Raw genomic sequence first — 72,089 nt, forward strand, 5'->3', positions numbered from 1 at the left:
CCGACATAATATGTTATTCAGAACAGGCAATGTTAACCCTTCTTCCACTAAAAACATTTGAAACACTGACATAGTTAATCTGGTGAACAACTTGCTTCTTACAGAAGTATTCTTATAATTAGGAAAAGCAAAACTATCCTTACCCGTTTTTGAAAACCATCACAGATATTGGTAGGATTATTCTGTTATATGATTTACACCAGTTCAACTGAGAAGATAACCCAACCTTTCATTTATCAAATTTGCACCATTACAACTAGCAATAAAAAGCTTGACGACTCCATAATACAGTTTGCTAAATTTCCTAGTGCACAAAACTTGGCTGTTGTCACTATTGTTACTGTGCTGAAGATGCCTTTGTTATCGTGCTTCCCTGTGCATGCTCATGGTATGGCAGGACTCCTCCCCTCTCCTCTCTGTGATTTCATATGAACATTTCCAGTGACAGAGCCCTGCAAGGAGTCTGCCATCCTTCTAGCCTCACTGTTCAGTGCAGTATCGCCACAGACATCCTCTCAAGATTTTCTCTTTCTTTGTAAATCCCACCTTTGACTAGGAAGGAAAAGAGGCATTTATGCTCTTGCTGAGACTCAAAGCAGCTGGGTTAGGTGGGAGGAAAGACAGTACTTCTATTTCACTGTCACTTCTGTCACTAGGCGTTAGTTATGAGTGAGAGTTCGGTAGCAACTTCAACTGTGCAGATACTTTTAGTAACTCCAGGGTCAAACCTAGAAGTTATACTGAATAACAAGTCTTTCAGCTAACACATACCATTTAGTCAGTAGATTGAAAGAAGCTATTTTCTTTACATTGGATTTTTGGGGGCACAAACTGCACTCCTCATGAGCCGATTATCTTCCTTGCACTGTGAGGATAACTCATATATTATTGTTTCTTTTATAACATTTTAGCAATGCAAATTCTCTGGATTTTCACTCCTAACATATTGCTATCTAGGAATATGTATGTATGGAGAGTACTGCTGATCAGCAAACTGGTAGAGATACGCAGTGAACTACAGTTTGGAAGGGACAAGCAAAGGGAAGAGTTTTGAGTTGAACAGACTAATGGAATTTAAGTTCATTTTTAAGTTCTTGGTAGTTAAAAAAAATTATGGGTCAGCACCTTTATCTTCAAGTTTAAATAATTAAATACCTAGCTCTAGAAATTTAGAGAAACTTGATGATTGTTCAGTTTAGAAGACATCATAAAATGTACTTTCTAACTAATCTAAGCAATTTGGGAAACTTTCTGTGGCAAAATTGTAAAACATACCACCCTCCATCATGTCTTCTGCTTAGTGAATACTTTTCTGAAGAATTTGACTTTCATGATCCATCACCCCCAGATTCTTTGAGCAGTTCTAAAAGGTACCAGTTCCAAATAGTTTTTATTTCCTTAGAGAATACTGAGGGGAGTAGCTCTGTATTATAAGCATTTTCAAGGCATAAATACGTATTTCTGAAATACAATGAAGAATATTTCTTATTTCACCTTACAGTTATCACTAAATAGAGCCATATTTGCAAAAACTCAATTCAAATCAGTTTTCTCTGACTGTCCTACAAAACGGGTAAATGTAACACAAACGGACACCCATTTAAGTGATTTGTCTGCACAAAGAACAAAGCTTGCTAGAAAACTGTTCACAGAGAGTTTGGGTGCTTGTGAATGAACATTAAAATTCACATCAGATTTTTGTGCATCGGTATACCTCAGAAAGCTCTTATCCACCTACCATTCGAACTACAGACAAATTTTCCTTCTCAGCCCTGCTGACCTCAGTATTTGCCTATTTTTACACACTGAAGAAAAACAATGAGCTTTGAAATGTTATTTGAAGGTTATTTTGTTTGGGATAGTAAACAGACAGTACTGAGATCACTCTTTATTAAGATTTATTCTTTGCATTATAGCAACATCAACCATTTCTACTCACAGACCATGTGACACAGGCACTTAAGTTTGTCTCCTAATACATCAAAGTTCCCTGCTTTCCTGTAAGAGGCATTTCTCATATTCTCAGAGACCTCAGCTATTCTAGCTTTCGGCTGCAAATTAGTCTCACCTTTCTTGTTAAAGCCTGATTCTTTGACTTACTACAGATGTTAAGTTTTTCAGTGTATTACAAGGGACACTGAGTCCTTTGCCTATGTTTTTGACTACTGCTAAATAAGAAGCTGGTTTGGAAACTCAGCCTTCTGGGGAGTCATAGACTCCAGAGACTGCAATTTCTATAGTAGTAATTCTGAGTTGTAGTATTGATGTAAGACAAATAAGCGCTGAATGTCTTCTGAGACACCATGGTAGATATGGTGGTTTTCCTGAAGTATATTTTAGGTGTTTTGACTGGACTGTACTTCTCCAGGGATTTTAATGAAAACTACAAATTGAACAGAAGTATTAACTAAGTCCTAAATCAAAAAACTATATTTTTACTGTGTAGTAGATGCAACAGCACATCTCATTCAAGGTGTGACTTGTCCATTTCCAGGACAAGTCTTCAAATCTTTACATATTGCAAATTAAAAAAAAAAATAAAAATTAAATAACTTCTAGAAAACTGCTTTAAAATTATGTGGGCTTTGAAGCTGCTGGAGCAGAAGATTTCTGAATATAAATTGTTCTAATAAATTGCCAAGCAAAAAAAAAAATTGAAAAAATCACAGTGATCTGAACATCATTGAACATGTTTGGTGTAACATGCTTAAACCCTCAGTCAGTGGCAAAAGGGCAAGTATTTATCGGCAAGCCACCAAACCCATCTGTCTAGTTATTCCTTTTATTTAAAAAGGCAAACTGATCTAATTTGCCCCATAATTCTTGTTGGGTAAGAGAGAAGGGGCCAGAGCTTTTCACAAAACTATTTCTTGGCTCAGTTATAGCTGTGCCGGAACAGGACTATCACCTCCAGTACAGCAAGCACTAAATCAATTCATACAATGTCCTTCTTTGTGTACTGAACTGGGCTAAATCCAAAATCTGAAACTAAGTCCTTTTGCATAAAATGATTGCTCTGTTTCTGTGCTTAGTGTAGCCTGCAGCCCCAAAGGTCTTGGAGTCGTTCTGACACAATAAAAGAAATGCTTATTCAGAAGACATGATCTTTCAGTAGGGAAAAAAACACCCACCGCTACCAAGAAACAGATGGATTTCAGTAAATAAATAAGAAATGAAGATTGAGCTGACTACAGGGAGATTTATCTAGCAACTGTTTCCAAGTTATCTTTGGGATGTACAGTAGCAGCAATTTATGAGAAGTCAAAACCAGCTTGCTATTTACATTGCATATAAACAAGCCTAAGTGAATAATTAAGCAACTGAAGTACTTGTTTTTCAAAATGTAGGTTAAGTCTGGAAGTATTACTACCTCCCTGCACTTCTTGTTTCCTGAGCACCCTAAAAGTAATCAGTATTACTACAAATTCTTAGGAATCTCTCAGCCTTTGGAAGTAATTGCAAAAAGATATGCAAGAAAATCTAATGCAAGTGCTTGTATTTATTCTAAGATGATCCTCCTAATAAGGATTTTGTCTTATAAAAAACATTCTTGCAGAAATAACTGCAAACACATCAAATAAAGCTTACTGAACTGCATAAATAAAATTTCAAGGAGATTATTGCTAATACTCCTGGTGTTAGCTACAGCAATTTCTGTTGAGCTGAAATAAACGGGATTTTGAAAAACCTAATTTCATACTAAACAGTTAGCATGTGCCGACATTTTTATTTTGTTTTAAGGCTTATGCTTTAAATGAAATTAGGGAATTAAAAGACCAAGAGTTATTGCCATTGGCAACTGAAGTATTTTTTTCTGCCTATTAAAAGATATAGTATTGCAAACGTAGTTGTGTTGTTTGGCCAGTGTATCTCAGTTCTTAACCAACAACTTTGCTGCTAGCCTTCAAACACTCACCCCACTGTTAGTAGCCACAAAACCAATCTTGCATACAGCACTGGGGGCTGACACTAAATTGAATAACTAGGGTAATTATTGCAGAAATCAATGCAGATAGTAAAACATGGAGCACCATGTCTTACTATTCAAAAGACATGGTGGATAGTGGATATCCATGTTTGGCATTCTCTTTACTGTTTGGCATTTTCTTTACTTTCCTCCTTCAGTCAGTTGCATTTTCATGTGCCTTATTATATTGAGTTGGTCCAACTCAGGGCCTTTTGCTAGCTTCTGAAAATTTAAGACTCATTATTAGTACTTTTTACAAAGTGCAATGATGGCTTGATGACGTAGGCATCTGTCTCCTAGCAAACAGGCGAAGATGAACAAGATATTTAACACAGATCACTGAACAGCCGATGGCAAATTTCAAGTGTCACATTATAATCCTATGGATTATATATATGGAGCAGGAATCACATTTTATTGTATTTTCGTTGTGCCCTAGTAGATAACAAGGGGCCATTTAATAACAATAATATCAGTATTATACTAGTTCCATCACTTATCCCTGACGACAAAGGCAGGCTAAAGCTAAGGCTGACAGCATGGCTTCTTTTCCCATATGCACAATGTATGTCTTTATAAAGTCACATGCAATTTTCTGAATACTGAAGTATGCTATCATTTGTATATCTAAAGCTCTGCAAGATGCATATTATAGACTGAATGAAACAAAACTCTTCAGGCTTTTCATTCCTTGTATAATTCCCTAGAGTTCCACAGATACTATAAAAAGCCTTAAGACATAGAAGTGTGACAGTACAGTATTTCATACAGTATTTATATAAATTTCCAAACAGAATATTGCACTGTATGAATAATCTTTGTAACTTCCAAATATTTACAGTTCTAAATCTGACCCTTTGTATGACTAAAGGAAATAAACCTTCCCTTGTGTATTCACAGGAAGCTGGGTTATCTGAGTTTTAAGCAAATTCAAAACATACTTCAAAAGCAATTACCACACGGAAGAAACTGTTTATGTGAGTAACTTGGTTACATCTCTGCCATTTGAAGCAAAGTGCCATGCACTTTCCTGAGGAAATGTATCAATACACAAAAAAGCTGATGTTCCATTTCTACTTTTAAATCCGCTAAGAATCCATAGACAGCTGACAATCTAGACATTTACATAAAACTTGAAACTGAGTACTGCATCAGTTAAAAGCCTCTAAACTCACACACTTTATCCCAACCTGTGTTTCAGGCTTGGTTCCAAAAACATTTTATGTATAATTTCTAGATCAGACAGTCCCCTATGCAGAAATCAGACACAAAGAAGTCTGTAAACCCTGCAAAACTCCTCACTATCCACAGAGTTTAGGAAATGTTTCTTCGTTTACAAAGTTTATGTCCAGCTAGATCTACGAGTCATCTGCTGACATGAGTATGCATCCCAAGTTCCCTAAAACTAAATACCCACATATAGCTATCAAAATGGTGAAATACTGTTAAAAAAATATGTTTGGGTCTGACCACTTTCTTTCATACTCACTCTTGTTTAGTTATGAAATTAGCTACTCCAGCTGGAAGAGATATAGTGTAGCAGAGGTATGCTTCTTTACTGAAAAGCTCACCAGGCAAGTGAACTATGCTTGACAAATACTTGACTCCTCTCCAAATGATTCCAATGCTTTTCTTTTGAAGAGATTCCTCATGGAGCAGGTCATAATGGGAAATACCACAGGGTTATGGGCAAAGGTTCATATGTACTCTTCCCTGCTTCACACAAGTTTTTAAGGACCTACTGTATTTAGTGGGTTTACATTCCTTGATATTTTAGCCTTTTCAGCTTTACTTTCTCATTATTCTTTTTTTTTTTTTTTTAATTTTCAAGTTGAGAACATAATTTTGTAACTGCTCAGTTAACTAAATGATTCTTCAGCATTTAAAATTTTACTTTCTGCTAAATTTTTTCATTAGGCTTCAACAAGTTTTCTGATACATCAAATGAGTGCAAGTTACTCATCTGGGCTTTGTGTTAATTAGTTTTGACCATCCGGCATACAGTTGCTTCTGGTGCAGAAAAAAATACCAGTGTGTAGGTCCCAGTCTACAACTGCTTGGAAATGTCTACTTACTGACTCATTACTTACAGTAAATACATGAGAGAATTTCTCAAAAAGCTGATGCTGGCTGGAATATTTATATTATAATGGAATAGAATCATTGCATGTGGAAAAGCAACAGAAGTCCAAAATTTGTACAACAAATGTGAAGAGTAAGAACTGTTTACCTCCCTTTATTCTTGTCACTGTGTTGCTTAGTAGAGTTGCTAACACAATCATCCACACACATTCGTGTTAGCCCCCGCTTTTCCTCCCAGAAAGCACTAACTTGGTTGTTACAGCACCAAGGATCCACCCCTGGCCCCTCGCACAGGAATCCCCAGAAAACGTAGGTTGGACTTTACAGATGAGAGAGGAGAGGAATCAAAGATATACAGAACAAAAAAGGTATCAGGAACAAATGCAGGAAAAGAGTGGAAATTTGGTGCAGCAACTCTTTCCACATGAGACTTCACACACCCGCCTTCCAAAAATGAGGAAGCTGTGGTTATGGCTGAAGGTGTGACTGTCTTGGTCTTTCCCTCATCCCAGGCTCTGCCCTGTCCAAAGAAAGGGGTTCACCCTACTTCCTGGTCATCAGAGCCAGGCTCTGCAGCACTTTACAGGCTTCCCATGGGTTACTGAGGCAACCGCTGAGACCACGGGCCAGGCAGGGGACATGGAGAGCTGCTGGATGGCAAGGCCAGGATGCCAGAAAGTGTCTTGCCTATGTGGAAAGGGACACTACTGCTGCAATTACACCATTTTGCTTCAAATGTCTCCCTCGGCAGCTCTGCATGGCCTTAATCTCAGCCTTTACTCCATTTTATGTTCTGACAATCCCAACTGAAGGTATTGCAAGGCCTTTCTGTGTTACTGCCTTGGTGCTTTTAAGGAAAGGAGGTGCAAGTCTACCTCAAGCCTTTGAGTGACTTGGATTCATATCATAGTCAAAGTCAGCTTGCACTTTGGTTTCAATTCTGCAAAACAGTTAATGTCAGTATTGCAAAACCTATATAAAGCTTCTTTCAGTGACCCCCTGCCACCACCTGCAAAAAAACGGGTTATGCATCAAACACTCCTTTTCTCCCTCATCAATTAAACAGATTTCCCACATGGAACCCTCAAGCTGACCATGAGTATTATGAAGCAAAAAAAGCAAGTGTAATACAAAAACCTTCTTGTTTCCAACAAATGTAGCTAGGAACTTTTGCACACCACGGCAGGAAAGAGCTGGACAGAATAAAAGATGGTGGATTTTTTATAATCACTTATGACACAGAGTTTCTCATTAAAATGAGGTATTAATCTGTTCCCAAAGACCCTGGTCAGAACTTGAGAAAGTGACCAGAAGATTTATCCATGAAATCCCCAATGTAATTACTAGAAGTTGTGTGCCTAGATTGCCTTTACAGCTTTTAGAACCTCAGATTATGTCTACTGGTTGGTCCTACACTTGCGATGTTTATGTCAGAAAAAGTAGATTTTGAGTGGCTGTTACTTTTGTCTTACTGAGGCAGAACAAATAATTCAAAAATAAAGGCTGCCAAAGGTACTTTTACTATGTAAATTAATTTTATTCAAAACAGAGTCAAAAACCTAACAAAGCTTACCTAACTACATGAGGTAGGACATAGCAAAACAGAAGGCAGAATACAGTATTCTGAAATATGAAGAATACGAATAAGTTTACAAGTTTGAAGGAAATAAATTCAACAACAGAAACAAAATATACCAAAAATAAAGTTTAACAGCTTTTCAGTTTTAAAGCACCAATACACTTTTCATAGAAAGAAACATAGTATCACCACTACATGTTCTTCATATACCATAATATGGCAAAATTAATGCACAAGGCTGTTCACCATAAATTAATTTTTTAAAATGATGAAGCAACAAACGACAAAATAGTCACTGGGCTCCATACCACTATACTTCCTGGCCTGCAGGAGTATTTGCCAGGTCATAAGGAGCAAGATTAGCCTGTTTTTTTGAACATTCACCCTCACATTAATGGTATATGGATACCATGTACAGCTTAAGGCCTCAAGCTTGCAATTTTTTATGTTATGTGTACAATTCTACATTTTTGCTGAAAACCAATTTAGGTAAATTGAAGGAATTACATGGCAAAAATAAAGCATGTATATGTGCAGGATTGCATTGCAGAACTGATGGCTTATTCCTTAATTTCAGTTTACTCCGCTTCTGAGGATGAAAATTTTCTCAGATCCTTCAAGGTTATGTGTATCTCTCTCTCACTTTCCCATTCCAAGACAGATCTGTGAAGGACTGGGCTATAATGAGTTGGTTATTCAAACTAAAGAGCTTAGCAGCATCAAATAGACATTTATTAATACATTTAAGAAATAATAAACACGAATGACCCAGTCTCATAAAAATATTTTTGCGCTAAACGTGTTAATATGACTCAGGGCTTCCCTATATTTTATATTTCCCATTTTATTTCAAAATAGGTATTTGTACTTGTTATGATTAGTGTGAAATTGAAAACAGTCTATCTCTTCATTTATGCTTGCATGGCTAATGCTACTGTAAATCATCAAAAAGTTATATGTATTTTTATTTTAGTTTAAGGCATGATTTATTTTATTGAATTATTGGGATGGCTTCATTTATGTACATTGGAAATAAAAACTCAGACGTCCTTATGGTATAACTTTAAGGTTATTGTTAGTGGCATATAAAAAGCACCATAGAATAATATATTCAGATGAAGAAAACAAAGGACATTTATGAGCTATGAATTAACTGTATAGGAGTAACTGCTAAGAAAATATAGCAATTTTTAACACAGGATTCAAAATATTGTTATATATCATTATAGTTTTTCAAATGAATTTTTCTCCCATGTTTACTTTTACAGATTTTTCCATTAAGATATATATATGTAATTTAAACTTTTTGGTGGAAAGCAGCATACATCTTCTGTACAACAATGTTACAGCTTTATACAAATTTTAGGAATGATAAGAAATGGCCTCCATTGTTCTCTTCCAAGTGTTCTGTTTTCACTTGCCTGTTTTACATTTTACTTGCCAGACTCAAACAACAGCAAACACTCTGAATGCCTTGCTTCCTGGAGGATTCTGTAAACTGAAACATAAAAACATGCCTGATGTTATTTTTAAGACTGCAACATTCCAATGACATTTCTTTTTAATTGTTAAATACAATTCTAGAATGCTGTGACTCTTCTTGTGACTACTTATAACTTCAGCTAAGAATTAAAAGAAAAAAAGTTACAAATAAAAATTACATATTTTTTTTTTTCCAAGCAGCTTATTATGAACGTCACAACATAAAAAAATTCAAGGAATCCTTTGTGATGAGAGATTCTCATTTGAAGAATAATGCTCTATAAAGCAAAATACTAAAAAAAGTTTTTAGGAAAAAGAGAAAGCATCAATCTTATACTCACTATTCTAATAACTATATTCAGAGGGAACTTGCAGACCTAAAAAATCATTTATTAGTTGGTTATATGATGAAGAACAAATTTCTATAGAGAATTAATATTTTACAAAAACAAAGAAAATTTCTTCTGAATGGATAAATATCTGACTTCAAAAGAAATGAAACTAAAATACCCAACTACAATGAAATTTTGTTAGAATAAATCTTTTTTTGTCTTACAAACTGAACTAGTATATCGTATTTAATGGTCCCATTGTTTTCAGTTTCACAAACCCTGTCTGAGGCATATCTGGGAAAAAAAGGGAAATTAAGGTGAAAGTAAGGAAGGACACAACGAAACAGGTTGCCTGCAAGGGCATTAGAATCAATCCATCATCTGAAACTTGCATGGGACTGTTTTCCAAACCGCTGATGTTCCTAACTTTACCAAAATGGTAAAGTACAAATAATGATTAAATTTGCATCACTTTTCCTGCCTACATCTCTACTCAATAAGGAGATTGATATGGAGAACAAAAGTGTCAGTAAGGAAGCTCTCTTTCTGAGGTAACTGGAGGGTCATTGGGAAAGGTCAAAGAATATGTAAATTAAGCCATTCACTAAGTAAAGGAAATCTGTATTTCAGAAGTTTCCAAGCTTGTTGAAAGGTTTGAGGGAAAGAGGCAACACATTCCCCCACCTCCAATTAAAAATAAGAAAAAAATACTCTTTCCCTGCTTTCAAGTTTTCTACAGAAACTTTTCGAGGTTTCTTCCCACTCAAATTTCTTGGAAAGCCTACAGTTTTAGAGGCAACAATCACTCCCAGTTTCATAGGACTAAAAGACTGGTGCAAGAGTGATTTTTTTAATGTAATTTCTCTTTCTTCCTTTAGAACCTGGAGAACTCTTTCTGGGATTAAATTTAGCCTGCAACATGCAGCCGTGCATTTTCATCACAGAATGCAATAGATAGCAGCATCTCCGTGTCTTTTAGAAAAACACTGTCAAAAATACTCAAACCATTAAAAAAAAAAAAAGTTTTAATGATTGTGAATGTCGTAGTGAATTATAATGCTTTTTAATATTATTTATGATCCATGTAAATGTCATTTCATTTACCAGTAATTACTGGTAATTTCATTTACCAGTAATGAATTTCATCATGAACCTGCACCAGCTATTAGTAACTGTCTATTGGAGATCCTCTAACTTGGACAGAAAAAATCACCAATGTTAATTTTAAAAAAATCCCAAAGAAAGTGAAGGCAATTTTCTTATCAAATATGTTAATTGCAACAGAACCAGCAAAGTAAACAAGAGGGTTATTTTATTTCATAAGCAGCTTTCTACAGTAATGATTTAGGAGCTTAGAGGAGGCAGGCAGCTCTGGTACCACAGCATCTCCAGTCACCACAGCTGTTACACAAGCTCTGTATATCACCCATGCTGGCCTATTTGTTCGGTTTCTAGCACTGCCCCGGGTACAAACAGACACAAAGCAAGACTTTGTAAATCTTATCCAGGTGAAGGGTAAAGTGTAATCTTTGAAACTGGGCTCTGTACCTTTCTGAATATATCCCATTTTGAAAGGAAGAGACGTACACCTTTCTTTTGTCAACTGGCATAACATCAACATAACCACCCCGGTCGCGGACTACACCAGCATGTACTGCTGCCCGGCAGATACTGGATATCTAAGAAAGAATGAAGAGAAGATTAGTTTTCAGTCATCCTTTTATTTCAAAATTGTTTAGAAGAAACTAATAAAGACATTTAAAGCAAATTCTAGGAAACAAAATAGTTATATTTATTGCATGATTGATTTTATTAATCTTATAGTATTTAGATTCATTTCATAGGAAATAGGCCAGTTTATAGGAATACAGACACTGCCTCTTCAAAGATCTCCTGCAGCATGACCTCAAAATCATTTATTTCAGACTATTTCAGTTCAAAGATCAGGGACATGTCTGAACTCTTAAGCCTTTCAAATGAAAGGCTCTATCAGCCTTCACTTCAACAGCAGAGAGGTAGTGAACTCCAAACCTTAGTCAATTGTTATAGATCAGGAGACTCAGTTTAATCTCCAGCTAGAGCCAAACAGGGGAACTTAGAACAGAAAAGGCACGTGCAGTTATGTGTTTCTGGGACGATGTCCTATCCCAAAGGTGAGAGATTGACTTCAATAATTCCATCTTTAGGTGCAAAACCTTAAACAGCAGCGAAATGATCCATATTCAAAGCGAACATCTATCTTATCCAGGCATAGACAAATACTAAAAGCGTATTAGATTAAAGGCATAATGCGAGCATCAAACAGAAGATAGAGGCTTAAAATCGTTTCTTAGCTAAGACAGTTGATTAATGGCAGACTAATGGCTTTAGCTCTTCAAGTCTGAGTGAGGAAATAGTTAGGAAGTGAAGACTCCAATTGCTTCAAAAGAAGATTTTTTTAAATCAGGGTCTAATTCCATAAACTTTATGCAGTCAAGATTATGGAAGCACTGTTGTGCATCAGACTTTGAAAACAAAAATCCAGGTTGCAAACACAGATGCAGCACCAGTGAAAGAGGAGTTGGTGTGTGAACTGTTACAGGAGCTTGACCCCTACAAAGTGACAGGCCCTGACAACATCCATCCAAGGGTGTTAAGAGAGCTGGCTGAAGTTATTGCAAGGCTGCTCGCCTGGAAGAGCAAATTTGAAGTTCTGGAGACTGGGGGTCATCCCAGAAGACTGGAAGAAGGCTCATGTCACCCCGTCTACAAGTAGGGTTTAAAGGATAATCCAGGAAATTACAGGCACATCAGTCTTACTTCAGTCCCTGGGAAAAATATGGAACGAATCCTCCTGGAGGCTATCACAAGTCAAAGGAAGCACATGACTGGGAAAAGCCAGCACAGATTCACCAAGCGAAAATCGTGGCTGGCAAACCTCATCACCTTCTATGACAAAGTAAACTGCTCAGTTGATGTAGGGCAAGCAGTGGACATTGTCTACCTGGATTTCTTCAAGGCTTTCAACAGTTTCCCAAACCCTCCTCCCAGAGAAATTGGTGTGTTATAGTCTAGACAAGTGGTCTGTGCAGTAGATGGGGAACTGGTTGACCGGCCATACTCAGAGGGTGGTGGTGAATATCTCCTTTTTAACTGGCAACTTGCCACTAGTGGGGTGCCCCAGGGATCAATATTGGGCCCAACACTGTTTAGTATCTTTGTAAGTGATCTGGATGATGTGATCAAATGTACCCTAATGGAGTTTGCCAACAGTGGAAATTGCGTGGAAAGTGGACACCTTGGAAGGGAGAGCTACCCTGCAGGATGACCTGGATAGGCAGGAAGAGTGGGCTAACAAGAACCTAATGAATTTCAACAAGGACAAGTGTAAGGTCTTGCACTTGGGAAAATGTAATCCAGGAATGCAGCACAGGCTAGGATCTACCTGGCTGCAGCTTTGTCAAAAGATGATCCCGGAGGATAGCAAGCTCAATATGAGTAAACAGTGTGCAGCTGCAGCAAATAAATCCAACAGGATGTTGGGTTACATCAAGAAGGGTGTCACCTTGTGGAATCAGATTCTAGTACAAGATGATCCCACTTCACTTGGCTATTGTCAGGTCATAGCTGGAATACTGTGTTTAGTTTGGTTCTCGCTATACAAAAAAGCTGCGGACAGGCTGGAAAGGGTCCAGAGAAGGGCCACAAAGATGACCAAAGGACTGGGAAGGCTGCTATATGAGGACAGGCTGAGAGAACTGGGTTTGTTTAGCCTGAAGAAAAGAAGGCACAGGGGAGATCTTATCACCATGTTCCAGTACTTACAAGGTACTTAAAGGGTACATCAAAGATGATGGAGAGTCCCTTTTTACAAGGAGTCACATGGAAAAGATGAGGAGTAATGGTCACAAATTACTCCTGGGGAGATTCCAATTGGACACGAAAGGAACATTTTCACAATAAGAACAGTCAGCCATTGGAATAATCTCCCAAGGGAAGTGCTGGATTCACCAACATTGGAGACTTGTAAGATTCAGCTGGACCGGGTGCTGGGCCACTGTGCTTTTGCCAAGAAAGGTTGGAAGACATGATCCTTGAGGTCCCCTTCCAACGTAGTGTTCTATGATTCTATGAAAATTCCCTGTGAAGCTAACAGCAGTTTCACCTGAGTGAAACGTACATTCTCTGGCCACTAATTCCTCTCATGAGCCTACATAGCATAAATAAATCCACTAAAGGATTGCTCTGTGACAAGCTTGATAATGTTCATTTAAATAATTGATTTAAACTTGCAGTCCTCTACTACTCTTTCAGCATTTTAAAAATTGCCAGAAGAATGAAACTTCTTAGGCACTCCAGAATGCAGGTCCCAATCTTCTAGACATAGCACAGCAAAGTGTAGTTACAGTTGCAGTGAATCTGCACTTCAAGCCAAGTTGTTTTGTGGAAAAAAGTCTTCACTGCAACAGATGGCTCCATGATTGACCTTAAAAATGTAGCCAATATAAATATCAATAGCTGGTCACACAGACCACTATTCAAACAAGAATTGCATTTCTTCCAGTTATAATTGGAATAATTTATATTTGTTACAATACTATTTTGTAATCTCGATGCTATATAAAATCAGGAATTTAAAATAGCAATGTTTTTCCTACTCTCATTCCAAGCACAGAACTTGCCAGTGCCACTGTTATATAGTTTGTCTTTTAATGTTACAATATTTGTAGGAGTAAAGATTTGAAATTGTTTATGCAAAGAATCTTTTGCGAAGATACCGTAGTTTTTCTTTTCACGCTGCTGTCTGTGTTTTTTGAACATGCCAGAAGGGATGCCATTTATGCTCCTCTGTACTTTTCCTCCTCCTCCCAAGGCTGCAAGACTCAAACTCTGTGTACCAGTAGTTGCCTTATTTTTAGGATTATAGCATTCTTTATGTACTCATACTATAGGAGTAACTAAAGGTAATACTGATCATGTATAATTTCAAATATACAGGGGGCAAATGGCCTCTACAACACAGGATTATAGCCTAAAGAAACAAAAGGTGAAGTTTACAAGCAATTAACTACTAGTGAAGAACTAGGAGAATGCTATTAATTACTACTACTATAATATAGTAGCAACTTTGTTTTCAGTTCACACTGGAGATACAAAAAAGATAAAGGTACCATTGGGGAAAAGAAAGATCAAAGTTTGCCACATCTGTAATAGTAACCTAAAGGCTACACTTTGTGTATATCATTAGATGGGTAGATTCCTTCATAATAACATCTGAGTGTAGCTAAGATAGCGGTTATTCCAATGTTATTTGGAAGTTTCTAGTAAAAAGGAAAGGAAAATCAAGGGATGGAGATTTTGACAGAAGAGGCTGACTACTTATTGGAAACTGTTTCCAGCAAAGGATGTGGTCACTTTTAGGGTTGGTACCACAGCTGGTTACTGGATCAATGAAGTATGACTAGGCTAATGCATGACATTTTAAAGCTGAAGTCAAGATGCTTATATGGGATACGTGAAAAAAAAAGAGGTCAGAAGAAGGGGGTTGATAAGGCCAACTCAGAAGCTATTATCAGATGAATAATACACTAATATAGTGATTCTGCTTTCCAGATGAGATAGATTGGAGAACAAACGTGTGTACTTTTTAAATACATGAACAATTAAACAAGTATAAATTCATAATTATAAACTAGGTTGTAAGAACAGAGATTAATAAATACATTTAGTTTTATCAATGTATACAGAATGTAATTTTTCTTTACTAAGTATTATCTGCTTTGAGCTTTAAAGAACTTCTCATTGGCTTGGCAATCTTAATCTAAGTGGAATCAGATTCCAGTACGATGCCATAATACTTCCTATACTCAATAATATTATGTCTCCTGATCACACTTGCTTGAACTGTTAAGGTGAACCTCCTGTTGACTTAAGCAGAATAAGATTTCACACTTAGGTCTATCACAGATTTCAGCATATTATTGGAATTTTATGTTAACAGCCTTATGCCTTCCTTTCTGGAAGTCTTCATCAGAAATTTGGGTTTGCTTGATAATCCAGGGACTAACAGCAGCAGTAAAGGACAATCTCCGTACTGGCAGGTGCTGCAAGATCATCTCCCTCAGAGTGCGGACAATCACATTGGGCCTGACATGATTCAGCTCTTGGGAAGGTTTTTATTTCATTTCACAAATATGGTCATACTGAATAGTTCTTTAAAAAATACAGATATTGTTAAAATGCCTGCCAACATGACATAATTCTGAAATTCCAGAAATCAGAATCAAAATGTTTTAGACAAAATGGATTAACCAAAGTTTAAAGGTGGATCCAACTGTTAAGCACAAGATAGGAGGAAACTTTCTTTTTTCCTGGTCTCTCAACAAGGCAAAGCATTACCATGTGGAAACTCTTAGCAGTGGGGCCAGCAGGGACACAAAGCACAAAGGTGATGATGTATTTGGGCCATATGAAGAATGAGTAATTTGTATTTCTGTCTGCTGAGAACAACACATATTACAGTTCTGCTTCATACTGTAATAGCTCTGTTCAAAAAAGAAACCCATTGTACCATAAACCCAGAATAAGAGATACCTTTGTTTTAAAGAGCTTGTAATCTACCTCAAGACAAATGAAACAAACACAGACCAACTGAAAAATATAAGGTATAGAGCACAGAGAGATGGGTATTATGTGAAACTCCCCAGAAACATAAGTTTATAGATGCTGGCTATATGAACCATGGCTGTGACAATAAAGCGACAATAGCTACGAGACTGGAAGAATGAAGGATAAAATGATGGGGGAGGGGGGTTGTTTCAATAGAGTTAGGGATAGACAGTGCAATGCTAAAGGAAAAAAAGAATGGGAGGGAAAAAAAAGTAAAAGGTCTGTGGAGCATTACTGATAAATCAGAGAAAAACCCTTCTCAAGAACAGGGAGGAAAAGAAGTCACTGTAAAATATGAAATTAGTTTAAGAATGAATGTCTGATCAGACCAAAGCCAGAAAAGGAAAGGTTAAACTGGATTCTCATGAATGAGTGCTACAAAAATGAGTTTGTAAATATATCTTTTTGCACTACTGACATCTATTAATGTTATTTGCTTTTTTCTTAGTATGTCTGCAAAATCTTTTTCATTTACTGAATGCAAGTAGCCTAAGCAGTAGTGAAAAGAAATGGTCAAGTACGTATATGCATACATACATACATATATATACATATGCATTTTTGAAACAAAAGAATTTGCAGGAATGTCACAAAGAACCCCATTTGTTTTGTGGAAATAATCCAGTAGATTGTGGACTGCAATTTCAAACACATTTTCTATGACATGTGGGTAACTGAATTCTCTGCATCTATGGACAAAACTGACTGTGAATACATGAAAAATTAAAATGAGGACACATATTAAACAAATATTCTCTGTAAGTACTTCACCTGAAACTAGTTTGGTAACATATTATAATGCACAAAATACCCAGTCATATTACTTAGTGAAAATTTCAATTAGAAGTATCTTAATTTTAAAATAATTTAAATGTTAGCTACAAAGGAACATTGTAGAAAATCGCATAATGCTGATACCATTATTGGAAACTACTGTACAGATACAGATAGGACACATCTATCTGCATCTGAGCTAGATGCTTTAGAAGCCTTCTGTAGGAAATGTAGAAGAATAGACATCTCTATTAGGCAATTAATCTCATACTGAAGCAGACACTCTGAAAAGGTCAAATGAATTCTGCTCTGCAGATGCCCATTTATCTCCTTTACCACTATCCTGTAGGCACTGCAAACCACTGTCAGTATAACCTAGAAAGGCACCATCAGTGTAGCGATCTACCCTTGACATCATCTGAAGTTGATAAGACAACTCCCATCCCTGGTTTCTTACCTGTATTTATGTCCATTTCTTCCTAAAAGTAGTATGGCTGCACACATTTCTATACAATGGAGATGAATAACGAGATAGTACATCTAAAATTATGTTAAAGCATAACTCTATAATACTAATGAAAGCCATCTGAGACTTCTCAAACCAAAGCAAATACATATTCTGAGATGTTCTCCTCTGTAAGTTAAACAGAAGTAAGTCTTCGTTCCCCTACAACAAAATCTTTCTAACTCACTGGGAAACTTCGGCTGCGGCCTTTGATTGCAACCACAGAACTGAAAAAAAAAGTAGTTTTCACAAAATGGGCTTTCATTTGAATCTGTTTTCATTGCCCCACTTACACACATTAAGGACCAAGTTCCACATGCACAAATCAATTATCTTCCTGAACTGGAAGTACTTCTGGCACATTTAACAATATTTATGGACAAGTGTTTTCAGTACAAGTTACCCAGGTAATCTAACAGGCATTAGTTAATTTCAAATAACAATGAATAAATATTTGCAGATTATTTTCACACATTTCAAAGTGATGGAAAGTAGTGAAAATAATCATCTGACCCTGCTGGTTGCCACACTATGACAGTTAAAAGACAGTTAAAACATACAGTTTACTGGTAAAAAAGTAAACTGCGCTCTCCACCACTGCATCCTGGCTTCTCCATAGACAGATGACAAAAGAGAGGCATAAAAAAGAATTCTCTCTTCATTCTTTCTACCTACTTCAGAACTAAACATAGAAAAGACAGGAGAAGAAAGTTGACTAGTAGACAGAATGACAAAAAAAAAAAAAAACCCCACAACCCAAAAAACCAGTCTGTTAAAATGACAGTGTGAGATACTTTCCACAAATATATCAAATCCTACTGCAAATATTTAGCTATCTGCACAGTTAAGAAATATCCAGAATAATGAGATGTGGACATTTATTCCCAGATTTTATTTTTTTTTTAGTTACATTAATCTGACAGAAGTCATGGTTACATCAGGGTCTAAAGAGCAAACGTTTAAACGAGTACACACTGCCAATACTGAACAAGTTGAAAATATGGGTCCAGAGACTACTGAAGTCTACAATGAGTTTTCAAATAACTTCCTGTACCTCAGCAGCTCAGTACTACTCAGTTAAATGAGAGCCTTTGAAAAAGAATTTTTGAAAAGACTGTGCAAAAAATGAGGATATGGAGAAGAACCAGGTATCTATATTATATCTTATTATCTTTACATTATAGCTTTTCATAGGGTTTCATATTTTATTACATACTACAGTGTAACTCACTATACTTACATCAGAATAAATTCGTGTTCCAATTACACGAGCATAGTGTGGATTTGCCTGCATACAGTTGCGAGGACAATACACCCTGAAATATCAAAAATAAACCATACACAGTTAGAAAGAATGATATCAGAGTATTATTACATCATATTTAACATCAGCATTATTGAGTATAAATCAAGTTGATGCATACCCCTTTTCTGGGGTAAAGGTTGGACTTGATTATCTTAAAGGTCTTTTCCAACCTAGTTGATTCTATGATTCTACACATATGGGTCTATTCTGATACTAAAAGGCTGTTAGTTTTTGAGGTTTTGACAATACAGGTGAAAGCACTGATGATGTAAGTTGTAGTTTGTAATGAAGTGCTTGAAAACACATTTCTGTTTTCAGACAGGTCTGGTCTTCTTCCCTTTCGATAAGCAGATCATGTTCATGTTCAACATACATGAGGCCAGCAGAAAAGCCAGTGAGAAGAGAGACTCTTCCTTTTTATATTATTATCTGATTCTACAGCATCCTATACAAACTGTACACATGCATACCTTCTCAGCAGAGGCAGATCTGAATGAGGATCTGCTATGATGCTGATGATGTGGTGATGAAAGGCAATTTAGGAACTTACAATGAGGGTCAGCACTTGGTATCTGTGGCTAAACTGAAAAACTCTGGAAAGTAATGAGATTCCTGGCTGATTCTAGGATATCAGAAAGCTACTGAAACAAAGACTGTTTTTAGTCAACTGCATTTTGTTAACCTTTGAGAAAACTCTCTCTGCGATTCATGCCTGCTATAGCTCCAAAATGCACAGCAAACCATGTGAGATGGAGTACAGAAGGCATCAAACATCTTATTTGATAATTCCAATATTGCTCGAAGGAACAAGTTTCAGCCAGCTCTAGGTCTACTCTGAGCTGTTTCATTTGAAAAACGGCTCATGTCCTAATGGCTAATGCCCACATGCCAATCAATATTCAGCATGTCATCCCACTTGAGCATGCTACAGCCTTACCAGATGGGAAACTCATACAGGCTGACGCAGCTAGGAAAAAGATTTTCGTCTGAAGGAAGCAAGATGTCAAAGATGCCTTTTGAAGACCTGCTGATTTATGATTAAGGCAGGAGAGGGAAAAAGGAGGTTGTGCAATTAATGCTATAGCTGATTACTGCTTGAAACTCCTGAGACTACATCTCCAGAATTAACTTAAGAGCATTCACAGACTCTTGAATGAATCACTGTTGCTGTCAAATTCCTTCAGCTGATGCATCAGAATTAATCAGTCATTTTTAACTCTATTTTTATTTTCAGATTTTCTTAAAGACAGACTTTATATTTCCCTTAATTAAGCTAGTTTTAGTTTTTAATGAAGAAAAAAGGATGGAAGTAAGAGATTGTACCCATCCATTCCTGCATTCCATTCCTTCGCTTACTTCTCCACATCTTCCAGCAAGACAGCTAGGAGTCATAGCCAAACACCAAACAAGTCCATGGTCCCAAGTGCTACACAAAGGGATGTTTTCCTAGCAGTTCTGGCTTTGTACTTGCTTCCTGTATTGGCTGTAGGATTGCTATGAAAGTAATCCTGTGGATATCTCTAGCTTAGCTTGTGGTAAATCGTGCTACAGTGTATTTACCTTTGACTCATCTATGGTTTTAAGAACTGTTACTGATTTCCTTTCTCCAAACACTGTGGCACAAGCTCATTTCAAAGAGTTAAAATGCAGGCTTCAAAGAAATGGCACATCTATTTAAAGCTGCTAACTGACCTGCAGACCACACTTTACCTTAAATATATATACTTCACATTTTTTTGCAAAGATATTTGCTCACTCTATCCTCCAGAACTCCCAAACAAATGGATAACTTCTATGGTAAATACCTGTATCATATCCTTTTATTTTATCAGTTTTACAGACAAATAAACTGAAAAAAAGGGTATTTTGCCCAACATGCATAGATATAATAGCGGACAATGAAACACAAAAAGGTACTTTTCTTTGCAGTCTGTAGTCTTACCAACGATGATTTCACTAAGATTTGCAAAGGGATATTTATGGGTAAAAGAGAGATTCTTTAAATACAAAAGCCTGTAGATCATCGTTACCTACCTGGCCTTCTGTTTAGACCAAAGACCAAAATACCAGTAAAACATTTTTGGCTTCACTTTCACAGCTACTGTTGCCACCTTTATCAATGACAACCATAGGTAATAAGAAACTGACAGAAAATATGTCAGCACTTTAAATTAATAAAAATCAAAGAATTTCACCTTGGACAGTGTGAGGCTGGTTTTTGAAATGGGCATAGTTGTTCCACTGTTGTTTCACAGGTGATAGCTTGAACTGAAGAAAGTAAAACAGAAACAAATAAATGTGTGCTATTTAGAAAAAACATAACTCGAACTAGTACTGAGTTTATAAGAAATAAATGCTAACCTGTTACTTTAGAGACAGTGAAGGAGTTAGCAGACTGGTATTTTCTGAAGAAGAAAAAATAGAAATAGTCAATAAATAACATATCTCATTGATTTCTTTAAATAGAAGGATTTTGATTAGAGAATCTAAAAATCAACTCAAGACACTGTCCCAAATAATTTGTAGTCTCTGCACTCCCTCTCCCCAGTTTTAAATCTATTTATTTCAATGACACATTTACTTTGTACTCCCAGTGAATCTGAAAACCAGTAATGCATGTTAAATTCTTTCAGTAATTTAATCTGCTGTGAGACTAAGTGTGCTAGGAACAAATTATGCAATCTACTTGTCCCTAAAAATGTAGCAACCAAAATCTGTGGTTGCTCGGAAGCATCCATCTATCAGAAGAGATCATTCACTTCCCCCTAAAGGTACCTTCTTACAAACAGCTCCAACACTGAAAACAGTTTCTCCTAGCAATCTTTTTGAAAAAAATTAATGAAATTTTACTTTTGGATCTTGTGTCTATGTTAAATTATCACTGGTATCACAAAAACCCCAGTATAACAGTACCTACGGGGGGCCTAAAAGAGGGACTTTTTACAAGGGCATGCAGTGATAGAACAAGGAGTAATGGCTTTAAACTGAATGACGGTAGATTTAGATTTGATATAAGGAAGAAGTTCTTTACTGTGAGGGTGGTAAGGCTCTGGCACAAGTTGCCCAGAGAAGCTGTGGCTGCCCCATCCCTGGCAGCGTTCAAGGCCAGGTTGGACGGGGCTTTGAGCAACCCGGTCTAGTGGAAGGTGTTTCTGCCATGGCATGGGGGTTGGAACTAGGTGATCTTTAAGCTCCTTTCCAACACAAACCATTCCATGATTCTCTGATAACTTACAACAGCCTGTTTTTCTCAGTAATCACGTGGTACCTGGATGTATCCGTTTCCTGTTATTATACAAAGTCAGGTATATACTTTCTGTTGTGAGAATTTATGAACATTTCTATTTCACATCTCCTTCTCTTCTATTTTCCTCCTCTTTTACTCCTCTTTTAGCTCATTGGATATGCCTCTGATTCTAGTATTTTTCATCTGTAACAAGGAAGCTGGTGGTGCTTTTGGCACTCATGAAGTCATTGATTATTAAAAAAAAAAACCAACCAAACAGAAACCAAACCAACCAACCAACCAACCAACCAAACAAACCACAAAACCCCCTATCCACCTTTGCAGCAAATTACTGTCGTGTGCTCCACGGCACTGTGATTTGCATTCAGAAACTGTTTGCTTGCACTGGTTTATTTAGTCTTATGGTCCACCAATTTCACATTTGCTCATTTAGAGGATTCCAATTTGCTTTCACTGAGTCAGCACATATTTCTGTTGCCCTTGCATTGCCAAACAGTGATTCTATCTTTGATTAGCTTGTTGAGATACTATTAAAAATGGTATCTTGTACTATGAAAATGCAACAGCTGAACAAAAATCTGTATTAACAATCCTGATTATAAATCAAAGGAGCTGAAGATTAGGAAATTTGTTGTATGTTGCACTGATATTCCATTTTCTGTCATTCTGTTTTGCAGTATGCATTATTCATTGAATCAATATGTAGTTTATGCATGGCTCCATCTAGAGATACTGGTGAGAGCCAGGTAGATGCAAGGCATCCCTGGCCTTGTTGATGGGCCTTCTGAAGGTTGAAACTTTGGTAAATCATCCTTATTTATCCCAAAACTTTGGTTTACAGACTGACTTATGAAACTGATACCTGATCATAATATGTTGTAAATTCACTCTAAAAGGTGATGTGCTAAATACTATAGGACATTCACGAAGAATTATGTCATCCTTGTGCATGCATAGCAGCAGGAGTTTCCTGAAATATGTCTGTAGATAGGAAGGTATATTTGGTCCTTGAACAGTCTTTTATGTATGTCATCCTTTTTTTTTTTTTTTACAACATCCGAATCACAAAACAAAACCAGTAATGTTCAGCAATGACAAGATTATCCATGCCCATAGCAAACAAACCCAAGTGTTAATACCTTGTTCTGAGTTCCAGTTCTAAGAGGATAGGTGCTAAATACACTCTGTAGACCAAACACTCAATACAGTTTTGTTTCATATGGCACAGAAATACAGAGATTTCAAGTGACGGGAAATCAATTCCTTCTAGTTTGATGATTTTCTACAGTTTAACTACTCCTACATTTATAAGAAAGCTGGCTCCTAATATGTTAGTATTGATATAATCAAGATTTACCTCTCTTTCTTTCTCACAGCATTAAAAAAAAAAAAAAAAAAAAAAAAAAAGATATTTGTGTGTGTCTTCATTTCTAAACAGAGTAACTTAAACCACAGCCAGATCATCAGATGACCCAAAGAAACAGATCGATATTAATGATTTAAGTGCTACCCAGGTAGCCCAAATTATAGGTCTCCGAATTTAGTCTACCTGGTCAGTGTGTTTCTCTCTATCCTGGATTAGATAAATCTGTTGAAAAGAGAAATTATGACAAGTGTCGCAGCATGTGGCATTTGTTGTATGTGAAAGCGTAGCCTCTAATGATTACATATTTCCTTACCCTTGGGTTCACACCTGAGCCAAATACATCAGCAAAATGATGTTTTCTTTTAGTTTGATATTACTCCTACATTAACTGTTATATACATACTACTATTACATATATACTGATAGACAGAAATAAGGACAGCAATGTACAGCTCTGCAGAATATATTAAAATTAGTGAAGTGTAATTTGCAAATCCTAATATCTTAGATTTAAACATGCAAATATTGATGTTGTCCTATCACTGGATGATTACATATGGAAACAGCCAAGTATTCTCCACTTTTATGCCCTTTTTCTACTGTTTGTTTTTTTTTTTAGCATGTCAGCAAGTATTTGGATCTGTTTCTGTACACCAGTCTTAAGGCAAGCACCGAAACAGTGTAGTACACCTCCAATTGAGGCTTCCATAGTATGCAATATTATTCCACCACTGGTCTATGCAGAAATTGTGCAAAATATTGGAGCGAAATGTGTAAATTGTGGAATTGTGATGAAACTATCAAACATATTGGAAGGGGTGTATTATTTATTATTTGGTTCATACTGTTCATATGCACAGTGTCCATGGTCCAACCTTGGAAATATTATCAGCTTTGTCCAAAACATGTAAAATAAGCCACTTCAGTGCCAATATGTACTAGTTTTCTACAATAAATACATACACATAAAAAAGGAATTTAATACTCTGAATATTGAGAATATTTCTACAAATACTAAATTAGTGTCCAAGTGAGTTTGATAATTATTTCACCTTCTTTCACATCATTACTGCATCGCTTTTCTGCCCATCATTAAACACTAGGCTAAAGTTTCAGAATGGATACAATACCTGTATAACCACGTGCCTTTTTACAGCATTTTCATATTCTTTATAATAAAAAGTATGAACAAAATGCTATTACTGTGAAATACTTTGTATGAAATAAATACAAAGAAACAGGTGAAAAAACTTTCCACACATTTTAAGAAAACTTACCCAATTGACTGAATGCCATTTCTGTAAGACTTGATAAAGTAATTCTTCCTTCCTTGCCTAGTGACATCAACCCAACCACCTTCATTGTCTAGGATGCCATAATGTATGGCAGCTTTACAAATACTGGATTGCTGAAAAACAGAGCAAGAAAAGCAGTTCCATGTCAGACAAAGCCACTATTTTACTTTGTAATTTCTTTGTGAAAAACCAACTTAACAATCAAACAACCAAACAACCCTCATCCCCCCCAAAAACCAAAACCAAAAACCCCACCAAAACCCCTCAGGGTTTAACTACAATGTGTCATTAAAACCTTGGTAGGTTTTAGATAGCTTGATACTGTCTATGTAGGTATTATTTCAGACGAAGAAAATACCACTTTGCCTTACTCGAAGGCAAACTATACTCATTTCTCGTATACTTGTTCACAGTAGCTGTCACTTCCTACACTGTTTTTCTAGTTCTACAGAATAAATTATATATTTTCAGCTACCATTAAGCTTACACAAGTAGGCCTATCTATCTTTCTTACTCAAATAATTCATATGAATGTACCCACAAATTGCTGCATTTCTTTTTAAGTTGCACCTTCACATATTTACATGCAAATATGTAGACACAAAAATTCTACTTCTGTGCATGTATAAGAAGTATAAAGTATATTTGGACAGTACATGCAGAATAGCAGATGCAAACTTAGATTGTCTGATGTGATCTTAAACATTTGGTATAGGCTTTTATTTTTGGTAAATATTGATTTCTTCAAAATCCATTCTTAATGTGTTTTTAACTAGTATTCCAACAGAGAGACATTTCATTAAGCATTCTACCAGTAGAGAATCTACTTTTAAAATATTTACCATTTCATAATGCACACTTCCAATAACTTTGGCTTTGCTATCCAAACAGCCAGCAGGACATTCATACCTAAGAAAATAAAATACAACTTGGTCTAAAATCCTGGGATTACAAAAAGGAAAAATATTCCAGCTCACAAACAAATAGAGCCTTTTAAAATAGTCTTAGAATGACAACTGTAAAATTTACCATACCTATTGCAAGTTGTTCCTTTGCACTGGTCTCTTAGCCTTACTTCACATGAAACAATCTGAGCTAAAACAAGCAAAAAGCAATTTCACTGCAATGAATTTGGTACTATATAATTCAAATCTGTTGACCACTTGCAAATCAGGTAAATTCCTTACACATTTGCTGTGTGCTTATTACTTCATTTTTCTCACTGTCATCAGTGCCTGTGGAGCCTGAAGGTGAATGAGTTCTTGGCCGGCTTTGTGCTGTTGAATCCTGGGCTTTGGATTGCTGCTGTTCAATCTCATTGGTTTCCTCTTCTGGTTCATGGGGAGAATAAGGTCTTTCTGAATCCTCTGTTTCAGAAAACAGGCAAAAAAAAAAATCTCAGGAAAAAAGAAATCAGTGTTTGTGGAATGTAAATCCCTTACAACGTTTTGGTAACATGGTTTCGTCCTTGTAAAAAGGTGGATGAATAAAAGTAAGAAAGCAAGGAAAACTTTCCACTGCTTCATAAGATTAAAAGACCTCAAGATTAATAATACAACTCATGTCAGCACAACTGGAGTATGAAAATGCTCCTAACACTCTTGTTTTAGTGTCTTTATGCCATCAGAAAAACAATAGAACAAATATGGAATCTCTATTACACAATCAGAGGTTTTACCAAATTCATAGATGATAACTTGTAACTAAAGAAGCTGGTTTCATAAAAACGTACACCTGAAAATGAAGCCTTCTATTCCAACATAATGAAAATAATTTCGAAATACTCATCACTGAATCAAAATTTCTCACTTAAGCAAAACCATAAGGAAGGAATTTGGTCACACTCATCCAGCTTTTATGGTCCATATGAACTTTCAAAAGTTATTAACAAAACCTGCTAAATTGTACACAGAGTAAACAAAAAAAGAATAGCAGCTTCATAATATTTTGTGTTTCGATCCTATAGAGTATGAATTGCATTATGAAAATTGTAAGGAATTAATAATCATCCTAGCTGACATTTTAATTACTAATGTCTTCTTAGTCTTGTTCTTGATATTATAGTAATGCACATGGCTATGTCCCTGAGATAACGTTTACCTATAAAAAAATGACTGCACAGACTTCCACTATAATTACAGAAAGGCATACACATAGCATACAGAGACAGTCTACATGTTTGTGTACTAAAAGCCCTCAATCAGCACTTAAATCATCAGGAGTTCAGTACACTCCACTCCCTCTGGTGAAGTTTGGCCTCACATATCATAATTACACTATCTCATTCATCATAGAAAAAGTAGGCCCCTACCAGATCTTTGTGAACATGCATAATATATTCTATTCCACTAAGCATAATGAGGGAAGAAGGCAAAAAAAAGGTTACATTTCTCTTCCCATTTATACTTGTACTGTTGAAATAGAACATACCTCTGTAACACAGATTTTCTCTGCAACCTCCTCCAAAACTAGGCGGACAAGCAGAACAAGGGCGGCCAGGTTTATAAGGAGCATGACCCCACCAGTTACCCCTATACACAAACAAAAGAAAATAAAAAATAAGCAAAACATGGCTTAAGAAATAAATAAATATATGAACATTAAACTGCATTTAGTATGTGGACAAATGACGAAAACCAGCAGACACTTAGACCGTAACATTGTTTTGATATTCACAAGTAACAAGTGGTAGTATGAGAGGAAATGGCCTCAAGCTGTACCATGGGAGGTTTAGATTGGATATTAGGAAAAATTTCTTCACTGAAAGGGTTGTCAAGCATTGGAAGAGGCTGCCCAGTGAAGGGGTTGAGTTCCTATCCTTGGAAGTATTTAAAAGGTATGTAGATGTGGCACTTAGGGACGTGGTTTAGAGGTGGACATGGCAGTGCTAGGTTATAGTTGAACTTGTTAATCAGGAAGGTCTTTTCCAAGCTAAATTGTTCTCTGATTCCATGATTCTAAACAAAATGCACATGAAGTAATTAAAAAGTCCGTGCAGCAAAAACTGAAGTACTGCATTAAACTGCTGTTACAATCTTTTTAGATTGGCATAGCACCTTAAGACTAAACTCCTCAATTACAAGAGATCAGGCTCTGCTTTCCTAAATGGAATATTCTATAGAATTTGATCTTAACCATGGGCTTCATGTTACACATTCCTTAAAGTCACAATGCAGAGATATATTTATTTTTCAGACAAATATCACACTACAACAAAGAACTCTGATGTTGTTGGATGCTAAAACACAGGCCAGAAAACTGAAAATCAGAGGAGTATTTGTGCAGCCAAAAGCTGCACAAGCATTTGGAACAACGCTCTACTTTGTAAGAGTACAAAAAAATAGAAAACCCAGACTGATTTCCTTTCAGATTATTTCCTGTGTTACTGTAAGGTATCTTGCCCCCCTCAAGATATTTTTGGGTGTCAGCCTACTTACTTAGGAGAATAATTGCATACAAGATAGACTGCTTTTGGCCAAATCTGCCCCCAGATGTTCATGTTGTGACACAAATTAATTGCACAACCAATTCTGCTACTTGTAGCCCAAACAACCTATGGAAAACGAAAGAGAAATACATTTGAAAACCAAAGCTGATTAGATACAATCAATCAAAACTGTCTCTCAACTTCAACATATAAAACTCAAATCACAAAAGCAATGTTAAATTCAACTCTGTTATTAATGGGTTGAAGTGACCTAATTACAACTGTCAAAAGGCCATTAGGTTATATGCTTGTTAGAAAGAAAAGTTTTCGCTTCATAAAAATGATACGGCTCTCGTTTTACATAAATTGTCTAAGCATATATTTGAAAGTATAGCAAAATATTTACAAAACATGATCCAAAGAACTGATTCTTGGAATTACAATTAATAGATAATCATGAATTAGAAGTTAGGCCCCTATGCTCTGGAGCTCTCAGCACAACCTAAGGACCCAGGAGGGGTTTAAGTTGGTTAGACTGAGAGAACAGATGTTTGTCAGCAGTGAAAGTAGGTAACATAAATTATAAAGCTATTCAGAGAAACCACTAATATACCAGAAAGACTCAATACACGGATTTTAAATGAATATGCTTTCATGTCATTGTAATCTAAGGTGACTGTGCTCTTTCATCTGTTGAAACAATTTTCATTGCAGATCTCAAAATAATCTGAATTACAAAGTCTGGAATGTTAAAATTAGACAAATATGACAGGTGCTAAATTTGTATTAATTCAAGATAAGCCAACTGTGTAGTTTCAGCAACACTTAGAAGTTGAAAGTGATAGGTACTGTGAAGAATTAATACCACAAAGAACCATATACATGTATCATAGATCTCGCATGCAATTGATAAGTGTAATTACAGGTATTTTTACAGAAATGGTAAATAAATACATGGAGGTATTTTTGTCTTAAAATTACAAACAATTGTAAATTGCTCAAGTAAACAAATATTTAAAAATTAATCATGTTGAAGTTTTCTAATATTATATTGAAAATTATATGCGGATTTTAGTATAATCCAAGGATCACGTGTTTACTATTCACTGAAAATATGATTAGTTCCCCTCTGGAAAAATTCAGGCTAGGTATGCAGATTTCAGAACTACCAAATAAATTGGTTCTTATGCAATTTCAAAATCTTGCTGAGGTTAAAGCAACACCTTAAAAAAAACCTGTTTGATCTGAGGAATTCACCTAAGAAAACCTTTTTTCTTTTTTTAAAATGTGTGTTTCTTCAGCATACTACAGAAAGAAGTACCAACATACCAGCAACAGAGACTAGATTCCGTAAAGTGCACTGAGCAGTAACACTAATTTCAACACTGGCGATTGTGAGCATTTTCCTTAATCCTATTAAAGAAGTGGTATTTATGAGGATGGAATCTAAAGATTTGTATGATAACCCTACTCTATGTTACTGCTACCCAATCTTGTAACTACAGAGTCTAATAAACAGTAAGCCCCATTTGTGCTTTAGTGCTACGGTATATGCTGCAAGATTAATGTTCTACATTGTCATACAGTAACCTAACTGGAGGTCTTGACCACTCTTTTCCATAGCTGACAAAACCCAAACCCACCTACATACCTGTGTGTAATGTGTACAAACAGGACCAGAGCATTTGTAAGGACAATATGGGTTGCATTCATGAGGATGGGGATACGTGAAATCTCTCACTTCATCATACCATGCTTGAACATGAAATGTTGGAGGTCTGTACCTATGAAAGCCAGTAGTAGTCTATTAGATCATTCAAAAGTTTTAGCTTCTATTATTCTTCCTTTAAGTAACAAGCAAATTTTGTTAATTTCTAAAAAATATAGTATGAAACAGCATCTTAAACTACCTTCCCCAGTGTGCACCCAAATTCTGTCCAATTGATGGAAGAAGGCTTGCAGGCCCATGCTCCCATAGACAGGTTTCAGCCCATGATTCTGCAGATCTCTCCAGTTCCGTGTCCCATGTCTGAAATTTGAAAGGAAAGAAAGGTACATCTTCTTAGGAACATGTATCTCCTACTTTAAAAACAAAACAAAACAAAACAGGACTGTCCATTTTTAAAGCTTCTGTTACCAGGGCAGAAGAATAAATAAAAAGGTACGACTTGACAATTGTTTGCCCAATTTGTGTTACATAAGAAAGAAAAAACGTTTTCATCAAAATGAAAAAAAAAAAGTTTTAATCCCTTCATAGCAGTTCCCTTAGAAAGCATGTGCAGCCATGCTGCAATGAATAAAGCACAAATATGAAACCGAAAGGCTTAGTTCAACTTTCCAAGCTAAATTAAGTGCATTTTCTGTCTTGTGAGAGTTCTTTTTAGTAATAGGTACTTTTCTTAGCCAAAAGGGTGTTATCCAACACACTTTCAACATAAGGCTTTATTTCCTCTAAACCAACAGTTTAACTGAAATGAAAGCAATTTTCTTTCCCTTTTCTATAATCAGCTTTTGTTGAAATAATACAGTGCAAACACAAAATATGAAAACCAGAGTAAGCTTGTCGTTCATTGATTTTTATGATAGACTGGCAAAAAAGAAGGCATTCATGTTAGCAAGAGGCATGCTTAGGACAAGTTAAAGATTATGAATTATTGTTTCTCAAAACTGCTTACCCTTATTTTTTTATTCTTTAAGGGACATGGAAGAATAGGTTGTAGCTGAAAGGCAAATGCAAGTTTCTTTCTTTCAAAAGCATACTAGAAATGTACTCTTACTGAAAGAAATTATACAATACTACATATGCACATTTTTTACTGTGCTAAACTGTGGTTTGCTCAAAGTGGTCCCTCTTGTGCAAAGTATCCATACCACTGCTGGACTTTTAACATCTTCTGATAGTTGCAGATATAGTTTCTAGATACTTGACTCTCTGATACCAATGCTCAGCTTAGGAAACTGAAATACTTCCAAGAAGGAAACACATTTCCTGATAGAACCTCAATTACTTCATCATAAGTTCAGACTGAATTTCTTAGAGGGAGACTGTTATCTAGATCAACACTAATTCAGTATTTCCAAAACCAAATCTCCTTGCAGACACTGGAGATCATGACTAAGCCGAAGAATACACAAACATAAAAGACAAATTCCATGTGCTAAAATTTATTTTTCTATTGATTTTGACATGCAGTTTTCCCCTTATTAATCAGATTAGTCATTAAAAATAAATATATCCTTGGTTATGCAAGACCATGATTATGTAAAGAGGTCTTGAATATAACTTGAATATAACTCAGTTTAATCCTAGAATATCTGTTCTTGCTTCTCTTCTTCAGAAGTCTCTCATGCATCGAATTTGATTTTGTCTTATTAATATCATCAGCAGTTACAAAATTTACAGGGTCCATTTTGACTCACAAAATGCAACATTTATGTTGACAGAGTTACTCTAACTTATAATAATGACAGAATAAACCTTTTAACCTACATATGGATACAAAACCCATTGACTTTAAACAGTAGGAATTTTCTGTTCACCCTACTGGGCCAGTATTTCAATGTCGTAAGCCACAGCATTCTTTAATCTCCTTAAGAAAATATTCTAATCATAAATCAGAAAGTTTTATATGACAGTTTATATAAATCTTTTCCCTTTCGTCACACCATCATAAATAGTTCTTCTTTCTATTGTACCCTCTGTAAAAACCATAAAGATTAGCACACTTTTTCTTATAGTTTTTGTAAATGATAGTACAATTACTTCAACATTCTGCAATATAATCATGAGACTGTAACATTTTGAAATAAAAGCCACTATAGATTGTCTTTGTTGCATAAATTGTATGACACTGTCAGAATAAAATCCTGTAATACTTGGATTTAGCTCTAAATATGAACAAGTCATAAAGTTAACATGTTTCCCAAATAATTGCTCTTTAAGAATGGTTTTACCAACCAGACTCTGAAATACAGATATAAGGTAAATTAGACTTACCTTAGACCAAAATGCGGGCACCTGCTCACTTTTAGAACTTCCTGCCTCCAAAGCCAGCTAAAATTTCTTGTAGCTCTTATAAATCTAAGAATAGCACAATATATTCTCTGGTAAAGCATCCCCCTACATTTTCAACTCTTAAAACAGCAGTCATGGTTAAAGAAATTGTACTGTTGTGTTGGGTTTTTTCTCCACTCAACTTTCAAAATATTTTATGCAGCTATTTTAAGTGAAATCATGATTTTCTGAAGATCAGAGCTAGGCAGTCAATAGTAGTTGCTTGAATCAATTCCTTAAGCTTGTAAAGTAGTTCTCTTTAACAAAATTTTCTTTTAAAGAGTGATGACAGCTATGCATGACAGAGCCATCCAGAACTCTGCAATAGCTTTTGATGAAAAACTTAAATTCAATGCTCCTGACAGATGAACACCCACACTCCAAGATATTGTTGAGATTGGATGTCTTTCAAAAAGCTGCTTCTGCTTCTCTGCCTTCATGCATACTATGAAATGTTGTCTTTACTCCCCCCTGCTTTGCCTAGCCAGAGATAAGCACACTTCCAAGTTTCTAGTCCACAACCTTAGCTTCAGCAAAGAAATAATCTTCATGACTGAGCAGATGGAATGTAGCAAAGCTCTTTGCATGAAGCATAGTGCAGGAGATAATATCAACAATGAGACTGGGGTATTTGGGTATTTTTACCCATTGCATTCATTCCTCCATGGCTCCATGGAGTCATGACTCCACAAAAGGTTAGTGTATCAGCCAAGGGGAGCCGACTCCACTTTTTTCAAGAATGGGTATATGTGCACAAGATTATCTCAGGTAGGAATCTGCACAAGTAATTAAGGGAAAAAGGTCATCGCTTAAGGCTCATCATGAAGTAATCACCCTATTTCTTTTTATGTTAAGAGTTTTAATTTGTCTCACTAGTGCTTTCCGTGGTTTTTATTTACTACTGTTTATGGTGAAGTGAGCCTCATCATAGTGCAGTTTCCTTGTAGCAGCTTCATTATTGATTCTGCTCTGGTATCTTTTAAGACAGTGATAATACCAGCCTTCCTTGATCACTGCCCTTTCACGTCCATCGTAATGACAGGTCTAATGACAGGAACTCCACAGAGACATCAGTTTATGACATATATGAAAGAAGAACAGGAAGGAACAAAGAAATGGGAACGTTAAAGCTCAGCTAATCACAATTTTTGGCAGTTTTCATTGAAAGCAAATAAATATAATTCTCCAATACATAAAACCAGATTTTGTTTCAGCTGAAATTTTTCAATTTTCCTTTCTCTAATCAAACTTTAAAAGCATTCTAATAGGCTAGACAAATGTTTATTGGCACTAATCTAAAACAGTTTTACCTAACCTTTGCAACACTGGAGAAAGTATGATTTTTTAAAACTTGAGTAATTCATATTTCAGTACCTTTGTAAAATGCCTGTGATATTATTTCATGGGAACCTTCTCATATATCAGAATTTAAATTTAGGAATTAGAAGACAGGTTATCTTTTCATAAAAAATACAATACAAAATTTCAAAGCATACATTTAATATATTCATTTAAGTTTAATCACTTAAAATTTTGATGAGAAATGGTGAACAAAAAGTTTTATGATAAAAATAATCAGAAATCTTACAGTAAATAGTCGTTGCTGTATAAGGATTGAATTAAGGCCGTCATACTGCATAACCCAAACACACACTATCAACAGATCAACAGATAACCCCAACTGCAATGTGTTCTGAGACTTGAATCAGATGTTGAAAGTCTTGCATATGTGTATTTTGAGTTTGCAGCAAATGATGCGACTTGTCTTGCTTTCCTCCTCAATGCACGTACCACACAACCAAGTCAGCTATTCAGGAAATTCTCTCTCTGAGCCATAGAGGAAAGCACTCATTCATTTATTCTTCAGCCTTTAACACCTAGACCCCTTATTTTTAGTGTCAGACAGAAAAACTACCTGGCATGGATACCATGCACATACACCTAGTACAGTCTGTTGTCAGAAAACACTGCTATTATCCTGCCAGCTGATGCTTAGTTTGATCCAGAAATTTTTAGATGAGGTTATGAAACCTACAGTACAACTTACCATCATTTCTTCTTCAAGACTATGTTTGAGTTCAAATGTGCTGAAATAGAGATGAAATATCAGATACAGAATGGAACATAAGAGATTAACGTCTTTCTAGTTATGTTGAGGTCCATAAACTCGTAAAACTGTTAAACGACTTGTAAAAGCCATGCATCTGACTTGTAAGATAAAGTCTGCAGACCGCAGTCATAAGAAGTTAATTTCTTATATACATACAGTTACCTGTGAAAGCTGAAATTAGGAAAGATTCAAAGCCTAAGTATGATATAGAAAGGAGGTAAGATAATGGGATCAAGTTTTCACAGACTGAAATTTCACTTCTTAAAGGGTGATCACTCATTTCCTGTAGCTTTGGTGCACAATTATTTATATATGCAGAAGGTTAGAAAGCACTGAATCAAAGGCTATCTTGAAAATTTTAATCTGAGAAAATGTAGTTTATAAGGCAGAAAGCTGTATTTGTCATGATAACCCTTTATTCAATAGTATCATGAAAGAAACTATGGAACTGAAGAGATTGTAGAGCACAAAATTGTATAGCATATACCATTTTCTTAGTCTTGGATAACTACTGATTTGCACCTGCCTTGCCCTCTCATGTCCAAAGCAGAAAAGTACAACATGCAATTCTCAAAAAAGGTGCAGATGTAAACCTACTGTACATGAGAAGGAGGGAAAGAGAGGTACATAACTAGGTAGTTACAACCACACTGACATCATGATAATGGATGAGCAAAAAAAGGTCTTTATTTTCTCCCCATCTCTGCAGTAGCTGTGTCTTCCCATTGCTAGGTAACATCTTTTGGTCTTTATAGTTAGCACCATCCACATATAAAAACCAAGGGTCAAGGCTCAATGCTGCTCAAGACTTAATTTCATCATCTACTCTGAATAGTCTATCACTCACAAGGCATCATGTTCTATAGCTCAGACGCTTCTGCTATCCACAACAGCATACCCACACAGCAAAACTGCTGTTTTACAAGCTATTTCACTTGAGCCACTACACACAGCAGGAACATTGGCTAAGTTTCCAGCCCGTGCAAGCACTTATTTTACTGTAAGAGAAAAAAACATTTAGCTCTACATACTTCAGCCTTACAGTATCAGAAGTGTCTTCCTGCTTCAGCTTTGGAAAACAACTTGCATATCATATGAGTTATCATTACTTATGCTATTTCTGCTGCATTTCTTAGATTTAACATAGATCTACTATATAAAACACTTCCTTTCATATAGACATCAGTCAGAAAACGATGCTAATCTTTTAGACAGGGTTGTAATACCATCATGACTGAACTCAAAGTCAATTAGGGTTTTGGTTTTAGGGTTTTGGTTTGTTTTGCCTTTTTTTTTTTTTTTAATTTAGATCAGGAATGTGCTTTTGAAATGGAAGTGCTGATCACTCCCACTTACTGTGTATCACAGAGCACTCTTGGAGTACAAACTGGATCCCTTCCAGATAAAATGCAAGAAGTTGTGCTCCAGGAGCGCATCTAACACTTTGCAGTTGCTCATGGGTATTCAGTCCACACAGATTAACCCCAGTTCAAAATAAAAACCACTGAAATGCAGACAGCATGAATGTCAAGTCCTCAGCACCAATTCTTTTGCTCTACATACCTGCTCTTGTTGCACCACAACACTCGCTAACACAGGCATTGCCTTCATCAGTATCCTGTTAAAAACCAGTGTAACATCAAAGACATTCCCATAGATACTGCACTATCAGCATTTCACAAACTTTCCACATACACGAGACTAGCTGAAGCTAAAACCCAGGTGGTTTTGCACCACTCAGGTGGCAGATTAAACTGAGTGGTAGCAGCAGCTACTGATTCCAGCTGCCGACTCTTCTTCTACCCCAGAAGGTTACAATTTTGCAGCATGGATGTTGCATGCAATATGGATCTTCTGAATGCTTCTGATTTACAACGCATCACATTAAAATAAACCGCATCTAACACCAGTTTAGCTTTACAGACTGGACTACAAATTGTGGCATTTAACCTCTGTCAAAGTGGGGTTCAAGTTGCGTGTAGACTGAAACCAATGTTCTGCTTATGGAGGAGCTGATGTTTCAGTGAGGATACAGCATCTTAAATTACAATTCATCAACAGCCAAACTAATCACATAGAGTGGGATTAATGTCCCCTGAATTTAAACAGCCTTAAGGCAGATACCTACAGCTGAGCTAATTATCCAAATTATCTTTGCAGTTACATAGACAAATAAGCATCTGTAGAGAGAGAGAATTTCAGCTACCCACCTTCAATTGAGATAAACTGTGTGTTGGAAATTCTCATTTTTCTCTACTAATTATAAAGAAGACTGGCTCAAATGCAGACATCTACACCACAGAGATCAAAAGCTTGGTGAGATGACTCCTACCATTTCTGTTGCATGAGCGTTAAATCAAACGAGTACATTCTCATCCAAGGCATTAAGTGAGTCCACCAATTATACCAACCAGTATTGCAACAGAACTGACAAGCCCAGTGGTTCAAAAAATGTTTTCCAGTGAAAAAAAAATAAATAAAATAAAATAAAATAAAATAAAATAAAATAAAAAGTGATAACATTTTAATTGGAGAGACTTTCATATATGTAGGAAGGAAGAAAAAAATTATATGGAACAGGACTATACAGAAAGAAAAAAAAGCTAATATTTAAGCTCAGGAAAGATGGAAAAGTAAGTACAGTGGGCATCACTGAAAGTAAACATTTACCATGGCATAGCATAAATACCTCATTGCTGTATATGTTCTAAATATAGGGAGAGAGTGGTAAAGTAAATACCACAGTACAGTATGGGTATTTATTTACTTTTTAATAGAATCCACTGTATTCTTTAAGACTAATGACACCGAGAACAAAAAAAAAAAAAAAGGAAAGATGAAGCATAGAATGAGAAATGCCATAAACAGGTAAGCCAGAAATACAGTTTAGAACTAGAAATCAGCTGCAGGGCACCAGTGCAGAATGACATAAAGGTACAACTGAAAATTACTTCAAAAGACTGATGTTGACTGTAGTCTATCTAGCCTCTTCCACTAAGCCAGAATGAAATATATGTGTATTATCCATACTTTTTTAATCAAAACTAATAACAGTAGTTTCAGAATAATATTTAATAGTAATTTTCTTCTGGATTTTTTTCATTGTAAGAATAAAGAGGATTTCCTTGGTATGTGTCGTGGTTTGAGCCCAGCCGGTAACTCGGAACCACATAGCCACTCTCTCACTCCCCCGCTTCTTCCTCCCCTAAACCTCCTGCCCTGCAATGCTAGCTGATGTTTTGTTGCCAAGAAAAAAAGAAATCGCTCTCTCTCCTGTAACAACCTTTATTTATTTCCCAAATTAAACAAATTCATCTGCTTCATTCCTTCACTCTTGCTCCTAAAGCACATATTCTGTCTTTATAATCAATCCCTCTCATTCCTTCTACAATGGCTAGACCATTCTTAAAAAATTACTAGAACTGGATACTGCATTTCAGACAAGGTCTCACCAGTTTCACATAGAGAAGTCTCCTTTCAAAGATTGCTGCCTCATATTAGTTTTTAACTCAGTGCAACTCCTGCATCTTCTTACTGCAGTGTTGCCTCTCTGTTTTACTCCTTATATTTTGCCTGTTTGATTTCTTCCTTATTCCATACCTTGCAGTTAAATTTCATCATGTTGGTTCCAGGCCACTACTCCCACTTGTCAAGTTCTTCTAATTTGATCGTGTTCTCTGAAACAGCCCTAACCTATGCCCTTGTCAATGTCTTCTGCAATTTTCAAGTGTATTCTGTAAGTGTATGCTCACACAAGTCATAACCCAAGTGCTTACTCAAAAAGGCGTGGGCTCCAGCAGCAGCAACACCTTCAATCATCTGCCAGTTTAACAGGGAGCTTCTGTCAATTTTCACTTGCAAAAATGTCAGGGTGGAGAGTGTCAAAAGCTTTCCAGGGTCAAAAATACTACTTACCTCTGCTACACTATACTGGTTAATTAGTGGGTCATATAAAAAGTAAAATAGTTTGGTTTGACATGGTTTCTTCTTGATGAACAGACATTGGCAGTTTCATCAGTTTGGCTTTCAGTTATGCTTAGGTGAGGCATTTTCATCCATACCAAGGCTGCTGAATGAAATCCATGGAAACTAATGAGAATTAGCACATAACTGAGATGCTTACTTTCAGTCATTTGAGTTTGAAAAAAATGTGGCCTCCATACTAGCTCAAGATCCCTTACAGTATACAGCAGAGTGACCACAAAAGCTCAGGACTACTGAAACACCAGACAACTCTCCTTGAAAATACAAAACCAACCATACCAACTAGTACTGATACATCCTTTAAGCAAAAAGAAAGATAATAGCTGAACTTGTTAAAATTTATACTACCAATAAAGTTAGGCATCTATTTTTCATTGGAGAACTACTACCCGTCTAGAAACTAAACGGTAAGGACCTTACATGCTACCATGTGGTGGACTAGAGTTTATAGAGCTTTAACCGGGCAGAGATCCCTGAACAGACCTTGAGGTTTCAGCTACTCTTTTGGAAAACAGTAAGAAGCAGGAAAACTGTGGCTTTTGCCTGGAAACATGAAGGTGGTATGAGGCCAAAAATATTGTTCCCGAACACTGAAAAAATTGCATCAATATTTAGAAGTATCTCCCTATTACAGTTTCATGTGTTTGAGCTTTTTGTGTTCAAAATGTAAAACCAGGAATAGGAACCAGCAGACATGACTAATCACATTTAATTCTGTGTGTACTCAAAGCATGTTAAAAAAACCTTGCTGGAATATTCAGCTTTCCAACGTGTTCTGAAACAGTACATTTATTTTGCTACTTTTTAGAAGTGCTGCATAGAGACTTTCTATTAGAACATGACTAAAAATCATCTATTCACTTCTATATTCTGACACGAATGGAAAAGAAGCAAGAGTGTAAAAGCTGATCTTGATTTCTGAGTTTTGTTGATTGTCAAATTATGAATTACACACATTCATTACAAATAGTATTCATAAATATTTATAGCTAATCACAGATTGACCAGAGCATGGGTCCTTACCTCAAATCCTAGGTGTGATTACTATGATAAACCAGCTGTAACTGATTGCTTTCATACAGCAGTTTTAGAGATGTTACAGAATTTCCCGGACTTTGAACAGGAATTAGCCACAGTATCACAAACATGTGTCACAGTGAATCCTTTTAAAAGATGACCACTGTAATCTGACATAAGTGAATTGAACTTACTGCCAGAAAGCACCCATTGATCCTATGTGGGATGTTACTACTGTTAGAAATATGTTTAAATAAAACCTTAAAAAGAGTTAGTAAATGTATTAAAGGAGTTCTTGCCATTTGGAGACCAACAGGGAATTCAGGGCAAATATATTGTGATATCTATCAGGCAGCCAAAATTCTGGATTTGATGAGTGAAATAGCCTCATTTTAAGAAACTATAATCTTACTTTACTATAAAATAAAAAAGGTCCTTCTCTGTATGGACAGAAGATAGTCTTCTTAATGAATCATGCTTTTCTAACAATGGCAGTCACTGTACTTATGCCAAATCTAAAGTTGAGGACAAATTCATTTCTAGCATTTCAGTGGAATTATGTTAAAAAATAAATATTTCTTATCAATCAAAAAAAAGCTTAAGTTAAAGAAGATTCCCAGGCAGATATCATAAAGACAACAGGCTACACAGAGTTATTTTTATAAATCTTACTGATTCTTTCCATGTTCAGACTGTATTTTGTATTTAAGCTCTGATACTACTACTGCTAATTTTTAATAATCTTTTTGATATGGGGGATGAAGAAGGTCTATGACAGCAAAAATACAAGATGAACAGTTTCTGTCCTATGTTGTGAATTATTTTGGGAAGGCTCCCTTAAACTTTGAGACAGTGAGCCTTTCTGCTACTTTCCACTTTCAGTTTCTTTACTTGGAGTTGCTTAGTTGTTGTTGGCATTACATTAGTAAAAGTCATACCATGGACTTATCCACTTGCTTTCTTGGACACTTCACATTGCACAATCCTTTGCTAAAACTGCCAGAGAGAATAAGAGGATAAGTCAACGTCACTGTGTTCTTTGATGCAGTGTCAATAGCCTTTGAGCACAGGCAAAGAAGCTTAAGCACTTCCACCAACCTTTGAAGTGGAGCAGAAAAGTTGAAAACCATAGGGAAAGCAGGCAGGTTCACTCTAAAAGAGGTGCTCTGTTCTTGGCACCCAAAGTGCTCTCCAGCCACTTCAGGGATTCCACAAACCAAAGTCCTCCATTCGAAAGGAACATGAATTGTTTTTTTACCAAGTGTCCCTGAAGAGTTTTGGCAAAATAGACAAGATAGATACGCTAAGCAGAGACATGAATTAGTTTTGTCAGAAAGGTCTAGGAAATTTAACAGAGCACTTCTATTCAGAACATAAAAATTCACCAAAATGTGTAAGTAAGTACACTAAAGGCTTTCCTTTATTTTTCCTAATGTTGTTTTGATTCTCCTAAGTATACTACAGACAAAAAGTCTCAGCTGGAAGCTGACAGATACACATAGAGAGAGAAACTTCTGCCTTCAGACTTATGCAGATCATAGGATCTAAAAGCATCACAAAATAGCTGAAAATTTATTTCTATCCCTGTTCAGTCACTATGATGACATGAATGTTTCACTATTATCCATGGAAGAGCTGTATCCACTATTGGGTTCATATGATCAAAAGTCCAATGGTTTGTATTTAAATACAGCAGGAATTTGTTTCAGGAAAAAATAAGAAAAATCTAAATGAGAAGTATTTACAGTCATTATTAATATTATTCTGAAGTCCTCATGCAGTTACTGAAATGGAAAGGCAAACCTTCCAGCCTCTTAAAATATAAGGCCCCTCAGAAGTCATGAGTCAGTCATGGTTTTGAAAGGAATTACACAGTATCAGCACTTTTAACACATCACTATCAAATTTTAAAATTAAGACCTTCAGAGGTATTATAACAACACAAAGAATATTTTTTTTCTTCTTCTGTAAACAAAATACGGATCCAGTACTGCTTCAGAGACACATCTGTAACTGCTCCTAAGAACCATGCAGCTATACCAAATAAATTACTGCATTCTGAACTTTTTGAAAAGTACCTCTAGAAGACTGTATTTTCTTCACAAGGTTTGCAAAATAAAACTTTATAGAAGCAAGGCACAAGGTTTTCAGTGGCATCCCTAGCATTTATCAGCAGGATCTGGCCAAAAGACAACTAAAAATACTTAAATAAGCAAAGACTTTCTTGCTCTAGAGGACACCGATGTTCTCTAATTACAGTAATTACAAAATGCAGTGTGTGGCTAATTGCTGAGAAATACCAGGCTGAAATGCATTGCTATCTATCAAGATAAGAACCTAAACACTTTTCAGTACAACAAAGGCATATGTGTGGAATATAAATCTCACATGAGCTATTTGAATTATTCATTTGTTTGGGAAAATACACATAAAGTCACAGAATTGGTACTAAAAGAATAGTTTAAAACAGAATGCATTATGTACTGTGTCCAGTTCTGGGCTCCTCTGTACAAGAAAGACAAGGAGCTACTGGAAAAGGTCCAGTGGAGGGCCACAAGGGTGATCAGGGGTTTGGAGCATCTCTCTTATAAGGAGAGTTTGCAGGAGCTAGGCCTGTTTAACCTAGAAAAGAGCAGACTGAGAGGGGATCTCATTAATGCATATAAAAAAGGCGGGTGCCAGGAGGATGGTGCCGGAGTCTTCAATGGTGCCCAGTGACAGGATGAAGAACAATGGCCATAAACTAAAACACAAGAAGTTTCACCTCAACATGACGAAGAACTTCTTCACATTGAGGGTGGCAGGGCACTGGAACAGGCTGTCCAAGGAGGTTGTGGAGTCTCCCTCTCTGGAGACATTCAAAACCCACCTGGATGTGTTCCTGTGTAACCTGCTCTAGGTGGCCCTGCCTTGGCAGGGGGGATTGGACTAGATGATCTCCAGAGGTCCCTTCCAACCCTAATGATTCTGTAATAAATTCATTAATCAAAATTGCTTTTGTAGATTTTGTTCTTGGTAGATTCTTTTATTATGCAGAGTACAACTGTTTGGAATATAAAGGAATTAACAACTTGTACTATCCAAATAATGACTGTTCTTAAACTGTTGACCATGATAATCACGAAAAAAATCTCAGTTTTCATTAATATGTTAGATTTATTAAGTTGCAATGTTGCCAATGAAATTATCAGGGAAAAAACAGAAGTTTTCAATACTGGCTCAGATATCTCTTCCATACAGATGTACCCCAAGTGTGTACATGGTGTGAAGGCCATGCTCGTGTGGGCCCTGGGTGAGAAATGCTGAAAGCATGATACAACCCTCTGATAAGCATTGTTTGGGTACTTTGGAAGGGCAGCAGGGAAACATCATCCCTCTTTGCTCTCTTTCCACTACTGTTAAATTCTTGTGCACACCAAAAAGAAAATATTCCTTTCTCCTTTCTTTACTAGGAAACAACTGCGTACAGCATATCGCATGATAAACATATACAGCATGTATCTGCCATGCATTTTCATAACAAACTGTTCATCATGACCTTAAAAAAGATTTTTTTTTTTCCTGTTTAAGTCATAATGTTGACAATCCAAGAACTCTCTCAGCATTGAAGGAAAAGGTCTAGGAAAGAATGATCTAACATGCAGTTATAAGGTCACATAAAGCCACTGCAGAGGAGTTAATTGAGTTGGTTGGACTACAGTTCCCTACAGAGGATTTTATATACGTTCTCATGCCAGAATCCTTCTATATGGTGAAAGAGACAGAAGGCGAGTTGGAGGATCCATATCAGACTTAGGACACATTAGATGGAACTGAATACATTAACAGCACCAAATTGCCAGGACCAGGCAGTATCCTTCAAGAATCTGAAAGAACTTGATCATGGAACTTCTGAATTACCATGTGGTACACAATCTCTCCTAAAATGGCCTCATTACAGAGGAATGTACAGAGGAATTTTCTCTGTTCTCAATACAGAGAAAACAGACTGTGGGTGTTAATATTTTAAAAAGCTTCCAGTAGATCCTGAGAAACTGCAGACTAAAAGCTGACTTCCATGGGATGATTTCATAGAGAACATTAAAAAACATACTAAATACAGAGATAATATGAATTCCTCCCTGAATGTATTAAACTTTGAAGGTGTCAACATGTGGAAGAGGATTAAGCGCAGTTAAGCTTTCTACAAAGTTCCTAAGTTATTTAAAAATTAATAAATGACTGAAATTAAGCTATCATGAGTTTAAGAAAAAAAGTGACAAAAACCAGAAAACAGACACAAGAATATGAAATAACATTTCAAATTCTCTGCATGATGTATCCATGGTCCTCTGCTGTATACCTTCTTCACAATAGCCCAAGAAAAGGGAATGCAAGATGGTATTCACTACTTAAGGTAGTTAAAAACAAGATAGGAAAATAAACGAAAGAGATAAGAGACTCACTAATGATAAGTGACTGGAAGATGAAATGACAGATAGCATTCAGTGTGAACACATGCAAAGTAATGAGGACATTGCTGGAGATTACAGACAACTATTCATACACTGTAGTGTACTAAATGACCTCTTAGCACACTGGAAAGATCGTGCAGTCATTGTGAATAACTCTATGAAAATGTCAGCTTTAGTTCAGCCACAATGAAAAAAGTAAAAGAATTTTAGAAATTATTAGGAAGCAAAAAACTGTATCTATTTGTGGTATGCCATAAGTATGAAGAGTTTGGTTTGTTCCCTTTGAATTAAGATGTACCACCATCACAGATAGAGAAGGAAAACAAAATTGAATAGCTTTTCAGATAGAATACTTTTCAAGTAAGACGAGTAGAACTCTCCAGTTGAAAAGATGTGACCATTAAGGAGATTATTATCTCTCACAAAAAAAAAAAAAAACCACCCAAAAAAAAAAACCCCACCAAACAAAAAAAAAACCACCACAAAAACCAAGGCATCAATTAAAAGAATAGGTTTAAAGCAAAAAAAGAAAAAAAAGTACTTTTTCCCATAGTCCGTAATTAAATATATAGAGCTCTGCATCTTGATGCCATGGATTCAAAGAATACAAATGGACTCAGAAGCGTTCAGATTCATAACAGAAAATTCCACCCAAGACCATTGGCCACAAAAAGTACAACAGGAGATTTTGGAAGTCCCTAAGCTGCTGTTTGCTGGAAGCTGGGGGTTTCATTGCAAAAGTTTCTCTTTTCACATGCTCTAATCTTATCCTTTTACCCTATGAATCCATTACCGCTCACCAATACAGTCACAGTACTTGAGAAGATGAACTTGTCATCTGGTAAATTCAGTCAGACAACCATGAGAACATTCTGTTCCTTAAACATATCTACTGTGGGTCTTACCGCAGCTGGTGACTTTAGGTCTCTGAACTGTGATAGCCCTGTACACTTTCTATTTTTCAGGGCATAAGGGGAAAGTGTATAGCTGTACAGAAAACCAGTAATTCAACCTTTTTGTTTTCCTTTTTTTAAAAATAGAACCAAGATCTTACATGCTGGGCACCATCCTCGAAAGCTTTTCTCTTCTACACAACTTAAACCAAAATGTGGCATTAGCCCTGAGGTTCTCTAAAATGTAAGGCTGAACTTTGCAAATAAGTCATATTACAAATAGCTCCTACCCAAAGTGTGGTTCTTCACCCCTCCCATTCCCGAGCTATGCATTCCTACTCTCTTTTTACCGGCACTGGTACTCATCTCATTCAGCTACATAGGGAGCCAGTTTCATGACTCAGACTGGAAAAAAAATCTGAAAAATTAAATTTAAAAAATAAAATCTGATTTCTTAGGTACTTGGGTCACTCTCATTATCAACTCAGATACGTGCCAGTGGCAGGACCAGAACAGAGGCATTTCAGCCAGAGCCGCCCATTAGGTTAGGTTAGTTTAGTTGTTACAAACTAATAGTGCAATGAGAGCATTCAACCTTCTTCTAGCTTCAAGCACTCTTGGAGATCTTAAACCTCTCAACTATGCAACACACTTCTAGAGGGATAGACATACCAGTGAGGCACCTGGACCTTGATCACCTTCATTCGGATTTAGTAAGACAAAAAACTTCACTTCCACAAGCAGAGCTAGCCATTTACAAGGAAAGGTTTTACCAGTACAAAGGGCAGCTTACAGTGACATGGCTGTGCCCATACCAGGATACTTTTTCTGCCAGCATGTCTATACTAATAAAGCACCCAGCTCTACTTTTGTAGCTCACTAGACATCAGACAAACACTTAAAGGGATTGTTTCCCTATTCTGGAGCACTGGAACTAACTGATGACAAGACCCGATGTATTCCATTGCAAGGTTTGGGGTTTTTTAATGGTATGGGTCTATCTGCTAAAACTTTTTTTCTTAATAAAACATTCCCATTTATCCCCATCTTTCATTTTACAGAAAAAAAAAAAAAATAGTCAAATACAGTTTTAATTCTACCAATACTTGCCTGTTTGAACATTTTGTCATTCACAAAACTGATCCAGAGGTCATGGACCCTTGGAAAAACAGATCTAAGAGTGCTTACCACTTTACCTGGAAAAGTGGAACTTGTTCATCCTATTATTGATATGAATCTAGAAAAATAAATTCACTATTAAATATCAGACATTTGTTTTAATTATGGACAAAAAGCTAGCAGTAATAGTTATACAGCTATATCTGCAAAAGTTATGAAATGACAAAATAGATTTTGACTCAAGTAATTTATCTATTGAATAAATAAATTACGCAATATGCATAATGCACTATGATTACGGTATTAGTTTTTCCAAAGGAATCTCTTTGCACAAAACAAACCATGCTTCCTTAATGAGCTATCATTTCTAGTTTGTTCTTTGCTGTTCAATCTGTGGCTCCACACCACAGTTACAATTCTGTACTCAAATTTCTCTCTTATTAAATCCCATAATTTCCTCCTTCTTTCAAGCAGTGGAGGGTTCCCACTGTCTTCTAAACCCTCCTCTCAGTTCCCAATACTGACTCCTGCCAGCTTCCTCCACATACAATCTCCCTTACCACTCACTCGCAGGTTCAGTCTTTTTATATAGCCTCTTAGTGAATTTCTGTGCTGTTAACCTCCCTCCATAAACTCCCAAATTTTCTCTGCCCAGGAAGTCACAGTGCTTCCCCTAACCACATCTATTCATCAAATGCTCTTTATCTCTTTACCTCTCTCTTACCACTGATTGCTCAACACCTTCTTGACCAGACTCTCAGCCCCTCTGCATGCCCTTCTTATGGGTCTTTGTCTCTAAACACACATCCATTCCTTTGGCCAGATTCTTTACACAGACCCTTCACATTCACAAACGCCAATCCCTGATTCCCTTGGATAGTATCCCAAAATTGAATCCCACTCTCTCGAAAGCTGCTGTCCCATTCTGAGTAACGGGACGTAAGAATATGTCCTTAATACTAAAATTGTGTAATCTCTTTTCCATGCTACTTGTACTCTGGGTCAGGGGTCATAGTGGAGCACAGAAATAAAAACACAGTAACGACACAACAAAAATTTGTTGCAGATGTAGACCTAACGCAAAATCTAGGCCGTGTGTGCAGTGCAGGAGGAATCTGTGAAGAATACAGCTGTCAAAAACATAACTAACTCCAAGGAGTATATCCAAGTTCTTCTCAAAATATATAACACAGGTAAATGTAGAACGGAAAAAGGCACTTAACTAAAAATCAAAGCTACCCTTTTGCAGAACCTTGGGGAAAAGCGTTATGGTATTTTAACACAGTAAAACAATAAAGTTTTCCCTATTCTCATTTTACAAAAAGTCTTGATAGCTTTTTCTTAAGTTTTCCAGAAATAAATCAACTTAGGTTATTGGAAACAATAAAGTAACCTATATTATAACAAGGTCTGATAAAATCATAACAGAAACCAAAGTTCAAAGATATGTGCAGACTATTTTAACTGAAGGGGTTAAAGGGGTTTTAGATATTATCATCCCCTTATTTGGCAATGAAACATGGTAACTAATTCTCTGATGGCTCTTAGCCTAATACAGTAACACTCATATAGGTAAACTTCAGTTAAACTACCTTTATTAATGATTTAAGTAAGCACAGTTTCTCCAGGGCACATATATGCTCAGTTCAATCAGATCTCCAAGCTGACAGACATCACTCCAAGCTGCGAAAGGTATCTACATCTTGAAATGTGTTAGTATGATCTTCTGTCATAACCTTACAATGTAAGTTGTCAGGAAACCTGTGTAATATTAGGTATAAACAACCCAACCTATAGTAACGCTATTTCTCTGGTGACTGGACAGATAAGCAAATAATACACAGTGCGGACACAGGAAAAAGATTTGTGCTTTTCTGCAGAAATAAGAATACAGAAGAAAAGTTGCCCATTCTTGTCAGACCTCTGGACTTCTTCAAAGCTCTAATGACCTGATTTGATCTAATTAGCAAGGAGAGATAGAGTTAGCCTTGAACTACGGCATAAAATCAAAGTTCAAAACCATGGGAGATTTAAGTCTACTAATAACAAGCCAAACATAGAGGCTTCTTAAGGGAAAAACACAAACAGAAATTATGCATTTCATTATTAATCTGCTAAACATGGGAACATACAGGACTTCAGTCCAGTAACAGATGCCAAATTTCTTGCTCAGAAATTCCATCCAACCTAGAAGCATGGGAGAAAATCCATGTTATTTTGAAAGTTCATAGTTCAGTAACTCTTTTTAGATGGTAACTTCTTAGGTCACAATCAACTACTTTGAGCAATGTAATTTTGGAAAGTGGGATCTAATACTGAAGAATTGTCACTTAAATTCAGGAGAGCTATGAATGATTAAAACCATTAGTATCAGTAGAACATGACACTTGATCCACAAACAGGCATTTTTATCTCACAGTTCACCTCTATACAAAAAAAAAAAAAAAGGACAAACAAGTAACAAGTGTTTTAAACTGGAAAACAAGCAAGCCAAGACTGAAAGTACATTGTGTTATAAAGTGACAGCAACTATTCTAATAACATTTCTTTCTGCATGTCGCTATCAGTTTTTCCTTACCATATATTCCATATTGGAAGCTGGTGGATACACCTGACCCCGTAATTTATTATGAAGATCCAAGATACTTTGCATATCACTGTCTGTGATAGCTCTTTTCCCTCTCTGCTTGGCGATCCACCACTCACCATCTTCATCCATGTACTTTTCCAAAAGTTCCTCTAGGAGTGTGGCATTGGGAAGAACCACTGCGGAAAGTGCTTGAGCTATGAATAGCAAGGTAGTTATTCTGAGCCATTCCTGTACTACATACTTCATGATGAATGATCTCAAAATGCTCAGGAGTTAGCTCCAAGACAAGGTCTTTCTTCCAGGTCTGTTGGCTGTAAATGCATAAGGGACAGTAACGTCATTTGGAGACTGAAGCACTTGCCTGTATGAACTTACTAAGCAACAAGAACTGTAGTTTGTACAGTTTGCACAGTTTGCCACTGTTGTTTTAGGGGGAGAAACCAGGATGCTACTCTGCTTTTACTCTAGTAAGTATACACTGTTGATTTGGGAAGATAGCTTATCTTCAACCTTATGAACTTCAGTTTGTTCAAGCGGTTTTATATGGTACACTGGCATGCACATTTCATTGCCTGCATGCAAGAAACCATGCTTTTCATAGCTACTTAAAAGGAGCCAGACATCAACGAAGATTAGACTGTAGATAAGGTCTTCCAGTATTGGAATTTAAGAACAAAGTAAGTTAAAAGGCTTACATCCATTGCCAAAATAATAACTGAAAACCACAATGAAGTTGATATGAAATATTCCCTCTTGGTGCATTTCAAAATACGACTTTGATTAAAGGGTTTGGTTTTGGTTTTTTAATGATTTCCAAAAACCTAAATAAAGTATTCAACTCGAGAAAGCAAATGAGGGTTGATGGGGTTAGCCTATTCAGCAAACAAAGACAAGCACAGATAACTCTGAAAAAGTAGTACCACTTCCAAGAACAGCATATTCCAACACTGCCTATTGCATGACTGAGTGCTCTAGGTAAGACAGCTATGGTCACTCCTACGCCCTGGGTGAAAACGCGTGGATCCCGCCACACCGAGCGCGCCGAACTCAGCCGCTGGGAGGGAAACAAAAAGCGGCGAAGGAGGCAGAGCTGGGCTCTCTCCAGCGCACCGCCCCGGCCCCAGCCCCGCTCGCCAAGGGGCTGCCGGCCCCAGGACCCGCTCTCCGGCCGGGGCGCCCCGCGTCCGCCGGAGTCCGTATCTCGCCGTACCCCCCGCCGCGGGGAGGATGCTGCGGGGAGCCGCCGGGCGCCCCCCCACAACGCCCTTACCCCTCCGGCGGCGGCTGCCTCCTCCCTCCGCAGCCAGCTTCGCTCCGCCGACCACCTCCTCGACAGGCCCGCGCCGGGGCCGGGGCTGGGGGGCGCAGGAACGGCCTCCCCCCGCTCGCTGTAGCGGGCAGCCGCGGTGCGGATGCGTCCAGCAGCGGAGCGCGGCGAGGGGCTGCCGCTGAGATAGCCGCCTCCTCCCCCGCCTCCGGATCACTGCCGCCCGGAGGAGCTCCGCGATTCTCCTGCTGGCTCCCGCCCCGCCGGGCATTTATCGCGGGCGGCGGTGACGTGCGGCGGACACCCCTCCCCGGCACCCCGCGGGGCGGGAGGCGCCGCGCTCCGGGCTCCGCGCCCGACAGCGGCCCCACATCTGCGCCCGCACCCGCGACCGCACTGCCCGTCCTCCCCGCGGCCGGGTGCGGCGGAGCCCCTACCAGTCCCCCGGGCGGTGCCTCGAGTGTGGCGGGCAGGAAGGGTCGGCTGGGACCTCTGCATCCTGCCAGAAGCTGGCCTCGGTCCCGCAAAAGCTGTCGACCATAAAAGGTGGAGAGAAGCCCTGATCCCGGCCGCCTCCACCCGGTGGTCGCTGAGGAGAGGATGCTGAACCAGCATGCTCCTGCTGAGATAAAGCAAGGAGAAAAAGCTGGATGTGCATACGCAAGCTCCGCAAAAGTCCGGAACATGTCAATATGGCTGGAGGTATCAGGGCAGGAATTCTGCTGTGGATTCAGACCAGCAGCATGAGACTTCTCCTTACGAAGTAAAATTCAAAACCTTGTAACCACTCACTTCTGTTTCTGGCAAGACTAGGTGTTAAATATGTACTTTTTCATTGTATTTTCATCAAAGTCTTCTAGCCTGAATTTTGTATGCAAGTGGATTGAGACAATGTTTCATTTATTTAGTATAATTTGGTACATTGAGCTAATGGCAGGATTGACCAGATTCCAGGCTTCACAGGATTGCTGTACCAGCTTGCAAAGGTTTTCTTTATTTTCATTTTCAGAAACTGAGAGGCTGAGGTTAAAATTCATCAGAATCCAGCTGGCTTCAGACTGGCTGTGTAAATGCTTCCAAATTTCATGGGCCCAAGAGAAACAATGCCATGCAAGTAACACACTGCTTCTTACAGTACTTTCTAGTTTTAGTTAAAATTTCCATAAAGACTTTGAAACTAGCCTGTCTAGCAGGATGCTATAGGTACTTTGTTATGCGCTGTGGTATGCAAAAAATTTTTATGCTCTATATTGGTTTAAGACTTTTTCTTTGCAATGCTGGGAAGTGGACGTATGCACCCAGGTATCAGGCACTGAAATTCCCAGCAAAACCATGTGAGGTAAAATGCCACTGTGCAGCTGGATACGCAGACTAGATGCAAGTTTTTTCATGGTTTATGCACCAGGATGTCTTAACATCAGTCATTTTTGGTGCAGAAGAGTGAGTTCTATTTGTAGTTTGGACAGCCAAAAGAGTTTGAAGAAAGGAGAAGGAAACAAAAAACTAGAACTTGCTGGAGTCTACAGTCTGCTGGAGTCAGATCTGGATTTTCATAATACTCACATCCCATTTGTCTTGCTACATGGGCTTCCATCCTCTGTAGACCCCTGGAGGCCAAGACGTAAACTATACCATTGAGGTACAGCTTCACCATCATCACCCAGTAAAGAATACATGTCACACCAAGCCATTTATTCTGTGTACAGGCACAAGTGCTATTTCATTATAAAGCTGCAGAAAAGGTTTACTGTTATAGCTATTAATGGTTGCACACAAAAACTGAAAAATTCTAAAGGAGTGAAGATATTTATGGGGTTCCTATCAATCACTGGAAAGCACAGAAGCTTCCCCTTTCACTCAGCTCTGGACATCTGCTGGGTTTCAAACAATATAGATCAAACATCACCTTCCATCTTTCATTCTGAGTGTTCATCATAGTTCTTAGAAAGCACTTGATCAGATTTGGTCTTTGTCAGGTTGAAGACCTTATTTTATTGTAATACAAGTTTTAGATCAAATAAAATAAATACTATTTTAAAAAGAGCTAGGCCTCATTGGAATTGATCTTTATCTCTTTCTTTTTGGGTTATCAAGTAATTTATCAACAAGTGAATAAACCCATTACACTCTGTGAACTGTGCCCTTTTCATTTGGTATATGGCCATATGATTTGTGACCACGTAAAAGTGTTGTGATTGACAAGTTATATTTTGACCTAAAGTTGTGTATAAAATTAAATGTAACTGCCTGGATCTGTTGTCTTAATCAGCTTGGGGGAGACCCTTTTCTCCTCTTTTGTTATATTGGATTCTATGAAACCTCTGACACTGAGGATACAACTGCCATCCATAATTTAAAATTGTTGCAATAAACAGTTAAGCACCATTACATCTCCTGAAACTAAAACCAACTATCCTCCTTTCCCAAAGGCACAAGCGGTCAGACAGATTCAGTAACTGTTTTCTGAACAGCTGTAGCAGCAACAACAGCAATTGTGACAAGAAAAAAACACACAAAAAAAAACCCCAAAATCACTTGAAAGAAATTAGAAATGGGTCACCAGGTATATGCTGGACAAACACTGAGAATATGGCACCAAGAAAATCTTAGGAAAGAAGATTTTTGGGGAAAGAGTATCTTCTGCTGTTTAGGTCTTCCAGGGGTCAAGAAGGCAGAATCCAGCAGTCATTGTAAGTAAATGAAGGCCTGAGTGAAAGATACTTTAATCCATCATCAATTTGTTTTCCTAATAGAAATAACACACAGGGCCCCCATCTGTGGATAATTGGGTTGAGAAAGAGTGACATGAGCAAGTAGGAAAGAGAGAAAGGCTCTAATACATATGCACACATATTTAGCAAACCTGCTAAATTATAAGAGCTGAGCTTTTAATTGAAAACAGAAGGAGGAAGAAAAATCCAGGCCACCTTTCTGTGGATTTTAAAAATTTTTATTTTTTTTTTTAGTTTAAATACCTTCTGCTTTGCTGCTTGGCATTACAGTATCACAGCACTGCATTGGCCAAAAGGAACTATTAAAGTCTGATCCATTACAGGCCTTTGGTGCCACTTTCCATTTTTTTTTCTTTTTTTTTTTTTCCTTCCAAAAATTAGACCCACAAAAGCAGTGTTTGGTTGTTGCCTGGTCCTGTAAGCAACTAATAACCATGGGAACAGTTTTTGCCAGGAATACCCTCTGTACACCTGAAGTTCAATCCCTGGAGTTGTGTCACAATATTATGTGTATCACAAACCTTCTGTCAGGCGTGTAAGTAAGCTCCAGTGACCTTCAAATTAGGCACCCCTCTGCCTATATGTCCTAACAGTATGGCAGATTGCTCTAGACCCTCACAAAAAATGCCCAAGCAGGAAACTTTTAAGGAGAAACATCTATAAGGTGGGAGACCAGTTTTCAAATTTAATCTCTTCCTGATGTGGAGCAGGCTCTTCAATGCTCCTTTGCTGAGATCTAATACGCCCACCATGTTGCTGAGTGGTCTGATTTGATTTTGCTTTTTGATTAATCTGTTTCATTTTACAAATAAACATCCATAGAGCTAAAAAAGGGAAAGATATCCATCTGCAAGTTGGTGGCTAAAATGGAGGAACTGTGATCAAAGCCTTGCTTTAAGTTTTTGCCCAAACTGCCTCTACAGTTTTTGATTTTCTGCCTGGTCTCAAAAGTCACAAAAGACTTCTGGCAGGGACAACAAATGAAGTAAAGAGATGATGGGTGTTAGTATTTGTGCTGTTGCGGGTATGGCAAGGAAACCTTTATCCAAACCACAATTATTGCAATGTTGCAAGACCTTTTGATAGATGGATTCACTCAGCTGAAAATGTGTTAGCCACATTGATTGCTGAGGACCTTGTGAACTGTTTTATTCTTGAGGAACATAGCTATATTCATAACTCAGAGACACAACTCAACAAAAAGCAATGGGACATAGCTTTCCCGTGGTTAGATTTACCAGAGCAAAAAGATGCATCAATCAGAAGTCGTAGAAGCACCTGAACACCTTACATGTACCAGGTAGCATTTCCTTTTATCAACAGGCATCACTATGCATTCTGTAGTATAGTTTGTGCAACACGCTGTTTGTTCAAGCGTTGGTCATCTTTAGACATTGTAGCATCTTAGAGAAAATACCGGAACAAGTTGCCCAGAAAGGTGGTAGATGCACCATCCCTGGAGACTTTATAGGCCAGGGTGGATGTGGTCCTGGGCAACCTGATCTAACTGAAGATGTCCCTGCTCATTGCAGGGGGGCTGGACTAGATGACCTTTGGAGGTCCCTTACAACCCAAACTGTTCCATGATTCTATATCTGTTGCTTTGGGCATTTCACCAGCAGAGTTCACAGAGATCATGGTTTCCCAGCCTGGCTCTCAGAAAAATGTTTAAAAGAGCAGCACTTAACAAAGATACTCACAGCACTCCACAATTCCTGGCCTTTGCATGAAGGAGCCGTACGTGTGATCATGTATCATCCATCACAATGATGAAGAACAAAATTAACAGAAATGTTTTTCTGTATCATCCTCACCAGCTATTTCACCCAAGTGACTTAAAATGTAATCATAAAGTTCTGTAAAAGTGAATAGTCAAATATAAATTCGGTTATAAAGATACATGAAATTTATGAAGTCATGCAATGATTGCATGATTCTAGAATGATTACTTGAACACAACTTTATATACTTAAGTTATGAATAGATGGCATGAAGATTTTCTCTTATGTTACTAGTTTTAAAAGTTTCATTTCAAAATTATAATACAATGATTGCATGAGGACAGAACTGTAATTTTATTATCATTGTATTACTTTGAAAAAGTCATTCTTGTGTATTTACAGTGATTGGAAGCAATTATTTCTACTAAGGGGAGCTTCTACTATGCTTTTAATTGAGATTAAAGACTGTTTATTTTTTTAGTTTCATTTTGTCCAAGATGAACTAATGAAGAAAAGTTACCAGCAGTTAAGATTCTGCAACTAATATGAAATCCAAGAAAGGTTTTGACCAATGGAGAAATGTCAGAGCTGCAGGCCACTGGTGAATGAAAGGCGGGTTATCATTAAAAAGAAAAATGTCATTATTTAAATTCCTTTGAAGATACATTTTAAAAGAAAGATACAGGAAATTGTCCTGATTTCTGAACTGCATTTGTTATAAAACTGGTTAATTTACTCCCCTTGCATCTTAAGCATAGAAAGATCAAAAAGTATTTTGTTTACTAAACAAAAAATCTCCTGAAATGAAGAACAACTGGGCTTTCATAGAAATAGTCTCTGACATTTAGATATTAGCACATATACTCATTGTTTCAATATGGCTGTTCGTAAAAAAGACAAATACATACTCCCTTTTCTTTTGCACAGTATCATAAGAGATAATCAGTCAGCATTTGAAAGAGTAGGTTTCCGTTTCCACCCCTTTCCTAAAAGGATTTGAGCCTGATTGTCCTTGATTAATTCCCCCAACATGTACATTACAGTGAGTTAGGATGGCATTCTCTCTGTCACTTCTATTTCACAAAATAATCAAGCATACTTTGAGTCAGGAAGATGTGCAGTATCGCTTTTGTAACCCAGTGATGAGGGCACTTCTGGTAAAATGAAATCGTGCTGAAACCCAATATTTACATTTAATGTACTTGAAATAAATTACTAATTGGGGCAGTTATATGGTACCGCATATACTCTTGTTGATTTATTTTCCTGGTTTTGCTCACTCTCAAGCTCACAAACCGTATGCTTCTCTCATTTTTGTGTTTTGGGGGGATAGGGGACTTACGAGCATGCTGGTTTTTTTCTGCCCGAACACATATACCCAGACAGCTCCAACAAATTCAAGCCTTAAGCGCTGAAATACTTTGTTCTAAGTCCCTTTGCTTCTGATTGATTTGGAATAGGACTGAGAACTTTGTTGTTGATTTTTATTTTCTCCAGCTGTTTGTCCCGTAAAATTAATTGAGTTAGATGTTGCTCTTGGGCTCAGTGTTGCTGCAGAGACAAGATTGGAGAATTTGTCCAGAACCAACTTTTACTCCAAGATATGTGGATTTTGTTGTGATAGGTTAGGAACAAAACCTGGTACTAAACTACATGTATTTTTCATATGTGTCATATGAAATGTGGCTGACAATTTATTTACAAATTTTTATGTATGAATCACTTAAGCTGCATGTATGAGGCAGCAAACCAAAATATGACTCCTTTCCTGCCAATTAGAACAGAGCATTTAACACTGCAGTGGCTTAGCAGTTTGTTTAGTTGTAATGGTGCAGTCCTGTCCTGTTTGACCCTGTGAGAGTCATTAATTCCTCATTTACTCTCTGGAAAAGAAATGGTTAGACTTAGACATATCAGCCTTTCTAAAGTAAGGTAGGAATATGAGTATTTCTGTTTAAAATATCACTGTTAAAAGTAGCATCTTTACCAACATATGAACTACCGCAAGGAGCCAAAATATAAAGGGGGAATAATGTTTGACAATGAAAATTTGTGGAGAAGTATGTCACTGGACCAAGACCTTTCCAATTAAAATGCTCAAGATTTTTTGATTGGTTTGGTTTTGGTTTTTTCTTCCCCTCGAGGAGTAAATTCCATCTCCCCAAGCATCCCGATCTCTTGTCAGAGTTGGCTGGCATAAAAACAGTATCACAGAGTTTCTGTGAGATTTAAGCAGTTGAAGCTTTTTTTTCTTCTGAATATCTAAATTGAAGTCTAAGAAATCTTTGAATAGTAAGAATAAATGAAGGACATAAGGAGTGCTCTGCTGGGTCAGATCAGTGGTCCCCCTATCCCAGTGCTCCGTCGACAGTATCAGCCATAGGGGAGGCTGTGCAGGGAGCACACATAAGCTGACTGCATTCTGCTGTCTGTTCCCCTTTGCAGACTGAGCTGCGGCCCAGCAGAGACCAGCCAGGGCAGAAGGACATGCCCTGCTCTACTGCCGGTGTTTATGGCAAAGACTGCTGGTCACAGCAGCACAGAAATTGAAATCCCTGCTGCCTCATAGAGGGCCAAGGAGAGAATCAAACATTTACCGTGTGAACTGCTGCAACCACTGTTGCTATTGCCAGGAATTATATCTCCTGCTACACCTAAACTCCTTAGTTTACCCTGCCTTGAAAGGGAAGGGACAGAGAAAATTCCTTCCTGTTGGCTTCTGTCGTGTTCCCGCCTTTCTTCACCTTTCTCCTTTGTTCCTCCTAAGTATCTAGATTGGGGTTTTTAATTTGTTTATAGGATGGGGATTAAGAAAAATTTCTGCCCTCATTGATCATGTTGTCTTGCTCCAATCTGAGACCCACACAGACATTACAGAGAGGATGGGCTTTTAGCTGTGGTGGTAATTCTCTAAGATGTTTAAGAAGATGGTCTTTGTATTGGGGAATAACACCCTGACAGCAGTGGAGAAGGAAATCTCAGTGTATAGTATCACCATTCCCTTTGAGTCTCTATGGTTCTAAGTAGTCTTCACCCCCCTTATGCCTTTTGTCTTCTCCCTCCCCTGTGCTACCTTTCTCCTTCCCTTTTCTAGCCCCACCAGGCCAGTTTTGCCTCTCAGCCCTCTCCCGCCAGGGTGCAGATACCTTGCCTACTACCACATGCTCTCCTTTTGCCAGCAAAACATCGTCCAAATGCCAGTTACAGTCCCTGTTATGTATGTATGTATTTGATTTTTTTTAAATCAAGCACAGACGGGAAAGTACCTATGGAACTGCTTCTACACAGGCTGCTCTTTACTCACAGTTTCCTGCATGTTCAAGTGCCAGTACAGAATTATCTGCAACACAGATTTACATGTACTCATGGATTTACAGGTACATCACAGATTTACAGGTACTCACAGATTTACAGGTACTGTAGATGTCACGCCATCCATGCCACCCTAGTAAGTGGCTTCTTGGCAGCAATCCTTCTGCTAGAGATCTGGTACCTCCAGCACTTCTGCCTAGGTACAGATGTTCCATATCAGATCCTGCAGTGAAACATAGCATGGTTTATAAGTCTCAGGCCTTGCTTGAGCTGAGTCATGTATCTTGTTAATGTGGGCAAAGTCAGACATAGGCATCATAATTACTGATCATAGGTAGCATGAGAGGATTGATGCTTTGGAGGGAATTGAGGGGCAGAAAACCCCAGGAGCTAAAGAAATAAAACTGTTATTTAGCTATTAAAATTCTGAGCTGGTGCTTGGAGTCCTTTACTATCTCGTGATACCACAGCCTGAAGGTCAGGTGAAATTACCTTTATCCACATCCTGATAGTACAACTGGAACCCTCTGGAACAGCCCTGTTCAAGGATCAGTAAGAATATTTAATTCTGATTTTATGTTGGCATGACTAAGCATGCTAATTCTTCTATTATAGGTTGTTAGTAGTTCTTTTTTCTTCTATATAAATTACTCATACCCTGCTGTGCAAAACAGAGTCTGTATAAATTATACCAGCATGGACAGTTATGATCCACTTACTAAGAATTAATTTATGTCATCTTATATATCATGTCAGTTTTCAATAGCAGCTCTTTCTAAATGGCAAAAATCAACACAATGTTTAGAATAAAGATCTTAAGATTGTTAATTTTTATTATTATTATTTCCTATAAATTTCCAGATAAATGTAATTAAATATGTGATTCCACAGCCACATGAAAAAGAAGGAATTGTTTAAAAATTGGTTCATAAGGGAAGATTTAATTAGAATTACAAAGGACAACTAAAGCAATGAACTTTGTCAGTTGGCATATGGCTCTTTCATATGTAGACCTTTGAAGAAGGTGCTCATTAGCGTATTTCTATATTTTGCCTGGGAGCACTTCAGCCAGACTTATTCAAGTTTCATTAATATTTTAAAATTTGTAGCAAAAATGTAACTTTAATTATAGGGTTGGATTATTTGAAAATTAAAATACTGCCTTTAGCTGTACTAAAAGAGCACTCAGAAGAGACTTTGTGAGAATCTTATTTCTCCTTAAATCCCACAAGGTGGAATCAATTTCTATTTTAATTAATAGCTTATTTGCCAGTCATTTACAATTCAGTGTGTAGCCTTGACTGTTAGCACCTCTAAATACTCATTCCTCACACTGGGTAAATTATTTTCTCAGTATCAGGAAAAGGTCTGTGACGCGGTATCTTTTTTTGAGGCAATGATGGCTCAATGGTACCCGTGTAGTACATTTGGTCGCATGAAGGAGGGACAGATATGATCATAGAAGGGTAAGGCCATTGCAAGGATACCATGAGGTGGATGGGCTGCCACCCTCACCAGCAGCGGAAGCAGTTTCCAGCTCTGTGCCTGCAGTGCAGGAGATGCAGGAAGAATTGTTCTTTCCTCATTTCTTCTTTAAACTTAATGGTGTCAAATGTTGATTAAATGAGGTCAGCCAACCACCAAATTCTCCTCTCTACTTCCTTCTGTGCCCTCAGTCCCAAGCTTTCCCACCCCTTCTTCCACACTTCTGCATGTCCTTCCACCAACAAGCAACCAGACCCCAATCTCCCTCTCTCTCACAGCAAGACCCAGCCCTTTATTTTCTGCCTATTCAGCTTTGTTATGGCATTTACTTACCTGTGTCATATTGGGACCTTCAACTCCTCCTCACAAACAATCTCTACAATTCTCTAATTCCCTATCTCACCTCTCAGAATAACCAGACACATATTTCTAAGTAGATATACCATTTGTTTACCAACATTTTGCTTGTGTAGCATGGATTATGCATTAAAAAAATCCTACATTTGGCAGTAGTTTGGCCATGGGTATACAGGTGGCTGAAAAATATAGAGGGATGTTTATTAGAGAATTCCTTTTTTTTCCTAGGAATCTCTCCTTTCACCCACCTTCCATACTCTGCTGTTCTGCATCCAGAAACCCCAACTCTCTTTTTCCTCTGACCTACAGTTAAAAGAGAGCACCACTGCCAAGGACTGGGGAATATGCTGCATCCACAGCTGCTGCAGTGGATTCCAAACCCACACAGCTACAGCTACAGCTAAAGGACGGTATGTGAGGATTTTTGTTGCTGCTTTAAGGGAGTGCAGGTTATACACATCAAAACACTGACCTGTTCTCTGAATGCTTATGTTAGAAAACATAATTAATTGCTTACAGAATGTGGGGCCCCAGAAAAGGAAGTTCAAGCAAGCAGTATAGTAAATGCTTTGCAAAGAAGCTTTCAGATTTGCAAAGTCAATTGGCACTTTCCAAAACGGTGTCGCCAACGTCAGCCGAGTAGGTGCCATTGAAAACACCACCAAGGTAAATACTGAAAGGTCAGCTCCTCTTTTGTGCCAGTTGTGTGTGTCTGTTCTTCAGCCTTCTTGCTCTAAACAGACTGGTATCTGTATGTGCACAAATATTAAAACATACATTCTTACATTGGTGCCAGCGTCTGTTTTTCTTAAAGAAGCAATATTTATATATGCAAACAAGTTACAGAGGGTATGGACTGCAATGTTTTCACACCATAGTTTCTTCTTGCCTTGAAAAAAAAGGGGAAAAGGGACAAGTCTTTCCTGATGTGGATGAGAGCTTTGAGATCTTGGCATCTTTGCAGTAGTACCTGACCGATCTGCGGATAAACTTTGTAAGCCATATGGTCTTTTGTGACTAGTCCTCCTGAGGATGCTATAAAATTCAGCGCAGCCAAGTGGAAGCAACAATGTTTACTCAAAGTTTGCTTCCTTTGGAAAAGAAATTTGATGTGGCTTCATTTTAATTAGTTTGTACCATGCAAGAAATATACTCACTACAGAGGAGGTGTGAAATGGTGTGAAACTGTCAAAATGCGGTAGGGCTGCCGAAATCAGAGTCTGGATATTGCGAGAGACAGGGAGTTAGAAGGATTCCTCAGGTTTTTTGGCACACATCAAAGAGGATACAAAGGGTTCTGTGGCTGGCGCTGTATGATTGTGCAAGCATGATGTATATCTAGCAGGGTCAGTGAGCTGGACACTTGTACTACATGGGAAAGGTGTCGCTCTCTGCTGCTATTATCACAAATGTATTAGACATGTAACTTCCCCACATGCGAGTGCATGGCTAAAAAGGGGAAATTTTGATTCCTTCGTTTCTTCTGTGCAGATCATATTGATTCAGCAATGGAGGTAAAAAGGACCTATCCCTCAAACCTTGCTGACAGTCTATATGTCCTTTGCAGTTAGCAAATCAAAATACTACTATGTTTGTGTTCTCTGCTATTGCTTGTCAGTGTTATAATGAAATGGCACATAATTTCTGGTCGTTGGTCTAGTCTTAGGAAAGTAAAGTTTTAATGTTTGAATATTTAGGGGGTTGTAATATATTCTGTAATAAATCTGATAAGTGTACAGCAGTTTGTTGTTGTTTTTTAGATCTCACCTTAGCACTTTTAAAAATAGCAAAATGGTAAAATACTGCCACTTATGTGCAAAGTTGTCAGGGTGCATAGTAGGGAGGTTTTATGAAAAGGTGCTTATTCCTGGGGTAAATGCTTCTCAGGAAATTTTCAGAGGTTGAAAGTTTTTGGGGAAGATTGTTAAACCTGATCCTGTGGTTTCAGTGAAAACTTGTGGATGACATTTCTTATGTATTGTGGCTTTTTTTCTCCTAAATATTTCATATCACACAAATTTACAACTGAATTACATTGTATAAGTGATAGCATATCACATATGCAAAATAATATTATCATAATAAAAAGCCACACAGCATTGATGTGGTGACCCACCTGACACTGGGCACATTTTAACTCTAAGCACTTTCTCCCATCAGCCAAGTTTCCCTTTCACAATCACTTCCCAACACCAGGACCACCCGTTCACTGACATATGATAAGGTTTTGAAAAATGACCTGTCAGCAAGACTCACATCTATACTTAAATAATGATAAAAATAACTGAAATTTCTAAGGTTCCCAAAATATACATTAGAAAAAATGCTCTGAGGGAGCTGTATAATGCATGATTTCCAGATGTATAATAAATAACATGTTTCTTTAAAAAATGCTAGGAAGGCAGTTTCTTCCAACACTTAAGACAGTTTGAAGGACAAAGGCACATAAAGCAAACTATTCAGTGCAGGAAAGATGGTTTGGCGTTGGTAGTGTCTATAGAGATTGATGTAAGGAAACTCAAGGTCAAATTTCTGATAATTTTTTTATGAGAATCTTTAATTATAATGTATATATTTCCATGTGTAGAAGAGTGATGTAAAACATCCAAGTGAAAATATTTCTGTTATATTTCACATTCCCCATATCCAGCTGCTTATCCAACTTCCATACTTTGCCAGGCTGCTGCTCCTGGTACAGTGCCTTTGTCAGTTCTTAGAGTGCATGTCTACTCACAGCCTTCTCTTCCATATGAGATGCTACTCCCAAATCTGTTTGGAAAGCTTTTATTCTTTCTTGGGCTGCAGATGTTCTTAAAACCAGGATTTGGACCTCTGGTGTTTCAACATTTTCCCTAATCTCACAGTACATTTGGCAACACAAACCAAGGCAAGCTGCACATATCTCCTGTCAAAGTAGAAAATATCCAGTTGTCCTGGGGAACTCTCAAGAAGGCCAGCTGGCATTTCAGCTCTTGTGAACAACCATCTATTCTTGATAGAGTCTAAAAAAATGCCTAACCAGGACTGATACATTTTGAAGCGTTTCCAGAGGGCTTGTATAAATAACTCGTGAACAGTTACGTACCATCTACTGAATACAAGGACTCCACTAAGTTCAACTGGAATGTATCGAAATTTTTGTGTTCAGTATTCAATCTTATACCCTATACTTTGTGCACTTACAACCATCTTTTATCAAATTCCATATTTTTCTCCAGTTAGCCCTTTAAAAATATTTTCCACAATTTGCTCACCACAGTATTGTTTCAGCCGTTTGTTGCCTGCCAGAATGAATTTTCTCAGTCTCTTTTATTTCACAGCTTGCTTTAGTTTGAGCCTGAACTCTTCCTCCCTGTTGCCTTTCTTATACTCACTGTACTTTTCATTCTTGGAACAGTGCAGGCATTTGTTTCACTGTGTCCCTTTCTTCAACTCCTCAGCAATTGTTTTCACTTTCCTTGCCTTTATTTTATCATCTTCTGTCCATTATTTTCCTACTACTCTAGCAGCCTGACATGGTAGTTCAGGCTAATACCATTAAATGAGACTAAGGAAAACATGTCTTCTCCAGCTATAAACGCCAAATAAAGCAAAGACAGAAGATAGCTGGGTCATGTTATACAGATGAGATTTTTACAAAAAGTTTGATTTGTTAAATGGCAATTGCCTGTATTTTCTTTCTTTTTATTTTTTTTTTTAATGTCTACTTTTATCTTTATCCTTCAAGATGCAATGCAGTACAATACCAATTTAATATCACTGCTACAAAATAGTTAATAAAACAGAAGTAGAAGCTGCATAGCATGTACGAAGGGTATGGAGCTTCTGACAGATAACACTGTGTCTCTTTAGTAAAATTACTTTCTGATCTCATGCCAATTCTCTCTGTCTCCTTGACAGCCTCTCACTTGGCTATAGAATATAATATGGATCCTGGCTTTGCTATTCTTAATTTTGGGTGGGGTTTTTTTGTTATTAGACATACTATGGTAGATCAGTGAGTGAAGAACCATTTCAGATTTCTGTAAGGAACCAAAAAATGCAGTCTGCCTTGTTTTTTTTCTGATGTTTTCTGCTCATTCTCTGAAAGTATCTTCAGTGATCTTACACAGATAGTAACAAACTGGTATGCTTGTTATAGTACTTCTACTGCTTTGCGTTCCAGGTGTGCCATTTAATTGTAACCATTTCAAAGATGACTTGACTTTGAAGAAAATCCCTAGATTCTTTACTAAGGTCTGAAAACAAGATGGATAGAAAAGAAATTCTTTGGTAAGCCTTTAAATCCACAAAAGGAAATGTTGACATGGCACAGGTAAGTTGATGAGATGATGAGAAAAAGCTGAAAGATGAAAACAACCCATAATGAATTAAATGACATTATTTGTAAGCCAAGATCTCCAGGGGATTAAAATCTGATTTCAATTCACCTCATATTTTCCCCATTAAAAAAAAAAATCTGTAATAATATTTCATTAATGAGATAATCCGCCTTGTTTAAAAGACTATATTAGATCTACGCAGATATAGTTTCAGAGAAACACTTGCTTTTTGAGAATTAATTGTATCAGAAAACTATTAACAGAACCTGGATTTATAATTTGACATTTTTTAAGCAATCTAATGCAGAATTCTAATTTTGCATCATCTTTTCTTTTTTTTTTTTTTTCATACCTGCAAGAAGAATATTTTCCTCCAGGTCAGGGCTGTATTATAGTTGGTAATTCTTTGAGTTTAAAATAAGAGAAACACTCTTATCTCTGTCACTGTTCCTTCCTGGAGTGCTGAATAAGACACCCCATTTGCATTTATTAGTTAGTGCTACTTCTCTGCCTTTTTAGTCTGCCTTTCTGTCTTCTTTTATATGATTTTTTTAATTAAATCTTATTCTGTCCTTTCATTACTTATTAATGTTTTCATTGGGGAAGCATGATTTTCATTCTCTTCACAAAGCAGAGTCAATTTATTTCAATAACCTCATTTAGACTTAGTTATCAGAAATAACACAATACATTTGTAAATTATGTGAATTGAAATGACAATTTCAGAACACACCTTCCTAACATCATGTCAAATGGTCACACCTGGAATGTGGCTTCTGCTTCATAAGCAAATGTGCTGACTATTAGTGTGACAGCATCTGATACAGATTATTCACAACTTCTAACTGGGAACACTTGAAATAGGTAGCTAAGTAAGAACTCTATCACTATTTCAGCAGTTATGACAAATATGTCCATTATGAAGATGGCTTTGACCATCAGAGTTAACCTCCTCATGTTGACCAGCCCTCTAAAGAAGCCCATGTTGACTATACTATTCAGACTCCTACTGTAGGTACCTGAAGTTAGGCAGTGCGAATAACCTCCATGTCACTGCAAATAGCTAGATCTCATTAAATGAAGTATTCATAAAGATGCTTAAACTGTAGCTCTTGTTTTAGCCACATTCCCATCGAGCAGTTTCCTGGTGATACCTCCAAACTCCTGTTACCTGCAAACCTCCATCCACATTTCCTCCTGACTGCTACATTTCTTATAAATTGGCATTCATCAAGTAATGGTTTAAGGTGAATGCCAGCATATTTTTTTAATTTGTCTTGGTTCTTAATCTTTATATTGCCAGTGGACTAATTTCTAGCACTTTCAGTCCTACCATTATCATCAACAGTAGATTGTAACATTACAGTTTCCTCCATAAAATATTTAACAAATAAAATGTGAAAGCACCTCATTCTGCTCACTTCCTTCAGTTTTCTGATAGCTTCCTATATGCAGTGAGCAATTCAGGTAACATAATTTCTTCCAGTATTAACAAAGACTTCGTTTACTTCTAATTCTTCACAGCGCCATGACGCAGAAGAGTACAAGTGGAGGATTGCAACTTTTTCCTTGGCATGAATCACAGAGTCATAGAATCACATGGTCTAGGTCAAGGTTATAGGAAACTTTTGCAGTCTGACTTCTGTCACATAGCTACTGATATGGTATGATTCCGATGACTGCCAGGTTCACCACGGCTTGCTGGCCCATCAGTCGGAAAGGAAAGAACACACACAAGATAAGATAACTTGCAAGTAAGAATCTCTTGTTTTCAGGGAGGCTGCAACATAACCCCGAGGGGCTATCTGTTGAAAGGACGTACATGCTTTTGCCACCCAGAGATTGAGCTCAAGCGCCGTCAGCAGCTTTACAGTTGTAATCCAAATCAAAACAGCCTGTAGAGCGAAGTATAAGAGCAGTTCACAGCAGCAAAGAGTTGCTGAGTATTGTTGACATATGCAAGTGGGACAGGTATCCAATAGGAAGTGATATGCAAAACAAAAGATTTCAGTGCTTGCATGGAGGGAAAGGCGAACTTTTTCAGAGGGGTTATTGGAGCTAGGAATTATCCTTTCCATCTGACTCAATGCTCTGTTTCAAGCTTCTCCTCTTCCATAGCTTACCAGCTCTTGACTAATTAGAGGTTAATATGTTAAGAAGCAGTTGCACAAAATTGCCTTCTGTATATTGGGTTTACATGCTAGCCTTTGGCTGCTGTGGCCACCACAACATCAGGCTGCTTGTATAAGTGGCAAAAAAGACACACTGGACAGTTAAGACAAACAGTAATCACCACTGCAGCCACAGTCCCTCAGTGGCACAACCATAAAACTAGCATTCATAAAATAAGGAACTACATACAAAAAGCTGCCTACACTTAAGAAAATAGACTTTTCAGATGCTAGAGGTGTTAAATATAAACGTGAGCACATTTTCACCAGGGTTCCACAGGAGGTAGCAGTGACATCTGAGAGGCTAAAATACTGTGATGATGTGACATTTTATGGCATATGCCATTATAATTCAAGTCCTTTAATTTATTGGCATCAGCTCAAAATCTGGTGTAGAAAAGAGAAAATTCAGAAGACATGTTGCATTTAATTGCTGTATCTGAGAAAAACAAAGTTTCCAGAGAAGCCACTGCACTTATTGATACTGTAGTGCCCTCACTTTCCCAGAGGCCCTATGTATAAGACTGCAGACACTGGGTCATGTGTCAGTACAACCAGGTGAACACAGGGTCCCCTGAGTCTCTCTGCTGCGTATAATGTTACACATGATGTAGCATCACACCGCTTCTGGTACTGAAGCACTCTCTCTCACATGGGATTAGTGGTAGATGAGAGAGCCAGCCAGCCAGCTACAGTGGAACATGGTATTGTAGAGCACGAGAGAGGAATTGGCAGAGTCCAGCGTAGTACAGGCATCTCAGAAGGCAAGCATGAAAAGAAAATTAGATAAGTGTTTCTCAACACAGTAAATCTTGCAGTTGCTTAAGAGCCTTAGCCTCTCTTTCTGTCTAATGCAGCATCTCATAATGTTGTGACAAGCTAAAAAAAAGAACCAAACCAAACCAGAGATATTTATTAGCATAAGTCATTTAAACTATGAAACTCACTATCATGTGGTAGTTTAGATGACAAGAGTTGTTATGGGCTCCAAAAGTAAGATGACAAATTCACAGAGGAAAAAAAATAATCATAAGATATCAAATGCAAATATACCTCTCATGCCTGAGGAAGTTCATGAGCCACAGATTGCCAAAACCTGGGAAATTATATCTGGAAGATATCAACTTGTCTTGCCCTTATGTTCCTCCTAAAGCACCCAGGCTGGCTATTTACAGAGATGCAGTAATAAATTAGATATATTTCTCTGTTCTTTATGTTCTGCATATTATGCAATAAAGTTTAGATATCCAAAACATAGGAGAAAAAATAGAGAAAGTAATTGTATCATAAAAGTATAATGTAATGCTAATTTCTGGAAAGCACCCCAGGAGTCATACAACAAGGCAGTGAGCCATATGGTACTACTCACTGTTTGGGATCAAAACCCACTCCCTGAAATGCTAAAAGCTAATCATGTAGATTATTTACTGTTGGATCTTGAAGGTGGTTTGGCATTTGACCAGTGAGTAATTCACAGATCAGGAAGGAGGTTTGATTCCTGATTAAATGGGTAACAGACATTTGAAACAGATGCTCAACATGAATACAGACTGATAATAATGCACTTCCACTGTAAACTTTTGAAACTTATAGATAATTTCACAGATACTGCATAGCAGCCCAGATACTTACTGGCAATGGCTGATTAGATTACACAGAAAAAGTGATAGCCATTCTATTTTTATGTTAAGGGTATACATACATCTCTTTTATTGTTCGAGTCCTCATTAGACCCTCCCTGCTTTTGAGTAGTCTGATACTGTGTAGCAAAAACCATATGTATAAATTTAACACCTGAGATTTTCTCACTGTTTTCTCTGAGAAAATGCTAGTTTTACAGATAGTGTTTCCAACTTGTTTTCCACAAAGGACCATCCGATATCTGAAAAAGTTCTAGAAGAAATCATGCTGGAATGGAGATAGTTAATGTAGGTCTTACAGCGCTAGCTTTTTAGGACTTGTCTTGCATTGGGGAAGATTTTCCCTGAACTTTCAGTGTGGTTTGTGAGCTTGTAACAAAGAATGCAAACTATATAATCTATGAACTCTTTTTTTTTTCCTTTAATTTGTCTGTATTATATCTCACAATTTCTCACACAATTAATATTTCACCTCTTATTGGACCTGCCTACAGAATTTCTAAAATTCAGTGAAGACTTTATTAAGCAAAAGTGAGAATGATGCAGGTTATGCAGGTTAATATGAGCATTGTTACGGAAACTAAGCTACATAGCTAATTTGGCAACTCAGACTAATTTCAGAAAAGAAAGTTCAGGGTTTGTGATAGTGGAAGGATGTTTTGAGTAATCACGGCTGCTGATGGCTTCTACATTGAGTATAGCCACTCAAAGCCCTAACAAATTTTCTTCTACCAAAACTGAAAATAACTGCTCATTTTTATGTAATGTACAGAATAATAAAAAGATACATTAAAACCATGTTCTTATAGCTTTACTATATGGCTATAATATTGCATTACTTTTGGTGACTTGCAGAAGGCAATTTGAATGACTAGAAACTTGGAATATTTTTTATATGAAACAATATCTGACAAGACAAGCCTTTACAATAATCAACATTTTAGAAGGAGATTGCTTAAATTTGTATGAATTATTTCACAATGAAAAGGCATAGGAACATCTGAAAGATTTTTTTTTTCAATATTGTATTTTAAAATAACAATAAGAATGTGTTTACAGGCATATTTTGGCACCACTGAAAAAAGCCAAGCATGTAGGAGTTTCTCCTGGCTCATCAGAGCGCTATATAACCACTTGTCAGAGAGCACAGGCTGACTGCAAATGGACTGCAGACCATGGGCACTTGCTTCACAGACCCTAGTGGTAGAGGGATTATACTTTGAGAACCACCATCTGCACACTGAGCTGTGGTGCTCACTAGTACCAAATGAGCAGAGCAGGGCTGTAAGGAGGATTCAGCATTTTTACACCTGTCAATAGCATCTGCAATTCTACTTGATATAATACAATATATGTATTACAAAAAGATGCATACCTTCATGCTTTAAGACATTATCCATACCTAACTTCCTGCATTGGAAAAAGCTATTCATCAACAGGCTATTGCATGACATATTGTGCATTGTGGGGATTTTTTAACCCCCCCCCCCCCCCCGCCCCCGAAAAGATGGATATTCTTTCAATTCCAAGAAAGACTTTGGAAGAAATAGACCATTGGTTCGATCCGCTGTGGCAATTCATATGTTGCTTGACTGGTGCTTTGTCATATGAAAGAAAGATGAGTGTCGGGGATGCTGAAAGCTTCACAGTTGAGATTAAGGTAAAAGAGGGAACACATGGTTTTGGAAAAAACATCATAAAATAAAGACTGTGGGAAAGCAAAGCGTGTATCGTGTGGGATTAAAATGACTAAGACCATCTGGGATGGAATAGCTGGCAAGGAAAATAGTAAGGAAGGTAAGATAATGTTTCTTCCTTCTGGCATAGTCATGTTAATTCAAAAGGTATTCTAGACTACTACATTGTCTGACTCAGACATTGAAAAGAAATGCGGATGATGCTGGACTCCTAGTCATTCTATTAAATTTAAAATGCAGATTTTAAAAAGTGTGGGAACAGCACTAATGCAGAACTACTGTAGTTTCAAAAAGGAATAATTGATTTTTTCTTTTTGCTTAATTTAAGCAAATTGGCTACAATTAAAAAATAATGGGACATATAGCAAGAGAACCAAAGTTATTCAGCTAGAGGAATCCATTAGGGGAAAAAAAAAGATACAATGTACAGTAATACAGTGATTTCACAGACAGTGAAGAGATAATTTAAAATACAATTTTTTTTTTTTAGAGGACAGGTTCTTTTCAGTGATGCTAGTGACAGGACCAAAGGCAATGGGCACACACTGAAGCACAGAAGGTTCCCTCTGAACATCAGAAAACACTTTTTTGCTGTGAGGGTGACCAAGCACTGGCAAGGATTGCCCAGGGAGGTTGTAGTCTTCCTTCTTGAAGATACTTAAAGCCATCCAAACACAGTCCTGGGCAACTGGCTTTAAGTGGCCATACTTGAGCATGCGTGTTGAATCAGATGACCTCCAGAAGTCCCACCCAACCTCAGCTTCTCTGTGCTTCTAAGTAAGGAAAGGTGTTGGAATGGTGAAAAATTGGGAGCTATTAATTGAACAGGAAATCTTGTCTACCTGACCACTTGGAGAATGGGCCTTCTAGTATCAAGAATGAAACTATTAGCAAAAAGATCTTTGAAAGAGGTAGGATACATTTGGAAGAAGCTTGTGTAAATTCGCACGTAGGTTTAGCGCACAACTAGAGGAAGATCAGATGAATGGATTTGTAGGAATAGAAAAAGAAGTACTGAAAAGTAAGAGAAAAGACAGCATTATGAAAATGCCTCCTAAAATTAACGACAAAAGGAATGCATTTACTGAGAGTATTGTATCTTACCCAGCTAGAAAGAGGTGAGGTAGGGAAAAAAAACACTGAAATATTTACATAACAATAAGCTTTAGCAATAAAATGAGTACTCTCAAAATACTCACACAGCAGAAGAAACTGGATACAATAGGAACAACAGAAATCTGTGTTGCACGCTGCCTTAAATGCCTTACTTCGTGTAATAAAAAGGACTTTCCGTTTGCAGTTCAGTAGCCTGCTGTTCAATTTCATCTCTGCAACATCACTCAAGTTTCCCTTACCAGTGTTTTCCAGATCTTCTCTGGCAGTATTTTTCCCTTGTTCTGGTTCTATTGTTCCTGCAGTCTTACACCTTCAAATCCCAAAATGATTGTTAGTGCAGGGTCTTATGGAAAGCCACAAGATGCATCTCAACACCCTTTGTGCATCATCACATAGATACTCATGTCCCTCAGGAATGTCTTTCTAAACATTGCAGTCATGAATGGTGCCCATGACTTGTGCCGATGTGGGACTCTGCTGAACTGAGAAGCAAAGGAAACTGGTGAGAAGCACTAGAAGCATTGTGTTTGTCTATGTGAAAGCTGTCTGGACTTGTAGGTAAGCAAAAAATTGAAGATGGGTCTCAAAGCCTGAGAGGGCATATTAGGATTAATCATGTAGCAGAGAGGTCAATAAAGAGAGCTCTGCCTAGACAGCTAAGATACACTGAGATAAATCAAGGATTTTTGAAAGCTAAACCAAGCTGTATCTTTAAAGAAAAAAAAGTTAAAGCCGGTAGCAGATTTGCCAGACCTGTATCTGTGTGTGGGAAGAAAGAGGTCAAGGAATAAAGAATCACTATGCCATGCTGTGATGACTAGGTACAGTTTAAACACAATCAAAATATAGTGTCAGACATTAATATTTTGCTTTCCTTACCAGTAAGAGTAATTATACTGAGCATAAGGGCAAAGAAAGGATGGTTAATGGGAAGCAAAAGCACAGAAGCAAACAGGACTTCAACCAAAGTATATTCAAACTTCAGGACAGCCTGCTGTGTCACAGGGTGCTTTATGGGAAACTAATATTTGAGCTGGATAAGGAAGGGATTAGCACAGAAGTTGAATGACCTTGAGGACCCAAGTAATGGAAATGGGAAGGGATTCAAGAGTGCAAAGTATAAGGTCATGCACTTAGGGACTAATAACAAGAATCCCTGCAATAAACTTGGGGAGCTCATCCATTGAGAATGACAGAGGAGGAGGAAAACTTGTGTATGTCGGTCAGTCACAGGAAACCTGGATGATGTGATGTGTCTGTGAAAAAGGCAAGGAAGGATATATCCGCCTAGAGGGAATGAAATAACAGTGCTTTTATACAAATCATCGGTAGGGCTCCATGTATAACAGTAGCTGTCCATGTCCAGGGAAGAAGGATTCAGAATGCGATAGAGGCACAGAAAGTCTGCTAGGAAGATCACAAGAATAAAAGCTTTTTATACTACAAGTGACAGCAACTGAATTTTTTTAGCAAATCAAAGGTTGAGATATTCTCTATAAAAGTATCTTAAGGGTGTTTTTTCATTCCACACCAGGAAGATAATACAGCTGTTTAAACTAAAGGACAGTGAAAAAAGATAGTCATAAAGTATCTGTGACAGTATTGAGGGTGAAAATTAGAAAAGGGTTTTAGCCACAAACGTGACACTATTGAGTAGATTTTTAGTAAAATCTGGGGGCAACCCTAATGGTCTGCTTGTGGTCCATTGTCATATAACTCATAGGGACAAGAAGAAAACATATGAAACGTAGGAAACCACATGGACCCAATGAAAGTGTCTTTACCTGTTTTCTTGCTCTTACAGAAGACAGGTTTCCTCATCTATGATCCATATGGATCCCTTCTAACTTGAGGTAGCCTACGATTCTATGATTCTATGATCTATGTGTATCTTTAATTTATATAAAAGCTGTACATTATTTCAAAATATTTGTTGAATTTTACTTGCATAAAAAAATACTTCTTGTGCTTTTCATATTGGAAAAATACAACATCCAGCCTGTTCCTTTGGCAGATCTGATTCCTGTGACAGTCTTTG

At 37.4% G+C, this 72,089-nt stretch overlaps 1 protein-coding gene across 3 annotated transcripts; it reads right to left on the reverse strand.

Annotated features, from left to right (window-relative positions):
• Positions 1-7,565: 7,565 nt before the first annotated feature.
• CRISPLD1 (cysteine rich secretory protein LCCL domain containing 1) lies at positions 7,566-49,731 on the reverse strand. 3 transcript variants are annotated; one of them, XM_030504320.1, is made up of 15 exons: positions 49,502-49,731; positions 48,220-48,542; positions 29,921-30,039; positions 29,662-29,794; positions 28,021-28,136; positions 27,014-27,114; positions 25,771-25,950; positions 25,618-25,678; positions 25,426-25,492; positions 24,566-24,696; positions 21,037-21,080; positions 20,871-20,943; positions 18,610-18,685; positions 10,991-11,121; positions 7,566-9,126 (listed from the first exon to the last, which is right to left on the reverse strand). In XM_030504320.1, the coding sequence occupies exons 2-15, from the start codon at positions 48,475-48,477 to the stop codon at positions 9,075-9,077; spliced, it is 1,542 nt and encodes a 513-aa protein (XP_030360180.1). In that variant the 5' UTR covers positions 48,478-48,542; positions 49,502-49,731; the 3' UTR covers positions 7,566-9,074. The 3 variants fall into 3 exon arrangements, with proteins under 3 accessions (XP_030360180.1, XP_030360171.1, XP_030360189.1); XM_030504311.1 differs by lacking the exon at positions 7,566-9,126 and having other exon boundaries at positions 10,739-11,121; XM_030504329.1 differs by lacking the exons at positions 7,566-9,126; positions 28,021-28,136; positions 29,662-29,794 and having other exon boundaries at positions 10,739-11,121.
• Between the last annotated feature and the right edge of the window lie 22,358 nt (positions 49,732-72,089).

The sequence above is a fragment of the Strigops habroptila genome, chromosome 1, assembly GCF_004027225.2.
Source record: "Strigops habroptila isolate Jane chromosome 1, bStrHab1.2.pri, whole genome shotgun sequence".
Classification (NCBI taxonomy): domain Eukaryota; kingdom Metazoa; phylum Chordata; class Aves; order Psittaciformes; family Psittacidae; genus Strigops; species Strigops habroptila.

What these genes read in the sequence shown, in the direction of transcription:
- CRISPLD1 (XM_030504311.1), bottom strand. Translation starts at nt 48,477, where the DNA reads ATGAAGTATGTAGTACAGGAATGGCTCAGAATAACTACCTTGCTATTC. An exon ending in GTATGCAATTATTCTCCTAA is followed by an intron (nt 27,115 to 28,020) that starts GTAAGTAGGCTG and finishes GTTTGTGTATAG; the next exon opens with GGGTAACTGGTGGGGTCATG. An exon ending in AATAAGCACACAGCAAATGT is followed by an intron (nt 25,679 to 25,770) that starts GTAAGGAATTTA and finishes TGCTTGTTTTAG; the next exon opens with CTCAGATTGTTTCATGTGAA.